The sequence below is a fragment of the Impatiens glandulifera genome, chromosome 7 (genome assembly GCF_907164915.1).
Source record: "Impatiens glandulifera chromosome 7, dImpGla2.1, whole genome shotgun sequence".
Lineage (NCBI taxonomy): Eukaryota > Viridiplantae > Streptophyta > Magnoliopsida > Ericales > Balsaminaceae > Impatiens > Impatiens glandulifera.
The window spans coordinates 38828088-38900176 of record NC_061868.1 but is presented as its reverse complement, the minus strand read 5'-3'; the positions used below and the strand labels follow the sequence as shown (position 1 = coordinate 38900176).

The 72089-nt window shown below is 30.9% G+C and overlaps 6 protein-coding genes and 1 non-coding gene across 7 annotated transcripts; 6 read left to right on the top strand and 1 right to left on the bottom strand.

Moving 5' to 3' along the window:
- Positions 1 to 4307: 4307 nt before the first annotated feature.
- On the top strand, positions 4308 to 4957 carry LOC124909854 (protein LURP-one-related 15-like). The gene is made up of 2 exons (XM_047450485.1): positions 4308 to 4575; positions 4682 to 4957. Exons 1-2 carry the CDS (start codon positions 4345 to 4347, stop codon positions 4955 to 4957), a joined length of 507 nt encoding a protein of 168 aa, XP_047306441.1. The 5' UTR covers positions 4308 to 4344.
- A 4367-nt stretch (positions 4958 to 9324) lies between these two features.
- LOC124909853 (uncharacterized mitochondrial protein AtMg00810-like) lies at positions 9325 to 10075 on the bottom strand. Its single transcript, XM_047450484.1, has 2 exons — positions 9701 to 10075; positions 9325 to 9618 (listed from the first exon to the last, which is right to left on the bottom strand). The coding sequence occupies exons 1-2, from the start codon at positions 10073 to 10075 to the stop codon at positions 9325 to 9327; spliced, it is 669 nt and encodes a 222-aa protein (XP_047306440.1).
- A 25273-nt stretch (positions 10076 to 35348) lies between these two features.
- On the top strand, positions 35349 to 35430 carry TRNAS-GCU. The gene has a single exon. It is a non-coding gene; the product is annotated as a tRNA-Ser (tRNA).
- Positions 35431 to 40171: 4741 nt separating this feature from the next.
- LOC124909851 (protein LURP-one-related 15-like) lies at positions 40172 to 41182 on the top strand. Its single transcript, XM_047450483.1, has 3 exons — positions 40172 to 40393; positions 40499 to 40824; positions 40975 to 41182. Exons 1-3 carry the CDS (start codon positions 40172 to 40174, stop codon positions 41180 to 41182), a joined length of 756 nt encoding a protein of 251 aa, XP_047306439.1.
- A 1430-nt stretch (positions 41183 to 42612) lies between these two features.
- LOC124909850 (protein LURP-one-related 15-like) lies at positions 42613 to 43430 on the top strand. The gene is made up of 3 exons (XM_047450482.1): positions 42613 to 42843; positions 42922 to 43155; positions 43233 to 43430. The coding sequence occupies exons 1-3, from the start codon at positions 42613 to 42615 to the stop codon at positions 43428 to 43430; spliced, it is 663 nt and encodes a 220-aa protein (XP_047306438.1).
- Positions 43431 to 46912: 3482 nt separating this feature from the next.
- On the top strand, positions 46913 to 47913 carry LOC124909849 (protein LURP-one-related 15-like). Its single transcript, XM_047450481.1, has 4 exons — positions 46913 to 47140; positions 47243 to 47537; positions 47588 to 47622; positions 47726 to 47913. The coding sequence occupies exons 1-4, from the start codon at positions 46913 to 46915 to the stop codon at positions 47909 to 47911; spliced, it is 744 nt and encodes a 247-aa protein (XP_047306437.1). The 3' UTR covers positions 47912 to 47913.
- A 2619-nt stretch (positions 47914 to 50532) lies between these two features.
- LOC124909848 (anthocyanidin 3-O-glucosyltransferase 2-like) lies at positions 50533 to 53033 on the top strand. Its single transcript, XM_047450480.1, has 3 exons — positions 50533 to 51169; positions 51638 to 51645; positions 52190 to 53033. Exons 1-3 carry the CDS (start codon positions 50546 to 50548, stop codon positions 53031 to 53033), a joined length of 1476 nt encoding a protein of 491 aa, XP_047306436.1. The 5' UTR covers positions 50533 to 50545.
- Positions 53034 to 72089: the final 19056 nt, after the last annotated feature.

Below are 72089 nucleotides of genomic sequence, written 5' to 3'. Positions count from 1 at the left end.
AAAGTTAAAATTATTTTCAACATTTTAATATAACTAATTTTTAAAATTATTATTTAATTTAATGAAGTTATGTTTTTTTCTTTTTCAATCATTACAATATGGGGTATTCATCGGGATTGTTACCTAGCGAATCAGGGATGTAAATTTAAAAGTGTTATTTCTAAGATTGTTGGTTTTGGGTAGTTGACATTTATTTCGGGTCAATCTATATCCCATAACTTCTTATGTAGGGTCTTTTAGTCGGTATGGTAAGCGTTTTATCTGACCTTGTGTGACATTTAGGAAGCAGACCTTTTCTTTCCTTGGACCACGCAAGAATTCGACGTTCGATTTTTTATTGATAATAAAGACATTTGACTCATGTGATACAATTCATGTATTTCTTTCAGCTTTTGGATTCCCAATTATTTTCATTGATTGCATTGTACAATGCGTCTTATCTCTTCATTTTGTTGTCTATGTTAAGGATGTGTTTGGTACCAGGTATAAGGGGTATAACGCTATTGGTATAGTTTAAACTATACCAATAGTGTTTTAATAGGGTATTTTGTTAGAATTTTATTATTGGTATAAATTATACCTCTATATAAATTATACCTCATATTTGATATAAAATTGTAACTAGTCTAGGTACAACATTTTTCTTTTATCACTTAATTTTTAATTTCTCATTATAATTTATATTAATATTATATATAACTTATTATTATATAATATATTAAATATATTTAATTTAATTTTAATAGTATTATTATTATATTTAATTATTTTTAATATATATTTTTAAATAGTTCAATATTTTAATTAAAAAATATTTATTTATTTTTATAATGATAATTTTATTAATTATTAATTTATATATATACTTATATTATAAATAATAATTTTATTTTATTACAATTATAAATAATATTTAAATTAAATAAATATAATTTATCGTTTATATTATAATTAATTTTTTATATGTTAATTAAATTTACATTAATTATTAAATAATAGTACAATCATTTATAATAATAAACAATATTATTTATAATATAAATAAATATAAAATAATAAAAATAATAATAATAATTAACATTTTAAATTAATATCATACGACTTATACTACATTCTTATAATATATGCCAAACACAAAATTATAAACCATATACAACTTATATCATTTATTATAATTCATACCAAACGTCAATAACATATACAATTTATATTACCTTATATTATTTATACCTCGTTACAATTTATACCTCTATACAACTTATATCCAATATAATTTATACCACGTACCAAACACTATCTAATGGTATTAATGGAAGTTTTTTTTAAAGGGGAACGTGGATTGAGGCAAGGAGACTCTCTCTCTTTATATATAAATATTTTTTTTTATTTTTATCATTGAGATTCTTGACCATGTTATTAAAATGCTTTTGAGAAATCGACCATACATTTTTCATTCACATTCTATTCTAGAGAGAATTCACAACATGTATTTAATGTCAAAATCGACATCGTTCGATTGCTCGAAATTAAGTCTCGTCAAAACTCTGAATATGTAACTCTATTTTTTGTTTATATGTTTGGTTTTCAATTATACAATATAGAATAATACATATTAATCATATTATCTTGTCTTTGTTAAATAATAAGTTTACATTTTCTTATAAAATAAAAAATTCACATAAGAGGTACCAATTTATTTTAATAGTCTTTTGAAAATAATCGTTTTCAACCATGTTGATCGCGAGATAATTATTATGATGTTAACTTCTTAATTATCTCCTCTTATTGACATATTTAATATTATAACACACATGTGTAATTATACTAATTTTTAATATTAGTTATATAATTTAAATTTTTAATAAATACACTAGTGGAAGGTTAAACACTTTAAGAACATCTCCAACCGATATCAATACCTAAACTTAAAACCCCTTTTCCCCTCCAACCGTTACTCAAACCCAAAATGTTTTACCCATTTTCCCTCTCCTGTGTTTGCATTGTTTATGAAACTCAAAATTTTATTTATTTTTTAAATTTAATCCCTAAACTTAATTTAGGTTCATTTTATACATTAAACTTATTTATATAATTTATTATTTTAATTTATTTATATAATTTAATTCATTTATATAATATTTTTTTTATAATAACATAAATTTATAATAATGTTAAAAAAAATTATAATAAGGTTAAAAAATTATAATATAACATTGAAAATTTATATCCTTTTTATTTGTAAGAATAATTTTAATTTTTTTTTAATTTAGTTTGTGTATTGTAATTTTTAAATTTTTAATGAATTTTTATTATTAATTATAATCAAATTTAAAATAATGGGGTAATATTAAAATATTATGGTGTAATTTATAATATTGTAAAATATATAGAGTGATATTAAAAAGTGATAAAAGTTAATGTAAGAAAGAATATTATAAGAATATTCTTTTGGGTTTAAGAATGAGTTTTTTTTGTTTAGAATAGAATTACTGTTTAACGTGACATTTACACCAAAATGAGTTTGAAAATGAGTTTTTTGGTTGGAGATGGTTTAAGCAAATATTTTTATTTTAAAATTTAAATGATTGTCGATAATCTATTTTTGTCCAATTCGACCATTTTTGCATAATAACTCCGTATATAATCTTATTCAAAATATTCTAATATAAATATATTTTATATGATGTTAATAATTATTATAACAATAAAATTTCTTTTTTATATGAAATATATAAATAATAATAATATTGGGTATGTATGCTATGCATAATTTTTATAATTCAGTGAAGTGGTCATCGTCTCCCAACCACTTCAGATTCTAAAATTGTGGGACCATATTATGTAAAATTTTCAACAATAAAAAGCAATTTTTTTACAAAAACACGGATTATTGTACAAACACGGATTATTGTACGGTTAAGCTATAATTTGAACAAATCCCAAAAATGTCTCAATTATTTATCTTATTTCATAAAACACGCAATCCCAATAAACACTAAAACTCAAACAAACATTAACATCATCTTTCCTTTTCCATTAAATAATAAATTATAAAACAAATTACTATTATTTAATATTACAATTTTAAAATAATTAACGAAATTTTGTTGATTTATAATGTAAAAGTCAAATAAAATATATTTATATAAGTACTTTAAATATTATTAATTAATTCATAATAATATATACAAGACTAGATATTATTTACTATTTAACTTATATTATAATAACAAAATGATAATACTAATATAATAATTTGTCTATTTATATTAAAATAAGTACGTAACTTATTAAAAAAAATACTAAGGCCTGGTTCGGATTGAGATTATTTAAATAACCTAGAGGTGAAAAAAAAATAATGATTGGGTCAATGATTTATAAGAGGTGTTGATTATTTTTAGTAAAAATATTTTAAATGTATTAATATATATAAATAAAATAAAAAGAATAATTTTATAAAAAGAATATTTTAATATTATGATTAATAAAATAAGTAATGTAATTGATTGATTAAAAAATAAATTTGATAAAAATTAAATAAAAAATCTAAGAAAAACTAGGCCTAAAATTGGAACAACAAAAAAAACACCCAAAATAGACACTACACCATAGAACATATATAGGTACCTAGATATAAGCAAATAATTACAATCTCGTGACAAAGAGTTGAAAGTAATGTGGTGATGCGACATATTTAAATTTGAAATAGTTAAAACAAACTATATAAAAAAGAATATCAAATAGTCTGCAAACTTTTAAAAACACAATTATTTTCTTCTTTTTAATAAAAAGAGATATTTTTTCATATTAGTCCATGTTATTCACGAAATATAATTATTATAAAATTAAGTGATCATAGTATTTATAATATATATATATATATATATATTAAATAAAAATTCATCTAATTGTAATATAAAAATCAAGCAAATTTTTTGAAAAGAAAACTAATTATTTTCGGAACTTCAAAACTCGAGTTTAAATAGCAAACAATTTTGTTTGAAAGATTATTAAAGTCAGACACATTTAATAATACCAATAATACACCGTTGAATACATGTAACATGGAGAAAATTAATACTAATAGTTACTAAAATAAGTTAAGGTAATATTTGTAATAAATGAAATAAAAAACATCTGATAACAAGATAAAAAATAAAAAGTAAAATGTTTGAAATGACAAAATTGATTTATTCAAATAATTGTTACCAAACAAGACCTAAGACCTATCCAATTTAATATGCTAGTTGCTAGCACTTTTAAATTAGAACCTTTATTCTCTAATTTCTTAGTCCCGTAACCAAAAAACTATAAACATAATTATCATAACCTTATCTTAATTAGATGGCCGAGCCTATTCCTCCCGTGGTCGTGGTCGGACCTGAGTACTGCATATCGGACCATTCAATGGAGCTGGAGATTGTGAGAAAGGTCCTTGCTTTGACAAAGGGCAACTTCAAGATCAACGATGTCAATGATAATGAGTTGTTCAGAATGGAAGTCCAGTGGTCTCTTCACGACAGTCGGATCCTTCGAGATACTGCAGGAAATCCCATTATCACTATCCGCAAGAAGGTACATCAGATTCAAATCGATTTAAATGCCACCTGATCGATTTCATATCATGCACCATGATATTCCAGCTGCCCAAAATTTGAATATTATTAATTTGTAAGAACAGATGAGAACTATACATTCAAGATGGGAAGTGTTCAGAGGAGACAGTCACGACAAGAATGATCTTTTGTTCACGGCTGTAACGAGCTCATGTCTGCAGTTCAAGGTAAAGTTGAATGTGTTCTTAGCAAAAAACGAGAAAGAAGAAGAGCCTGACTTTAGGTTGAAAGGATGCTTTTTTAAGGAGTCTTGCATCATATACACTGGACATGACAAATCCAAAACCATTATTGCCCAGGTAATAGTTATAAGTAAAAACACTTATTATATCTATTTTTGAGTCGTTAAAATATATCGAAGACCGAAAAATCCCTCACTTAAACAACTTTTTTGTTATATTATTTATTTATGTTAATAATAATTGATTTTATTAATGATATTATGTTTATAATAATTGACAGATGAAGGAGGAGACTGCTGTACCATTCGTCGTGTTTGAGAAAACTAATTTCAAGATCAAAGTGTATCCAAACGTGGACTACGTGATGGTAATTGCACTGATTATTATTTTCGACAACATTGACACTTTTGTTAAGAAAACAGTTGATACAACTTATAAAACTGTTACTATATTAGGGCCAATGGTTTCGAATTCTTAATTGCACTGATTATTATCCTCCATAATATTTGACACACTTTTGTTAAGGTTATAGTTGATAAAGTTTACTTTTAATATGATGCAATTGTAATAAAGGGATTCCAAATATATGGAATTTTCTTTTATTAATAATAATTAAATGGGTGAAATGTTAATGAAAATAAATTTATGTAATCATTTGTATTTATTTGATATTTTAAATATATATAATAATGTAATATATATTAAATACTCTCTCAAATCTCAATAATATCTCCATCAATGAATGAGAACAATGTTCAATTTATCTTTTATAAAATGAAAAGTATGAGAGTTGGTGTAATCAAATTAAACCATTTGGGCGTCAATATGTTTGTGATATAGTTGTACAATATCACAATCTACTTGATGAAAGAAAAAATTACAAAGATCAACAATAACAATTTAACAATAACAATTTAAGAAGAAGAATATCATTATCTTCATCAAAGTCTTCATCCAATAATCTCAATTCTAATTTATCTTCGTCAGAAAATTTGTCCCTTCTAAATTGTTAGATGTATACTCTTATGAAATAAGCTATTAGTAAATTAATTAAATTAAATTTATCTAGACATTTAATTAATAAATGAAAAATGTATAATAAAATTAATAAAAAAATACGATAAAACGATTAAGGGTATCCAACAGACTTGTAAGACCCAAAATTCCTCTTATAAGTCTTTTTCAGGTAACATAGTTTTAAGCCTCAATAAATCGTGTAGAAAAAAATCCCTTCAATTTTTTATTAATTTTTTTATCAAATTAAAATTTGATCAAGGAGAATCATTATTTTTAAATTTAAATAAAATTAGAATTTGATGAAGGAGAAAATTTTAATGCAGTTTTCACATAACTAATGTTTAACAGACTTTAGTTTTTGAATTTGGGCATTTTTCAATAGAATTTTCATTCATTTTTTGCTCACATGACCCAACCTACAATGTCACAACTCACTGTTCTTGGAGCCATCAACTATAGCAACAAATATTTCTTTACATGTTGAAGTTGTGTATAACGTTCCAATTTTGTGACCTCGAGCAATAACTATGGCTCATTTAGTCAAATTCCACGCACCGTTTCCACAACTGAAACTGTGACCTTCGTCATCAAATTGTAACAGAAATCAGATTACACATTAAATGTGGAATGTGTCTAACCTTATTAATCATTTAAATAGAACCGTTTGTCATCTTCAATTTGATGTCCCCCATGCCTACAATATCCAGTGACTCACCATCTGCGAGATAAAATTTCCCACAGTTTTCATAATTCTCCATTAATTCTTTGCGGGTAGTGGTGTGAAAAGACACTTCCGAATCCAAAACCCATTAATCTATCGGGCTATCAACAAACAGAAGCAACGCATCAATGATAATTTATGTAACTGCGTTGGCTACATCATCTTTATCATCGTCGTTTCTCTTCGGTGCTTTGAATTTCCTCTTCAAGTGACCTTGCTTACCACAATTTCATCAATCAAATGTCCGACTGACTCATCTTTTTCCTCGACAAAGATCTGATCTTACATCGGTTGAAATTTCTATCATTAACTCTGCCCATGTTTTTAACATCCAGAGCAGAACATTTAAATGTGTTACTATAATTAATTTTACGAACCTCTTCAGCAAGAATACAATCTCTAACTTTAATAAATTTCAGTTTAGTATTTGCAACTAAATGACTAATTGTTGTCATCATAGATTCCTAGCTATTTGGTAAAGATGCTAATAAAATTAGGGCACTAACTTCATCCCAAAATCAATTTCAACAGATTGCAATTGATTCACAATTATATTGAATTCGTTCAAATGAGTAGTGATAAAAGTAACATAAATCATTCTTAAGTGAAATATTATTTTCATTAAATGTACATTGTTAATAAATGTTTTCTCATACATATTAGAAAGAGATTTCATAAGACCCATGTTGGTCTTCTCCTCTGCTAATTGTGAGCAACCGTCGTGGATATCGTCAATCAGACAACTCTCAAAACCTATCTATCAAGAAGTTTACATTCAACTTCATCCATCTTCTTTGTTTTTTCACTCAAAGGAACATAAAGCTTATTTCTATAAATATAATTCTCAATTTGCATCCTCCAGAATGCATAATCTGTTCCATAATGAGTTTGAAAATGAGTTTTTGGTGTACTATCTGGTTGTAGAAAAATCGTCGAACTTTCACTGATCGTAATCGTCCGATGTGTATCATTCATAATGCTATTATTATAATGTTTTCTAAGTTTCATCCAGGAAAATAAGGAGACGTAGAGCTAATCGTTCTTCTCAAGAACTTACGAACTCGATAACATATTGAGTAACACTTTTTATTTCCTAGTTTTACTTTTTTGTTTTTTGTTTTTTATTTTTATTTGTTTTCTTTTCATGTCATGCTTTTGTTGTTGTGCTAACACGATTTTCATCATTAATGATATATAGACATTTTAAAAAAAAAAACATGAAAATAAGAAAAGAATAGCGTTATTTAAAATGTTATCAAGCTCGTAGATTCTCAAGAAAAATGAATAACTCACCGACTAACTCTACCGGCTTTCCGAAAAAAATATCAGAAAATATCATAATAATAACATTTTGAATGATACACGTCGGACGACTACGGTCACTGAAGTTTATGTCAAAATAATTTATGTCAAACCGATGGATACTAAGCGTCGACACGTGCAGTGCTATAGCTAACGCGTTAAGTATCCCGCTTGGGGAGTACATTAGCCTGAGAATTACGGTCATTGAAGTTTCAACAATTTCTCTCCAACTAGATAGGTGCATCAAAAAATAATTGGGATAATAACACAAATATGTATTTCTACCATATAAATAACATTATATAAATTTTATAGCAACTATTAAAAGATTTTGATATGACCTAGTGAATCTTAATAATAATTCACAAAAGACTATTGTTTATTGACAATACAAAAGTAAGTGAGTTTACGATTTCATCTCCTTATATGACAGAAAAAACAACGACTTATCTTAATGTAATTTTTTTCATAAAATCACAAGACTTATATAGAATCAAGATCTCTCGACCACACCACCGTTATTTACACAATTCACTAATCCGGTTTTAGACGGGATTTATGATGATTTGTAACGATTTTATAATTTACATAATTTTTTTTGACGAAATTTTTTGACGGTTTAGATAGTAACATAATTTGTGATTGCCCAGCCACAACACAATTATTTTAAAATAGGAAATTATAAGTTTGATTTACTTGCTGAACTTGCATTAAAAATTCATTTATTTTAAAATATGCTTTCCACTTTTTCTTCTTTCTATCTATTATTTGTTTTATGAATTCATTAGAAGTAAAACATAATTTAGTTTTTCTTTTTCTTTTATAATATTACAATTAATTTTGTTGTTTTTAAAGATCTAAAGTCTTATTACAATTAGGTAATTATTTTAATCATGACATCTTTTAATCAACTATCAAGAAAACTACATTTCAAAAATGTCTCACAAAATTAATTATGTTTCAAAAAATGATCCAAACATAAATAATTTTAGATACATAAATCCGTTTATAAAATATAGAAAATAAGTACTTATATTAATAACTACCTAGTACTTAGTAAGTTATGGACTTGAATAAAAAAATCACTATTACTGTAACGAAGTCACAATCAAGACTTCGATGATCGAACCGTGAAGAAATATATATGAAAGTGAATAAAAAATTTAGATAATGAAAAACAAAACTAGAATGAGATTTTGTCTATTGAACTTGATAAAAAATAACACGATTACAATCCTTAAATAAAGTAAACATAACTAAGACTCTTAAACTAAGAGACATGAAGAGTCTCATTTATTAGATCGTAGATTTTCGAAAGGACCTTTAGGAAGTGTTTTTGTGAAGATATCAACAACATTATCTTCACTCCTTACTGCAACCATCTCAATGATTCCCTTTAGTACTTTTTCACAAATAAAGTGATTCTCCAACTCAATGTGTTTTGTCCTCGCATGAAACACAGGATTTGAAGTCAATTTAATAGCACTCAAATTATCTCCATGGATAGGAACCGGCTGATCAAACTTGACATGAAAATCCTCCTAGAGTCTACGAAGCCATATGCACTCCTGTGCTGCGTGAGCTGATGCTTTGTATTCTGCTTCTGTTGTAGATAAGGATACCAATCCTTGTTTTCTGCTACTCCAAGATATGCTAGTGTTTCCACAAAGAAAAACAAACCCAGATGTGGACCTTCGATCGTCTCGATCTCCAGCAAAGTCATCATCTGCATATCCTTGCAAGACGAATTTTGCATCTTTTTCGTAGGGTAGACCAATATCTAGTGAGGTATTAATATACTTCAGAATTTTCTTCGCTTCTTCGAGGTGTGGTTTTCTTGGTTCCTACATGTATCGACTCACCACTCCAACTGCATAAGCAATATCAGGCCTTGTTATAGTCAGATAAATCAAACTTCCCACAAGAGCACGATATGGACGAGGATCTGGTAGACATGTTCCTTCGTCTCGACTAAGTCTAGGATTTACGTCTAGAGGAGTATAGCTCTTTTTTCCATCAATCATACCAAAATTTTCTACCAACTTCTTTGCGTAGTTGATCTGCGATACAAACAACCCTTTATCAAAATTTTCGATTTGCAGACCAAGGAAGGTTCTAAGTTCACCAAGCTTCTTCATCTCAAAACGAAGCGAGAGCTCATCTTGTAGACGAGCAACCTCATCATAATTACTGCCCGTCAAGATTATGTCATCCACATAAAGAAGCACCACCACCATCTGTCCTTGACTCTTCTTTATAAATAGACTTGAGTCGGATTCTGAATCCTTGTACCCACAAAATTGAAGATATTCTGCAATCTTTCCATACCAAGCACGCAGGCTTGCTTTAATCCATATAGTGCCTTCTTAAGTCTACAGACCAACTAGGAACTATCAGTCTTCTCGAATCCAGGTGGTTGTTCCATATATATTGGACGATTAAGTTCTCCGTAGAGAAATGCATTCTTGACCTCCAATTACCATAGCTTCCATCGAGAACTTGCTGCTAAGGCCAACACAATGCAAATTGACGTCATCTTCGCAATTAGGCTGAATGTCTCCTCGTAATCTTCTCCATACTTCTGTGAGAATCCTCGAGTGACCAATCTAGCTTTGTATCGATCTATGCTTCCATCAGCCTTTCGCTTGATTCGATACACCCACTTACATGTGACTGCTTGAGTATCAGGAGGATTCGGAACAAAGTCCCATGTCTCATTCTTCTTGAGAGCATGCATTTCCTCCTCCATTGCTGTCACCCATTCCTTGACATTTTTTGCTTCATTATAAGAAGTGGGTTCCTCGTCTATTGCGTTTGCAAGGAAACAAGAGAAAATTGTTACAAAATTATCATCCTTAAATCGAAGGGGCCTTACAATGTTCCTTTTTGGTCGAGATTCCCCATTTTGTTGTTGACTTGATTCTTCCTGATGTGGACTTCCTGGTAACCTTTTACTTTTTTCTTCTTCATCGACTGAAGTATCTTGAGCTATGTTAGGGCTCCCCCTGTCACTATTATCACTACTACAAGAGCTTCCCGTAGACGTGGGAATGAGAAGATTAGTCTGAACAGTTTCCTCAGCATCTTTCATGTAGTATGACGAGATTTCATCGAAAACAACATCTCTCGACACAGTGCATTTGTGGGTTGATGGATCCATACACCGCCAACCTTTCCTTCTCTGGTCATAGCCGACAAACACACATTTGACTGTCTTCGCATCCAATTTGCTCCTTCTCGAGTCTAAAATATGGACATAAAAAGTAGATCCAAAAACTCGAAAATGTTTAACATTTGGCTTAAAACCAAAAAGCATCTTGAATGGAGATTTGAACTCATTTGGTCTAAGCGGAACTCGATTGATGACATGAGCAGCACAATTCATGCCTTCTTCCCATAATTGCCTTGGTATATTCTTCATATGCAGCCAAGACTTACAAGTCTCTGTAAGGTGTCGAATCTTCCTTTCGACTATCCCATTCTGTTGCGGGGTCTCAGGGGAGGAGAGTTCTCTTTTTATTCCATTTTTCCTGCAAAACAATTCAAACTCTTTTGAGCAAAATTCCCCACCATTATATGTCCACAATACTCGAATTTTTCTTTCTTGTTCTCCTTCTACCGTCTCCTTGAACTCGAGAAATTTAGAGAACACTTCGGACTTCTCTTTCACGAAGTACACCCAAGTGAACCTGGAGAAATCATCCACAAACAGCAACATATATTTATTTCCCAAGTATGAGGTAGTTCGAGTTGGTCTCATCAAGTCACTGTGAACTCGATCCAAAGGACCTTTACTTCTCGATACAGAGTTGTCGAATGGAAGTCGATGAGCCTTCCCATATTGACATCCTTCACACACACTGCCCTCCTCAATTCTCAAATCTTTGGGCAAACCTTCGACAAATTTCTTTTGGTACATAACACTGAGCTTAGTCATATTGACATGCCCAAGTCTTGCATGCCATAGAAAAGAGATGTTTTTGTCGTTCACCTTTTCTATGTATGAATTTGAAGCTGAAAGGACAAAGAGATCATTTACCCGAGTTCCAATATGAACCACACCCGCCTTGATTTCTTTCACGTTCCTTAAGAACTTCACATCATGTGGACCGAACAACACCAGATTTCGAGCGTCTACAACATTTGCAACCGAGAAGAGATTCTTCTGAATTCGTGGAACGTGGTAGACATTCTTTAGAGTAATAGATTCTCCTTTATCGCTTTCATTGACAACTGATCCTTCCTTTTTAACTTCGTGAACCGAGTTATTTGCCGTGACAATGCCACCACCCCCATTATGAACTCGACTCGACGAGAACACAGAATCATCTTTAGTAACATGATGTCTGCACCCTGAATCGACGATCCACCTTTGATCGATCTTCCGTTTACCATGAGAAGCCTCTGTTTTCTTTTCCTTCGAAGTCGTCACATCGACATGAAAAGCCTTGTCCCAGTCCTCCTCAACACGCTGGTTAGACTTTTCTCCGAGATTTGAACCAGCAAAATTTCCATTCAAATTTACTCGACAGTCTCTCTTGAAGTGTCCAGTCTTGCCGCACCTGAAACACTTAAGGGACTTCTTAGGAATATTTGAAGAATCTTGACATGTTTCTTCCTTCTTCGACTTTCCCTTTTTCCAACTCGATTTCTTCACGAACAATGCATTGTTCGACTCCTCCTTTATACTCGTTCCAACCATTTGTGCGGCCAACAACTCTTGAGATGACAAGAGATTTTCAAACTCCTCGAGTGAAGGTTGTTGAGCCCAACCTTGAATCTATGTGATGAATGGTGTATATTCGGGTCGAAGTCCTCGAACAATATGCATCTTTTTCAGGCCTCTGAGATTTTCTCATCTGGGTTCAATAAAGAAATTTCTGAGCATATGTTCTTTACCTTAAGAAAGAACTCTGAGACAGATTTGTTTTGTGACTGCCAACTCGTTTTCAAGCATCTAGAGACAAGCCTCGTTCTTCTTGTTGAAAAGACGATCAAGTGTTTCCCAGATCTCACGAGCAGATCCATAGTCGATGATGTGTTCGAACAGATTGTGGGAGATTGACATCTTCAACACAAATTCTGTCTTTGCGTTGAGTCTCTTCCGCTTCTTCGATGCTTCTGCATTTTCAGCAACATCCTCAGGAGCTACATCATCATCGTCTACGACGATGTCCCACAAATCTTCCCCAACCAGGTACGATTCCATACAAGTTTTCCATATCCGGTAGTTTGACAGGTTTAACAACTCCAAACCGAGTTCAGCTACACGACCACCACTTTCCATATCGAATAACAATGATATCTTTTTCAACAATATTACCAAAGCTCTGATACCATGTAACAAAGTCACAATCAGAACTTCGATGATCGAACTGTGAAGAAATATATATGAAAGTGAATAAAAAATTTAGATAATGAAAAACAAAACTGGAATGAGATTTTGTCTATTGAACTTGATAGAAAATAACACGATTACAATCCTTAAATAAAGTAAACATAACTAAGACTCTTAAACTAAGAGACATGAAGAGTCTCATTTATTAGATAAGATCAAGAGTCTTTAACAATCCAAGAGGCTCTTTAACAACCAAAGACTCCTTAATTATTATTATTATTACTTTAATTTCTAACCAGAACTATCACATGTTGATCGTTTCGCCCTATTTTCCTTTGGTTGTTATTAGTAGTACTCATCTGCAATATAAAAAAAACATACATCTTACATAGACTTAAAAGTAAAATTATTCATATTAGAAAGTAGTTCGTGTTTATTTATTAATTTGGAATAATTCTTAGAGATTCATCATGTTGCATAGACTTTTTAAACTTAATAAAATCGATTAAACAATTTATGTGAACATAAACTTTTTAAATAAACAACTTACATTCTTTTGTATCATTTTTCTATTATGTTTATCAGCACTACTTGCAATTAAAGAGAATCCACTAGTACTAAACCCTTTTTGATATGATTATTTTTTTTAATATTTGCTACAAGTCATAGTACTTCTCCCATTTCTTTGTTTGTTTATATTCTTTGGTCTTCTCTCGTTTTGCTATGTATGTGTTGTATGTCATATCTTTCTACCAACAATCAGTTGCATTCGGATGTAATTTTTCTTCTTTCTTAAGATATTTCATTTTAATTGACGACAATTCCCGAGCATAGACAGACCAACATCGGTCATTAATTGTAATTGTAATTGTAAGTTGTCATGCTAATCATTTTCAGAAAAACAAACCAAAATAACTTTTTTTTTTTTAACCAAACTCACATTTTATGAAATAAATTTAACTTTATCCCTCAACAATCTAGTAAAAATTAATTTTCTTTTAAACAAGAAATTTATGATGAATTAGGGAAATTAAAGTTTGTTTTTTGTCAACCAAAATTATTTATAATAAAGAGACAAGTGGAAAGATGGTGAGTTATTTAAATAACCCAAATGAGTTATTCAAATAATTGTTACCAAGCAAAACCTAAGTCCTATCCAATTTAATATGCTAGTTGCTAGCACTTATAAATTAGAACCTTTATTCTCTTATTTTTTTAGTCCCGTAACCAAAAAACTATAAACATAATTATCATAACCTTATCTTAGATGGCCGAGCCTATTCTCGTGGTCGGACCTGAGTACTGCATATCGGACCATCCAATGGAGCTGGGGATTGTGAGAAAGGCCCTTGCTTTGACAACTGGAAACTTCAAGATCAGCGATGTCAATGATAATGATTTGTTCAAATTGCAAGTCCAGTGGTCTCTTCACGACAGTCGGATCCTTCGTGATACTGCAGGAAATCCCATTATCACTCTCCGCGAGAAGGTATTTCAGATTCAAATTGATTTGCATGCTACCTGATTTCATATCACCTCCATGATATTCCTGTCCAAAATTTGAATATAATTAATATTAATTTGTAAGAACAGATAAGAACTATGCATTCAAGATGGCAAGTGTTCAAAGGAAACAGTCACGACAAGAATGATCTTTTGTTCACGGCTGTAACGAGCTCATGTCTGCAGTTCAAGGTAAAGTTGAATGTGTTCTTAGCAAAAAATGTGAAAGAAGAAGAGCCTGACTTTAAGTTGAAAGGAAGCTTTTCTAAGGGGTCTTGCATCATATACACTGGACATGACAAATCCAAAACCATTATTGCCCAGGTAATAGTTATTACATCAACACTTTCACTAGTAAAAGCCCTTATTATATCTATTTTTGAGTAGTTAAAACATATCCAAGACGAAAAATCCTTCACTAAAACAACTTTTTTGTTACATTATTTATTTATGTTAATAATAATTGGTTTAATTAATGATATTATGTTTATAATAATTGACAGATGCAGGAGAAGACTACTGTACAAGGCGTCTTGTTGGGGAAAACTAATTTCAGGGTCACAGTAAATCCAAACGTGGACTACGTGTTGGTAATTGCACTCATTATTATTCTCGACAAAATTGACACTTTTGTTAAGAAAGTAGTTGATACAACCGTTGAAACTGTTACTTCTACATTAGTGTCATTGTGAAACCAGAGGTATACTACTTGTTTCGTAATTGCACTGGTTATATATTTGACACTTTTGTTAAAGATGTTGTTGATAAAGTTTACTTTTAATGTGATGCAATTGTAATAAAGGGATTTCAAATATATTGAATTTTCTTTTATTAATAATAAATGGTTGAAATGTTAATGAAAATAAATTTATGTAATCATTTGTATTTATAATTTGGTATTTTAAAATATATTTAATATTACATACCCTCTCCATAATATCTCCATCAATGAATGAGAATAATGTTCAATTTATCACTTTCATATAATGAAAAGTATGAGTTGTACAATATCACAATCTACTTGTTGATGAAAGAAAAAATGACAAAGATCAACCAGAACAATTTAAGAAGAATTCAAAGTCTTCATCCAATCATCTCAAATCTAATTTATCTTCATCATAAAATTTGTCCCTCCTAAATTATGGGATACTTTGATTCGATACAAATAAATTGTTACACTATTCTTATGGAATAAGTTATTGTAAATAAATTAAATTAAATTTATCTAGACATTTATCGAATTAAGGGTAATTTAGAATATAATTAATAAAAAAATATAATAAAACGATGAAGTGTATCAAACACACTCACAAGACCTAAAAAATCCCTTTTTCGAGGTGACCTACTTTATAAGCCTCAATCAATGTGTAGAGAAAAATCCCTTTAATTTTGAATCAAATTATCAAAGAGAGTATTTTTAAATTTAAATAAAGTTAAAAATAATGTTGATCGAAGAGTAGTAAATTATTTTTTAGATTAAAATTAATTAATATATATATATATAATTAAACACACATATATATATAAATAAACATATAAATAAATATATATATATATATATTTATATATATATATAAATATATATGTATATATATAAATATATATATATATATATATATATTGAATTCTATGTTGGTAACACTTAGGAAAAGACTTTCGTGCTATATATTTGTGGCACTTAAAAATATTTTTTATTTGATAAAATTTTGACTATTTCTTTGAAATTTTATTTTTTATATTTATTTTAATCAATTTATTTTTCAAGTTCTAGACATATATTGGTTTTGTTGACATTTAAAATTTTAAAATATTATATAATTTTTAGTACCAGCTATTGATGTTGAAAATTATTGAAAAAAATAGAGTGAGTTGGAGAACACTCTCTTTATGAAACTTCTTGTTAATCTAGAACATAACTTTACACAGAATATTATTGTTGAAGTCATGTATAATGTTTCAGTTTTGTGACCTCGAACAACAACTAATATTCTTTTAGTCACCTTCCACGTATCATTTCCACATCTGAAATTGTGACATTCGTCATCAAGTTGTGTGACAGAAATCAAATTACGCATTAATCTCGGAATGTATCTCACTTTATTAATCTTACAAACATAACCATTTGTCATCTTCAATTTATCTAATGGCTCACCATCTGCAAACAATATCTAGTGGTTCACCGTCTATGAAATAAACTTTTTCACAGTTTTCAGGCACATGATTTTTCATTAATTCTTTGTGGGCAGTGTTGTGGAAAGACGCTCTTGAGTCTAAAACACATGAGTCTATTGGGCTATCAACTAACATTAGTGATAGTTTCTATAACTGTTTTGGTTGCATCATTTTTATTATCATCGTTTCTCTTCGGTGCTTTGTAGTTCCTTTTTAAGTGACATTGTTTATCACAATTCCAGCAATCAAATATTCACCCAGACTTGAACTGACTCCACCCGTTTCTCGACATAGATTTGTTTTTACCTCGGTTGAATTTTTTATCATTACCTTTGCCCATATTCTCAACTTTCAGAGCATAACCTTTGAACGTTTCACCAAAATCAATTTCATGAACCTCTTCAGCAAAAATTAGATCTCTAACTTCAATAAATTTCAATTTGGAATTTCCAATAAAGTTACTAATTAATGCCCTCATATGTTTCCAACTGTTTAGTGGAGATGCTAAAAAAATAAGGGCACTAACTTAGTCCCTAAAATCAATCTAAAGAGATAGTAATTTATTCACAATTGTATTGAATTTTTTCAAATGAGTAGTGACAGAAGTATCATCAATCATTCTTAAATTGAAGAATATTTTCATTAAATGTACATTGTTGTTAACAAATAGTTTCTTTTACATATTAGAGAAAATTTTCATCAGATCCATGGTGATTTTCTCCTTTACTACGTTGTGAGCAAAAATCTTGACTAACGTCAATTAGACAGCTCCCAAAACATGTCTATCAAAGAGTTTTCATTCAATTTCATCTATCTTCTTTGATTTCTCACTCAAAAGAACATGAATGCATTTTCAAAATTATGAAAATTGTGTATGTATTTTTTGAGCTTTACTCAAGAATAGTGACCCGAAAATTCCTCTTAACACCTTTCAAATGGTGTTAGGAGCATTTTCTAATCAATTCCAAAGCAATTAAGGCATATTTTCTCAATTCTAAAATTTTCAAATAAAGTTTCAAATTTCAGATTTTAAAATGGTTAAAATGTGTAGCCAGTTACTATTTTAGGGTGAAATGTTAATGAAAATAAAATTCCTTATTTTTATCATTTTAAATAATCTTGAAATATAAATAACATCAATATCTTCGTCAAAGTCTATATCCTTAACCATCAAAGTTTATATTCATTTTTCCTATGTTCCCTCTAGAAAATCCAATAGTCTCAAATTTATTAAATATAATCAAAACCTCATTAAACATAACCACAACCTCATTAAATATAAACTTTAATGGTTAAGGATAAAAAAAAAAGTCTCAATCATTTTAACAACATGTGTGACCTGACAAATTTATTGAACACTTTTATAGTTTCTCCTCTTTCGACAAAAGTTAGAATTCTAACATTGATTGTTCTCATCCGCAAGACTTCATGAACTATTGTTGGTAATCTTATCTCGTAAAAATTACACATAAATAATATATGAATACAATAAAATGATAATAGGATAGATACAATAGATTATGTAATAAGATGAAGAAATGTCTTCTCGTTTGCTCCGAGGTCTGTGAAATCACAGTTCATTTAAAACAGTTTCACCGTCTCCCGTTTGTGCTGGAGAGTTTCGTCGGTGGCTACTTCTCAGGGTACAACGGAACTTGCCATGATTTAGCATAGAAAAACCACTACAATAACGAACTAGACAAAAGTACTTGAATCACAATCACCGGGTTTCGCACAGAAATGATCGAGTTAAGAAACTCGAAGAACACTCCCAAGAACAATTAAAGACTTTAGAATTCTAGAGTGAGAAGTGATAAGATAATGTGTGGTAGGGATGTAAATGAGTCGAACCGAGCCGAACATTATCATGCTCGAGCTCGGCTAGTCTAGTATATATTCGGGCTCGAGCTCGTTTCGAGCTTTTACAATCGAGCTCGAGCTCGGCTCGTATGGATTTATTTGAGCTCACGAGCCGCTCGTGCTCGACTCGTTTAAAGCTCGTTTAGAAAGCTCGTTAAAAGCTCGTTTATAAATTGAACAATGAAATGAATGCAACATTAAAATTATAATTATAAATATACTTTTTAAATGATAAGAGTAACAAATTAGTAGAAGTAAACCTTCAAAACTATAACACTAGCCAATAACATAATTACATAAAGCATTTTACTTTAGTTTTAGAATACTTCTAAGAAGGCCATAACACAAAAATATTATCAAAAGTATTTTTCTATCATCCAATATAATAGAGAATTTTGCTTTAGTTGTAGTATAGAGTTCTACAGAGTTCTAAAGAGTTCTCTTGTAGAACAAAAAAAGAATTTTAAAAATATTTATTTATTAACCCTAAGTTTAATTATAGCTTTATAGGTTATTATATTAATATAAATATAATCATGTAATAATATTAATTAATATATATTTATATATTACTATTTTTTTAATAATTTACAAATTATATTTAAACAATATTATAATCGAACGTGTTCGTGAGCCTATAAACGAACTTGTTCGCGAGCTTATAAGGGAGCCTATAAACGAACATGTTCGTGAGCTTACGAGCCGAATATCGAGAAGTTCAAGCTCGACTCGTTTAAATTTTCGAGCTTTTAAACGAGCTTGAGCTCGGCTCGTTAAGACTAACGAACGAGCTTTTTGTCGAGTCGAGATTCGAATAGCTCGCGAGCAGCTCGGTTCATTTATATCCCTAATGTGTGGAGAGGAATCAAGGTGAGGGAATATTTATAGTTGAAAATTAAACTCATAATCAATTCTTTAATTCAACGGCCACTAATCCATCATCCATTCTTCCAACGGTTATCCTTGCTTGTCTTTTCATTATCTTTGCAAGTTACATCCAACAATAAGTATTTTGTAGTTACAATAACAATTAACACCATTTGTTAATTGTCTCATTCAAGGCATTAATGTTAAGTGTAACAATTAACAAATTTAATTCATAATGAATTTGATGTGAATTTCATTTTAATGAAATTTCACCTTAATTCACATTTGAATTTGATATGAATTTCATTTGGATTAATTTCACTTTAATTCACATTTGAATTTCATTGGAATTTTATTTGGATTAATTTCACTTTAATTCACATTTGGATTTCATGTGAATTTCATTTGGATTAATTTCACACTTAATTCACATTTAAATTTGGTGTGAATTTCATTAGCCCAAATATCATTTTCATTTAATTAATGGAATTAGTTTAATTCCAACACTATAGACCTAAAATATTTTAGGCCTATAAGTTTAATCACGTCTTTTTACAAGATTATTTCAAAATGTTTGGCAAACATGTTGCGTGGTGTTAGAATCAATTATATTTGTTAACCAAATGTTGTTTATTAAAGGGAGTCAAATATTTGATGTCGCATTGATTGTCAATGAGTGCATTGATTCAACTAGCTTTAATAGTGCTCAATACGTCTTCATTAAAATTGATATTGAAAAAGCTTATGATCATGTTAACTGTGACTTTCTCTTCGTTGTCATGGCTAGGATAGGAATAGGCGAAAAGGTGATCTGATGGATAAAATTTTGCATTTTGACGACTAAATTTTATATTATAGGGAATGTAGTTCTCAGAGCTTTTTTGAGTGTTCAAGGAGGATTAGACATGGCGACCTATTGTCTCTCTTTTTATTTATCATAAATCTTCGCTGAAAATAACGGATTTATCCATGGGATTGATTGCGGATCGAGGAGAGCTTCGTTTTTCATTTCTCACTTATTGTTTACTGATGATACGCTCTATATGATTCATGCTTCCCATAGAAATTTCAAGCACCATCGTGATATTTTGTGGATATTTGGTGCTTGCTCGAGACTTCGTGTTAATCTTGGCAAGTCTAAAATATTATTCTCTAATTCTATGTCGACTAGAAGAAGATCTCGTTTGGTGGGTATTTTGGGATTTGACATTTTATGTTCTCCAATCATGTATCTTGGTCTTCCACTAGGTACAAATGATCGATCTAAAGTCTCTTGGGAGCCGATTATGTCTAAGATATAAAACTAAACTCCCTATCTGGAAAATCAAGTTGATCACTAAGGGAGGTCGTATGGTTCTAATCAAAAGCGCGTTGGAATTTATGCCTACTTACATGATGTTATTATTTGTGATTCTTAAAAGCGTGGAAATAAAAATAGAGAGGTTGATGTGTAATTTTGTATAAGGGTCTTTTGAGTCTTCGTTTTCAAATCTTGTTAGTTGGGACAAAATAAAGATGCCAAAGATGAACAAGGATTGGGTTTTCATGACTTATGTGCTTTAAATAAGATCTTATTGTCAAGTGGTGTGCTCGTTTTGGTTCAGAACATGGAAGTCTCTGGGTAAATATGATCCGAAGCAATATGTTGGATTGGTCTGGTTGGTTTACAAAAATATCCAATCGCCTCGTGGGATGTAGCATATATAGTGGCATATCAATCATTTGGAAATGTTATCGTGAACATTCTTTGTTTATTGTGGGTGACAATTCATTTATCTGTTTTTGAAGGATGTTTGGTGTGAGGGTAAGAGTTTTAATGTTCTCTTCTTCGTGCTGACCTCTATTACTATTTTGTAGATATGTTATAGTCAAAGGTATGTACGAACATCGTTCTCAAGGTTTTGTGCATCGTATCAGATATATAATGAGGGTTATCATTTGAGAGAAAATTTTCTCATGATATATTGTTATAATTAGTGACAAATAAAGAGGTGTCTCCGTTGAACCAGTATACGATGCGATGAAGAAATTTATATTATGAGAGTCTAAAATTCCCACTAAGATCTTTTTTTTGGGTGGAGTGCAATCCACGATGATTCTAACTAGTGATAGATGTATACGCAATGATCTTATCTTAGTTAGCGATGTCGTTTGTATCTTAAGGATGTGGAGACGAGCCCTCATCTCCTTTTATATTGTAAGGGCGTCGCTAGTATTTGGAGTCTTCTTTGGAGTATTACTGGTATTTTTTGGGTTATGTCAGGAACTATTAGTGTGTGTTGGGAAACGTGGATTGATTCAGCTAGATTTGAGGGCTTGAAATAATGGGGTTATATCCTCATTATTTTCTAGAGAAATAATTGGGAGAAGTAATTTGAAAGAGAAAATGAGTGTGAGAATGACGTGGCACAAACTGATTGACTAAAAAAATCATAAAATTCTCTTTACTCACTCTCTTTATATTTTTTTCAACCAATAACGTGATGTCATGTTATTTTTTCTCTCATTCTCTTCCCCAATTTTCTCCCCTCATCACTCCTCTATTTTCTAGTGGGTAATTTAGTTGGAGAGAAATTATAAAACTTTTAATAATCTCTAACGACCGTTGTGAATACTTCAAAATGCTATCATCCTAAAATTATATGAGGTTCGATGTGGAAAGACAACAAATTCAGTCGGAGAGCTCATTGCCATTTTGGAAGATCTCCGCACACATTAATTTTGTATTATTTATGTGATTTGTTTTCCCAAATGTAATTCTTTTGTCGTTGTTCTTAATGACTATTCATTTCATAATAAAATTGCATGGATCATTGAAAAAAACATATTGAACACGCAACTAGGGATTAAATTGGGTATCCGTATACCCGATCATTGTTGGTACCCGATGGTTAGGTTCGATTATTTTAAATCGGGTTCAGAGTTAAGATAGAGCATTGTGAAGGGGAGAAGATACCCGATCGGATACGAGATTGAGAATTGTTAGTGTGCGAAATCTAAAGCCGATATCCATTAGTTTTAACATTCCAACAAAAAAAAGTTTAAATATCTTTTCATTACTTCTCATCTTCAACTTTTATTTTTATAATTTTTTAATTTCTCTCTTATTACTTTGCATCTTCAATCTCTAATTTTTTTCTACAACTTTCATTCTAACTTTTCTTAAATTTATCTTCTTCAACCTCTATAGCATAAATATGTGTAAGTAAAATTTTTATTTGTTTTTTCAAGATTTCGATATTATTAATTTTAAAATTATTATTTAATTTAATAAAGTTATTTTTTTTTTCTTTTTCAATCTTTACAATATGGGGTATTCGTCGGGGATTGGTACCCGGAGAATCAGGGATGTAAATTTAAAAGTGATATTTTTAAGATTGTTGGTCTTGGGTAGTTGACATTTATTTTGGGTCGATCTATATCCCATAACATTCTTCTTATGTTGGGTTTTTTAGTAGGGTATGGTAAGCGTTCTATCTAACCTCGTGTGACATTTAAGATTGATAATAAAGACATTTGACTCGTGTGATACAATTCATGTATTTTTTCAGCTTTTAATTGGATTCCCGATTATTTTCATTGATTGCATTATTCAATGTGTCTTATCTCTTCATTCTAAGGGTGTGTTTGATAGCCTTGGAATTGGCATTGGAATTGGAATTGGAGGGTCCAATTCCAATTCTTATGTTTGTTAGACACTTTAATATTAAGAATTGGAATTGGAATTAGAATTAGAATTCCAATGGAGTTCAATATAGTGTAATTTGATAGTTCTCAATTCCTATCTTTTTAGGTCGGAATTGTAATTCCAAATTAACACGTTTTTCATGTTTTTGACATGTTTAACACGTTTTTCACACATTAAATACGTTTTACACGTTTTTTACACGTTTAACATATTTTCATATTTTGGCACGTTTAACACGTTTTTGGCACGTTTAATACGTTTTTGGCACGTTTAACACGTTTTTGACACATTTAACATGTTTTTTACGTTCTTGACACGTCTAACACGTTTTTGACACGTTTAACATGATTTTCACGTTTTTAACACGTTTAACACGTTTTGGGCACGTTTAACACGTTTTTGTCACGTTTAACACGTTTTGACACATTTAACACGTTTTTCATGTCATTGACATGTTTAACACGTTTTTGACACATTTAACACGTTTTTCACGTCTTTGACACGTTTAACACGTTTAACATGATTTTCACGTTTTTAACACGTTTAACACATTTTTGACACGTTTGACACGTTTTTTATGTTTTGGCACATTTTGCACGTTTTGGCACGTTTAACAAATTTTTCACATATTTAACACGTTTTTGACGTGTTTAACACGTTTTTGACAAATGTAACACGTTTTGTTATGTTTTTGACATGTTTAACGCGTTTTCACGTTTTCACACATTTAACACGTTTTTTTTACGTTTTTGACACGTTTACCACATTTTGACACGTTTTACACGTTTTTCACGTTTTGGCACGTTTAACAGGTTTTTCACATGTTTAACACGTTTTCACGTTTTTGACACATTTAACACATTTTTTTACGTTTTTGACACGTTTACAACATTTTTGACAAGTTTAACACGTTTTGGCACGTTTAACAAGTTTTTCACATGCTTAACACGTTTTTGACACGTTTAACACGTTTTCACATTTTTGACACATTTAACACATTTTTTTACGTTTTTGACACGTTTACCACATTTTTGACACGTTTAACACGTTTTGGCACGTTTAACAAGTTTTTCACATGTTTAACACGTTTTTGACACGTTTAACACGTTTTCACGTTTTTGACACACTTAACAAATTTTTTTATGTTTTTGACATGTTTAACATGTTTTCACGTTTTTAACACATTTAACACGTTTAACACGTTTTAACACGTGAAAACGTGTTAAAACGTGTGAAAACGTGTTAAAACGTGTGAAAACATGTAAAAAACGTGTGAAAACGTGAAAAACGTGTGGAAAACGTGAAAAACATGTGAAAAACGTGAAGAATGTTTGAAAAACGTGAAAAACGTGTGAAAAACGTGTTAAAACGTGTAAAAAACGTGAAAAATGTGTGAAAATATGAAAAACGTGTTAAAACGTGTGAAAAACATGAAAAACGTGTGAAAATGTGAAAAAATGTCAAAAACATATTAAACGTGTTAAAACGTCAAAACTTATTTTAAAAGTTAACATTTTGAACCGATATTTTATTTTACAAACATTGGAATTAGAATTGAATTACAATTCTATCATTTTCCCAAACATAGGAATTGAATTACAATTCTATCATTTTTCCAAACATAGGAATTAAATTGTAATTCAATGCCAATTCTCATGGAATTGGAAATAGAATTCCAATGTCAATTCCAATTCCAATTCCCCCTCATCAAACACACCCTAATAGTATTTATGGAAGTTTTTTTAGAGGGGAACGTGGATTGAGACAAGAAGACCCTCTCTCTTCATATATTTTTATCCTTATCATGGATATTATTGACTATGTTTTTAAAATACTTTTGAGAAATCGACCATACATCTTTCACTCACATTCTAGAGAGAATTCACAACATGTAATTAAAGCTAAAATTGACATCGTTCGACTGCTCGATAGTCTCGTCGAAACTCTGAACATGTAACTCTACTTTTTGTTTATATAAATAAAATATATAAAAAAATCACATAAGAGGTATCAATATATATATATATATATATATATATAATGATGTTTAATTTTTAAAATGTTCGAATTGTCGGGTCAAGAGTTGTGGTTAATTTGGATATATATGTGAGAATAAATGGATACTTGGGTCGGATTGTGGGTTGCCCCGCCCATAAACTTAAAACGGTTAAAATTAAAATTAAAAATGTTATAGGTATGTTTCAAACTTGCAATCTAACAAAAACGAGTACAACTCTTTAACCAACTAGGCTAATAAAACTTTATATTTTAAATTCAACACCAAATTTGATGAACGCGGGACTTTAATAATATAAGTTCAACTTTTTAACTAAGTAATCTATCTATGTATATCTATATATATATATAATGATATATATAATGATGCTTAATTTTCAAATTGTCTAGATTGTCGGGTTGAGAGATATAGTTAATTTGGATATATATGTGAGAGTAAATTAAAAATGCTATCATATTTTAATTGTAATTTTTTTTTTCGATTTTTATTTTATTAATCGTGTAAATGCACGGGCTACATGTTAATTTATTTTAATAATCTTTTGAAAACAATCGTTTTCAACTATTATGATGATGTTAATTTCTTAATTATCTCGTCATATTATTGACCTATTTAATATTATATAGCACATTTATAATTATAATAACTTTTAATATTAATTATATAATTTTAATTTTTAATAAATAGACTTGTTAAGGTTAAACACTTTAAGCAAATATTTTTATTTTAAAATATTTAAATGATTCTCGATAATCTATTTGTGTCAAATCCGACCATTTTTGCATGATAACTGCGTATATAGTCTTATTCAAAATATTCTAATATAAATATATTTTATATGATGTTAATAATTATTACAATAATAAAATTTATTTTTAATATAAAATATATAAATAATAATAATATTGGGTGTGAGTGTTATGCATAATTTTTATAATTTCTCTCAACCACTCTGGAATCACTTTGAGTTTAAGCGTTGTTATAGCGGTGAGATATTATGTTAATTCTATTTTATTTAAAAATAAATAAAAAGTGTCCTAAACAACTGCATATTCTAAAATTGTGGGACCATATTAAATAAAATTTCAGCAAAGCAACTTTTTTAAAAAAAACACGGATTATTGTACGGTTAAGATATAGTTTGAACAAATTCCAAAAATATCTTAATTATTGATCTTATATCATAAAACACGCAATCCCAATAAGCACTCAAACTCAAACAAACATTAACATCATCTTTCCTTTTCCATTAAATAATAAATTACAAAACAAATTACTATTATTTAATATTACAATTTTAAAATAATTAACGAAATTTTGTTGAGTTATAATGTAAAAGTCAAATAAAATATATTTATATAATTATTTTAAATATTATTAATTAATTCTTAATAATATATACAAAATAAGACTATATATTATTTACTATTTAACTTATATTATAATAACAAAATGATAATACTAATATAATTATATGTCTATTTATATTAAAATAAGGACGTAACTTATTAAAAAAATACTAAGACCTTGTTCGGATTGAGTTTATTTAAATAACCTAGAAGTGAAAAAAAATAATGATGGTTGATGATTTGTAAGAGAGGTTGATTATTTTTAGTAAAAATACTTAAAATGTATTAATATATATAAATAAAATAAAAAAAGAATAATTTTAAAAAAAGAATATTTTAATATTATGATTAATAAAATAAGTAATGTAATTGATTGATTAAAAAATAAATTTGATAAAAATTAAATAAAAAATCTAAGAAAAACTAGGCCTAAAATTGTAACAACAAAAAAAACACCCAAAATAGACACTACAACATAGAACATATATAGGTACCTAGATATAAGCAAATAATTACAATCTCGTGACAAGGGAAATTTGATGAAATGGCCCCCATAACAGGGGAAATTCCAAAAAGGGCCCCCGCCTACTAAAGTTGGCAAAAAGGGCCCTTTTGCCCCGCGAAATGTCGGAAATACCCCTTCGGCGCCATTTCTTACGCTCAAAGACGCGAATTACCAATCACGCGATTCATCTAAATCGCGTGTGTTCATCACCGCGATTTAGATGAAACGCGTGATTGGTAATTCACGTTTTTAAATGTACGCGATTTACCATGCACGCGATTTAATCTAAATCGCGGTGATGAACTCACGCGATTCAGATTAAATCGCGTCCATGGTAAATCGCGTCTTTAGTCGTATATATAATTTTTCGGCCCTAATTTAAAACAAAACCACCCCGATTCTCCCTCCCACTCCGACTTCCAAAACCACGTCTTCTCAACTGCCGACTTCCTTCAACATCGATCAAGATCATCGTTCCTCAACATCGTTCCTCGTCCAACATCTTCGACTTTCCACCGTCTATTCGACATCATCGTCTTTCCACCGTCTTTTTGACATATTCCGGTGAGTTTAGGGCTTAATAGTTAGGGTTAGGTGTTGATGTGTATTATTCCGTTTATATTGATTTATATTGATGTATTTAGGGTTTAGGGTTTGGTTCTGGTTTCGTTTATGTGTGTAAATGCTTTTAGGGTATATGACGAGTATTGTATCAGTGTTCTTATTCTGCATGCATGCATTTCACGCTTATTCATTCATTTCTCGTTTAAGAAATGACATTTCCGTTTTTGTTATGTGCTTGTGAAGAAATGGTATTTAGGGTTAGGGTTTAACTTTTGCTGCTTTACTGCACCTTAATAGAATGCCAATGAGACAGGTTTCGTGTTTGTTATGTGCTTGTGAAGAAATGGTATTTAGGGTTAGGGTTTAACTTTTGCTGCTTTACTGCACCTTATTAGAATGCCAATGAGACAGGTTTCGATGTTATATTAAGAAATTTAGTCAACACGTGCTCCTAATTTGCCGTGCTGAATCAAAAGCCATAAATGATCCACACTGTATGTTCACTTTCTTGGACCATATTGCACTTGCTATAGGAAGCAAATATATCTTTCACTTTTACCTTGATTGAATGCATTTCTAAAAGTTGATCAAGTGTTAATATGTTTAATTGGAGGCTGCATCTAGATGAGTGTTCTTATATTGAATACATTGATTGTAAAATCCTTTTTGATGAGTGGATGACTCGGGAATATATATGTGCATCTATACACTAGATGCTATGATTGAACTGGACCAAACTATTTTCTGTCATGATTTATTCTGTTCCATTTTTGTTGTTGGTCTTACTATTTAATTAAATACTTATTTTGTTTTGCTAATTATCATGGTGATCCCATCTTCTTCCTTGTTTTGTAGATGGAGTCCACTACAATACCCGAGTTTGCTAGGAGGGTATCCTGGAAAACCAATATGGGAAATATTGCTGCCAAGTTTGCCAAGATGAATCTAACTGAAAGGGTAGAGGAAACCCAATTCAGATTCTTATTCAAAGGGCACCCGTTACTGCGTTTCTCAGGAATGATTATACACCACATGCTCCTCAGGAAGTCCAGCTCAAATTCTATGGAGATGAAGTTCCTTGTGAATGGAGAAGAGTTGTGCTTCGGGATGAGGGAGTTTGCATTGGTTACAGGTCTCAATTTTGGGAGATTCCCTACTGAGCAAACAATTTTCAACCAGGTTGAAGAATCTCCAACTTTGGTTCTTAAATATTTTAAACGTATTCCACTTATTAGAATAGCAGACCTTCATTCAAAATTCCTGTCCTGCTCTGATAGGGAAGATGCATGGAAATTGGGGCTGGTATACCTTGTTTCCCATTATCTCTTTGCCCTTGACCCGAGGAGGATAATAAATATGAAACTCTTCAGCATGGTCGATGACATCGACACCTTCCTCAATTTTCCATGGGGAAAGGTGGCCTTTAGAGCAACCATGAAGGGTTTGACCAGAGACCTTGATCGCTACAGGAAGCTGTATCTGCAGAAGAAGGATGCCGCCTCGGGGAAGAAGAAGAACAAAGACAAAGAAAAAGATGTCGATGTTTCTTATACCGTATATGGGTTCGCACTAGCCTTACAAGTGTGGACTTATGAGGTGATCCAAACTTTTGTCCCCAATCTTGCAATTAAAACGACGCTTCAAACTGAAGAGCCTGTCTGCCCAAGAATAATACAGTACAAATCAAAGAGGAAGAGCACTGCCTCTGATCTTCAAACTGCCCTGCAAGGCACGATTGTTAAGCAAATGGAATTGTCTGAAGAAGAGAAGATCTTATATGCTGGGGATGACTTTGAAGATATGGGAGGTAATGTTTATGATGTCTTTTTTGATCTTGACTGCAGAAAGAGGAAATTTGGAGATATTGACGATGGAGTTCCTCATAAAAAAACTGTCATGAGGAAGAAAAGACAAATTACTCCAGCCAAAGCCAAACCTTCCACAAGAAGAAGAACCCGCAACCCTACCCCCAGCACCAGCACCAGCAGCTCTTATTCAGTCGAGAGCGCCACGAGTAGAAAAGACGAAGAAGAAGAAGAAGACGAAGACGAAGAATCCTCTCCCCCAACTCCAACAGCAACAACTCCCCACGATAGATGTAGATTGGATCAACTTTCGAAGGAGCTAAATGAATTCAAAACTGTAATGAGAAAGGAACTGACTCTCTTCAAAACTGAAATGAGAAATGAAATAAGGCTCATCAAAACCGAAATGAGAGATGACATAATTCTCATTAAACGGATGTTAAAGCAACTACAGCAAGGGGAGAATGATGTGGTGAACACTGAGGACAATGATGTGGTGATTTTGGAGAAAGACAATGCTGTGCTTGTGGAGGAGAATGAAGTTGAGGTATGTATTTCTTGTATTTCCTTGAATTTGGATAATTGGTGCATTTCTTGCATTTCGACTAATTGAAGGCTTTTCTGTTTATTGTAGGATGGACAAGAGGAAGACAATGATGTGCTGATTTTGGAGAAAGACAATGTTGGGCTTGTGGAGGATAATGAAGTTGAGGTATGTATTTCTTGCATTTCCTTGCATTTGTATAATTGGTGCATTTCTTGCATTTCGACTTATTCAAGGCTTTTCTGTTTATTGTAGGATGGACAGGAGGAAGACAATGTTGGGCTTGTGGAGAAAAAAATTGTTGAGGAGGACAATGAAAATGAAGAGAAGACAGTTGAAGATGGTGTTAAAAATACTGAGGTATGCATTTCTTGCATTTGGTGCAATTCGCGCACTTTTCCTAATTCTTGCATTTGGACTAATTGAAGGGCTTTTCTGTTTATTGTAGGATGGACAGGAAAAAGACATTGTTGGTCTCTTGGAGAAAACCACTGTTGGGGAGGGGGAGGACAATGGCAATGAAGAGCAGACAGTTGAAGATGGTGAAAAAAATTTCGAGGTATGCATTTCTTGCATTTGGTGCAATTCGCGCACTTTTCCTAATTCTTTCATTTGGACTAATTGAAGGGCTTTTCTGTTTATTGTAGGATGGACAGGAAAAAGACCACAATATATTTTTAAATAGAACATTTTGGGTTATTTCTTTCTCAATCAGTTTAACATCCATTGAAACTGAATTAACATTTCTGTTATTCAAATAATTTTATTTCATATGATTCTGAAAAAATAGGTTATTGATGAAAATATTTACACAAATATTAATATTTAATGAAAAAATATATCTTTTAAAATAATAGTGAGTATTTTGGTATTTTAAATGATAAATTATTAATTTGATATATAAGGAGATATGTGAGAGCATAGTAAATTATTTAAATAACTCGAATGAGTTATTCAAACAATTGTTACCTAACCATGCCTGAGACCTATCAAATTTAATATGCCAACATTTTGCTTGCTAGCACTTATAAATTAGAACATGTCTTCTCTTATTTCTTCGTCCCATAACCATAACCATAACCATAACCATAACCATAACCATAACCATAACTTAGATGGCCGAACCTATTCTCGTGGTCGGACCGGAGTACTGCATATCGGACCATCCAGTGGAGTTGGGGATTGAGAGAAAGACACTTGCTTTGACAACAGGCAACTTCAAGATCATGGATGTGAATGATAATGAGTTGTTCAAAGTGGAAGTCCAGTGGTCTCTTCACGACCGTCGGATCCTTCGTGATACAGCAGGAAATCCCATTATCACTCTCCGCCAGAAGGTACTTCAGATTCAAATCGATTTGCCATAATATTCATGTACAAAATTTGAATAATAATTAATACTAGTTTGTAAGAACAGATCAGAACTATGCATTCAAGATGGCAAGTGTTTAGGGGAGACAGTCATGATAAGAAGGATCTTTTGTTCACTGCTGTAAAGAGATCATGTTTGCAGTTCAAGATAAAGTTGAACGTGTTCTTAGCAAATAATAAGAAAGAAGAAGACCCTGATTTTAGGTTGAAAGGAAGCTTTTATAAGGGGTCTTGCATCATATACACTGGACATGGAAACTCCAAAAGAATTCTTGCCCAAGTAATATATAGTTATTACATCAACACCTCCACTAGTAAAAACCCTTATTATAACTATTTTTCAGTCGTTAAAAACATATCTAACGACGAAGAAATCCCTCACTAATACATCTCACATCATCTATTAACGACGCAAACAAGACCGTCGTTAATTTTCATCATTATTAATATATGATCAAAAGAAAAGAAAACATGTCTTTTGTTATATTATTTTTATATATGGTAATAATAATTGATTTTATTAATGATATTATGTTTAAAATAATTGACAGATGGGTGAGAAGATGACACTAAAGAGTATATCGATGGGGGAAACTAACTTTACGGTGACAGTGAAACCAAACGTTGACAACGTGTTCATAATTGCACTGATTGTTATCCTCGACGATATTGAAACTTTTGTTAAGCAAGTAGCTGATACAGTTGTTGGAACTGTATTTTAATGTGATGCAATTGTGATAAAGGGATTCCAAATTATATGGAATTTTCTTTTATTAATAATAAATGGGTGAAATGTTAATGAAAATAAATGTATTTATTTGGTATTTTAAATATATATCAATTTTAGTTAAGATATTCTCTCAATAATATCTCCATCAATGAATATGAACAATGTTCAATTTATAATCCCTCTACATAAAATGAAAAGTATGAGAGTTGGTGTAATCAGATTAAACCTCTATTTGGGTCTACTTGTTGAGTGTTGATGATCAAAAACAATATTAAGATGAATAACATCAATATCTTCATCAAAATCTTTTCAATAATCTCAAATCTAATTTATCTTCAACATACAATAACTTATTTGATCCAATAGGAATAAATTGTTACAATATTTTTATCAAATAAGTTATTGTAAACAAATTAAATTTATCTAAACATTAACGAATAAGATGGATAATCTGTAACAAATTAATAAAAAAAAATGTTAAAACGATTAAGTGTATTAAACAAATTGAAAATTAATAATTTAAATAAATTACATACTATTTAAACATTTAATAAACAGATTTAAGCCAATAAGTTGTATAACTTTGAAACTTCATCCAAAATGTTTTGATAATGTTTTTGGAACCACTTGTTCTTAAAATCTTATTCTATCTATGTATCTTTGTTCACTTAGAATTCTTATTGAAATTGAGTTAGAACTACATTATTAACAAATTTTGTTTTTTTATGTGTTTATTGTTGATGAACATATATATATAAGAGTGGAGGAAACAAAAGCCTAAAAGGATATAAGGAGGCCTCATATATTTATTCAATTTAGTCCAATGAAGACACCATTATCACCTTGAGAAAGATAAAAAAAGGAAGATGATGAAGATTAGAGTAAAATACAAGACCATGACAATAATAAACCTTATAACAATGAGTGATTAGAAAGATTATTTTTAACTATGAAACATTTCAAAATTGATATACAGAGTAAGATGGAAAAAAAATTTATTAGAGTTTTTGATATGTAATTTATATTGATTAAGAGCTTGTTCAACGTATCGATTCAAACAATATAATAGAAAAAAACTTAAAATAATAGGTAAGAATTGGTCAAATTTTATAGTTATTTAATAAATTTTCTAACCAAGGTGAAAAAATATTCCTAGTTTTGTCCTCGATTCCCAATGAACCTTGTGAATGTGAGGAAGGTCGTGGCTTTGACTGTCGAAACCTCATGGTCACCAACATCACAAATAATGATATGTTTTAGAAGTTTAAATCGTCTCTTTATACATTAGATCCTTCTTGATCGAACAGGAAATCCCATTATTTTAATGGTCCATGTATATTAAAAATAATAAGTATTGTAAGTATAACGATAAAGCATCATATGAGAAAATAAAAAATAAAAAAGGAGAAAAATAGAATTCAACCACATTACCCAATATATATACTAAATTTTTATATATATTCAAACAAAATAATTAATCATACTATATTCTTACAAATTTTAAATAGTTGATAAATATTTATTACTTTAATTTAGTTACACATTTTTTATACAAAATGTTTGATTTTCATTTAGGACCCTAAATAAAATTGGAAATAATGGTGGTATGATAATCCTAATTTCCTAAATTAAAAAAAAAACATTTTTATAAAATACTATTTAATAATTTATCATAAAAAGTAATTAAATTATAGTTAAAATAAAATAAAAATGTTCAATAAAAATATTTTTAAAAAGTTGAAAACAAAATAAAATTAATAAAAATATATAAATATAAATAAAGTAAAATAAACACTATATTTTTACATATTTATTTAATATAGATTAAAATTAGAAAATATTTACTTTGAAAACAATAAGATAACTCATGCAAAATTCAGGATAAAGACATCAATTATTTATTTTTTGTCTCTCATGTTTTTTTATTGTTATATTAAGTTAATTCTCATAATTTTTTATTACAAACTATACATTTATTTTCAAAAAATTAATCAAATATGTATCCATAAAGCTAATAAACAAATCATATATTAGGCTTGAAAAAACAAACAAAATTATATGCCGAGTTATAATGATTAAAAAAATTCGATATTAACCCTCTTTTTGTGAGAAGACACCGAAAACACATACTGAATTTAGTCATAGAGACCTAAACCAGTTATGCTGACCTAAAACAAATATAAAGTTTGTTTTGGTCAACCAATATATTTAAATTAGTTGAACTAGCCAATCTAAAATAAATATATATAAATAAAAAAAATAGCAAAGTCAAATATCAAATCATAACTAACAAAGTTTGTTTAAAAAATAAAAATAATCAAATCTAAGAAAAAAAATCAAATCACTCCTAAACTTTTGCATTTATCATTCATCTATGCCTTGTACCTTATAATAGTTTTAAGATTTAAAAAATATATATATAATATGAAATACTACCTATAAATTATAAAAACTTAATTCATTTTTCAATTTTAAAAGTTTAAATAGAAATTCAAATACCCTTTCAAGCTGTATATACACACATTAAAACCAATTCAAAATTACATTTCCAATATGAACTAAAAAGTTACTTAATTGATTAGAATAAATCACATGTTAATCGGATAATTTAGTAAAAAAACATGATGTATTAATAGATCAGAAAATTTTCATCCCAATCTCCTCTTCATTTGAATAGGATGTGAAGAAACATTTTTCCTTTCTATTTTTAATCTATCTAACTAATATATTACTTATCTATTTTACACACTCTTCTTTCCATTATTGTCCACATTAAGGGTTGTAACTCTTTTCTCATTGATTCTTTATAACTTGTCAAAAATTTATGCTATGAAATACTTATTTGATCTATTATTATATATAAATGTAGAGAAATAATTGATAAATAGAATTTGAAAAAGGAAATGAAAAATAAAATATGTGACGTAATTTAATTGGTTTAAAATAATAAAATTTCTCTCTATTTTATCATTTCTCATACTTTTTCATCAATGACGTGATGATATCGTAATTCCTTTTCCCATTTCATCCCCAATTTATTAGAGTTGTTTCAGAAAGGTCAAAGGCACAGTGAAGTCTATGATGGGATATAGCTTGGGTTAAACTAAAAATACACACTAACTCACAATTCATTCATTTCACCCTCACAATTCATTCATTTCGTTCTTTTATAAATCATTACATTAAACATACATCAAGTCGCTTTGGCCGAGTGGTTAAGGCGTGTGCCTGCTAAGTACATGGGGTTTCCCCGCGAGAGTTCGAATCTCTCAGGCGACGTAATTATTTTTATGTATAGTGTTATTCTTATCGAGCTCGTAGATTCTCAAAAAGAACGAATAACTCTCTGATTAACTCCACCGATTTTCCAGGACAAATATCAGAAAACGTCATAATAATATCATTATCAATGATACGAATCGGACGATTATAATCATTGAAGTTTTAACGATTTCTCTCCAACTAGATGATAGTTCATCAAAAAAATAATGGGTATAGTAACACAAATATATATTCATGTAATATCAGTCGCGCGTGGGCATCACCTACTGAATCACAATCATACTCCATACAAGACTTCGGATACTAGCTACCATTGACAATACAAAAGTAAGCGAGTCGTCGATTTATCATCCTTATGATACATACAACATCGACTTATCACAATGTAACATTTTTTTCATAAAGTCACAAGAATCATACAGGCGCTCCTATAGAATCAAGAGGCTCTCAACCACACAACGTCAATTACATAGATCCCTTACAATCTACTTATCTTTGAAAATATCGATTCAAAAATTTATAATAGATAAATTTTATTCCACAAATAATAGAATGCTATAAGGTAAATAATATGTTAGAATAAGTTGAATATCAAATCTATATATTTTGTATATTTTTTGATCACATATGCTCGTTTTATTTGTAGTAACCTAGGTGACAATATATTCCTCTGATTGGTTCTAATAAAGTAACAACCAAAAATACCCAAAATACAAACCATACCATAACACAACATAAAACAAGGGGACTTAGAAAAAATCAAATATTAACATTGAGGTACGACCTGTGATTGAAAGGAATGTGATTCTTTAACATATTTAAATTTGAGATAGTCAAACCAAACATATAAAGAAAGAATATCAAATTGTCTCAAAACTAGTTTAAAACAAGACAAGTTTATATGTAGCATTGTGTTACGGGCTGCTCATCAAAAACCTCGGTCCTAAAATATTTTATTCATCCGTCTCTCGGCCCAAGTGTCTATATGGGCCCGTTTATGTTTTTTATGGAATAATTCTGTTTTGTTTACTTTCTCTTTTATCTTTCTTTGAAACCGAATTCTGTTATGTTGGAAGTAGTTGTAACCGAATACTTTTGGGTAAACCAACCTCTTTAAATGGTGATGCCCACCCCACTTTTTGGGGCTATGAATTGATATTTTGGAACTTGGTGTTTAAGTTATCTCTCGGCCCTCCTCCCCTTCTTGGACCGCTATGTGTAAACTAGTGGTATTTCTCCCCTCCCCCTCGGCTCTTCTCTCCCTAACCTTGAATTCACCTCTAATTCTATGTCCGCTGCGCTAGAGTGTTGAATTCCATCATCGGTCCCGAACATCAAGAACCCGTTTCTTGAATTAAAGAACTTGAAAGGCTCGGCCATAATTAAAACTCCTAACATCTTGGTATCAGAGCTGGCCGATTCTCAACATGGTAGAAACTCGCCAGCAATCGGAAATGGATGCGCTCAAGGCCCTGATTGAAAACTTGTCCCAGCAAACAGCAGCAATGCAAGCTGCCATAGACCGTAGATTTGATGTTGCTGAAGAAAGAACGGCGGCCCTTGAAAGCGGGGCATCTGGAAACGTGCAAGAACCCCGCCACAGACCCTATGATGATAATTCTTGCCACGGTCCTTCACCATTTAGGCCCCCGCACCCTGTCCAGAACCGCGATCAACACTATGCTCCTCCTACTCGGCTAACCAAGGTCGATTTTCCTCGGTTTGATGGGTCGGATGTCGAGGGCTGGCTAATATCTGCCGAGCAATTTTTCAGGGTGGATAAAACTAGGGATGCCACGAAACTAGAAATTGCCCCTATTCATTTTTCTGGAGAAGCAAGAATGTGGTACAGGTCATATCTTCAAAACCGAAATCAAATGGAGGCCCTATCTTGGGCCGTGTTCAAGAGAGACCTTATGACTCAATTTGGGCCATCAATACATGATACACCAATGAGACAGTTAATGAATTTAAAACAGGTTGGGACGGTTCAAGAATATAATCTTCGGTACATGTCGATCTCTCAAAAGTTGTTACATATGCCAAGGGACTACGTCATTGATTGTTACTTGTCCGGTCTAAGGGAAGAAATTGGAAACTGCATCAGGCTGCGATTTCCAGATTCTTTAAACGAAGCAATGGCCATGGCTAAAGTCCAAGAAGCAACATATCGGTCCTTAATGAGCAGTGGTAACTTGTACAGCGCTGAAACATCATTGCTGCCCACACCGTCCAATACCAACACAGCCGGGCCGAGCACTAATACTGACTTCAAGAATTCATCATATGGGTCCTCTTCAAATGCAAACCAGGGCCATGTTAAGCAATTAGACTCAGCCTCAATGGATGAAAAGCGAAAGAAGGGTCTATGCTATTCTTGCAATGAAAAATGGCAACCAAACCATAGGTGTAAATCCAAGTTATTCATGGTTTCGGCCAATCAAGAAGATCAAGAACCTGACCAAGAACCTGTTTTGGATGATTTACCTTCATTGCTCGGCTCAAGGGATGAACCAGCCATATCCTTACATGCCTTGACCGGGTCTAAAGCCTTCCAAACGCTCCAGATTCTTGGCAAAGTTGGGAACCTGCCGGTGGTGATCTTGATCGATACAGGCAGCACCCACAATTTTATCAATAGCAGGATTTTGGAGAAAATAGACCACAAAAGCATAGCAACCCAGGTACAATCGGTTAGAGTGGTTGATGGATCTAATGTTTTATGTTCTAGTGTTTGCAAGGACTTGAAGTGGTCGATGGAAGGCAATGAATACCAAACAGAAATGAAGGTAATTTCCATGGACGGTTATGATATTGTGTTGGGAATTGAATGGCTGATTACTCTAGGCCCGTCTTCTTGGGACTTTGAAAAGCTGACCCTATCCTATGATAAGCAAGACAGAACCACGGTCCTTAAAGAGATTCCTCGGTCGCAGGCCAGTTTGATGCATGGAAACCAGTTGGAAAAGACCTTAGATGAATATATTGTTGCTGCCAAAATGCAAGTAAAGAGTAAGCCCGAAGGCCAAACTGTTTCACTAGCTGCAATGACCTTGAAAGATATTCCTAATGATCTAATTAGAAGCTATGGCTCATTCGATGCTGCTGTTATGCTGGTTCGGGAAAAAGACTTGGCCTGGATTTTTGAGCCAAGTATGGAGTTTAATCGAAGTTGGAAGAAATTATTTTTACAATTATTTTTGCACCAGGCGCAGGGGACATTGCAGCAACCTAGGCCAGCTCTAAACACTGAAAAACTCGACCTTGGGTGTACAGAAATTCTAGACAGGGGCGGAGTGGCAAGCGACCCAGCAGCGCAAAGGACCGCAGGGACCCGGCCAGTTCCACTACTGAAGCGATTCTGCCGAAAGTTTTTTTGTGAAAATACGGTCTTATGTTGCGACCTTTGCTGAAAATGCCGAAGCCCGACCGAAGCAATAGTTTTGAAGTTGAAGATGCATATTAGAGGCTGACCAGTCCGCGTTCTTTTCGTCGAGGGCGACGAACTTCGAAGGGGGGGATAATGTTACGGGCTGCTCATCAAAAACCTCGGTCCTAAAATATTTTATTCATCCGTCTCTCGGCCCAAGTGCCTATATGGGCCCGTTTATATTTTTTATGGAATAATTCTGTTTTGTTTACTTTCTCTTTTATCTTTCTTTGAAACCGAATTCTGTTATGTTGGAAGTAGTTGTAACCGAATACTTTTGGGTAAACCAACCTCTTTAAATGGTGATGCCCACCCCACTTTTTGGGGTTATGAATTGATATTTTGGAACTTGGTGTTTAAGTTATCTCTCGGCCCTCCTCCCCTTCTTGGACCGCTAGGTGTAAACTAGTGGTATTTCTCCCCTCCCCCTCGGCTCTTCTCTCCCTAACCTCGAATTCACCTCTAATTCTATGTCCGCTGCGCTAGAGTGTTGAATTCCATCATCGGTCCCGAACATCAAGAACCCGTTTCTTGAATTAAAGAACTTGAAAGGCTCGGCCATAATTAAAACTCCTAACACATTGAGAAAAATTAATCATTACAAAGCAAGTTATATAAAAGTGCATAAAAAATCCTCAAAAAGACAATATCAATTTCATTCCACTTTTCTGATTCCATCCTTCTTCTTAGTATAATTGTCAATGCGCCAACAAGAAGTAACAATAGTTTCCTCATGAACAGGTCTGTCCAATATACCTTCCTCGCAAATCAAAATTTTGACATGATTCTTTTTATCTTATTTTGTAAATTGTCCGTGTACGAAAAATCGAACACCATGAAGATATAGTTCTTATGACTATGAGTCTCCACATAATTTTGACATGATTCTACTCAGTTAACCTAAATAACTCACGAGAAGTACTCTCACTTCCATCCCTTTTCCCTAATGTGGATGTTCATGCCAGATGAAATATACTTATAATCCAAAATTTATTTAGTAAAGATTATTTAGATGACCTAAAGATTATTTGACCAAATAAGTACTACCCAATTGGGAATTTAATTTTTTTTTCTATAAGGGTTATATTAACCCTAACAACAAATTATGCAACTTTCGCCTACGGTTGACTAATGCAACATTCATTCCTTTAACAAATTAAATTAGAATGTGGGCATTGCTTATCTCAAAATGATTAAGACTGATCCAATTTAATTGGCCAACCTTCTTGCTAGTTGGTAGATGCTACCACTTATAAATTAAAACTTGTAATTTCTCTTTTCTTAATTAGTCCCATAACCATATCTTAGATGGCAGAACAGGTTCCCGTGGTCGGACCAGAGTACTGCATATCGGACCATCCAGTGGAGCTGGGGATCGTGAGAAAGGCCCTAGCTTTAACATCGGGAAACTTCAAGGTTACCGATGTGAATGATAATGATTTGTTCAAAGTAAAAGTCAAGTGGTCTCTTCACGACCGTCGGATCCTTCATGATACAGCGGGAAATCCCATTATCACTCTCCGCCAGAAGGTACTTTATAAGTTTCAAACCGATCTGCATGTCACTTGATTTCATATCACCATAATATTCATATCCAAAATTTGAATAATAATGAATATTAATATGTAATAACAGATCAGAACTATGCATTCAAGATGGCAAGTGTTCAGGGGAGACAGTCACGACAAAAAGGATCTTTTGTTCACGACTGTAACGAGCTCATGTCTGCAGTTCAAGATAAAGTTGAACGTGTTCTTAGTAAAAAACGAGAAAGAGGAAGAGCCTGATTTTAGGTTAAAAGGAAGCTTTTCGAAGGGGTCTTGCATCATATACACTGGACATGGAAACTCCAAATCCATTATTGCCCAAGTAATAGTTGTTATATCAACACCTTCACTAATAAAAACCCTTGATATATCTATTTTCTGTGTTAAAACCTATCTAACGACGTCGTTAGATCCGTCGCTAATATCTCTGACGACATCTATTAACGACGGAAACAAGACCTTCATTAATATTCATCATTATAAATATATGATTAAAAGAAAAGAAAACAACTCTTTTGTTATATTATTTTTATTTATGTTAATATTAATTTATTTTACTGACAGTGAATCCAAACGTAGACTACGTAGACAGATGAGTAAGAAGACGACGTTAAAGAGTGTAATGTTTGGGAAAGATAATTTTAGGGTGACAGTGAATCCAAACGTAGACTACGTATTCATAATTGCACTTGTTGTTATCCTCGACAATATTGACACTATTTGTATGGAAGCCGCTAAAGTTGCTAAAAATGCACTTTTAAATGTGACCTAATTAATTGTGATATAGGGATTCAAAGTTATATATATATATATATATGTTTGGAACAATCAATGTTCTTCTTGCATACCGAATAAGCTTGGATTGTTTTGTCAATATTACATGTATGAAATGTTAATGAAAGTAAATTTATGTATTTTTTGGCATTTTAAATAGTCTTGAAATATAAATAACACCCATATCTTCATCAAAGTCTTCATCCTTATCTGTCAAAGCTTTATATCCATCTTTCCTTTATTCGCTAGGAAAATTCAATAGCCTCGTTAAATATAACCTCAGACAAGCTCAAATTAAGACTTCGAGAGAGGCTAAAAATATTCGCTTCTTTTTGCCGTTAGACTAAAAATGTGGTAGACTATTAGAAATGGAGATGATTGATATTAATCATTAAAGTTTTTGTATCCTTGCCTCTACTAATTAACCCTTATTAATGGTTATTAAAGATCACAAATCTGTAGTTGACTTCACCCCTAACTAGCTAATAATTTTGTTTTTCTTTGCAACAATAAAATATGTATCCATAAGCTAATAATCAAATAATATTGGGCATCCGAAGAAAAGTTAAAAGTAAAACATATTAGGCACCAATATGCTAACCAGAGACATATATAAAGTTTGTTTAATTTTAGTCAACCAACATATTTAATTAATTGAACTAGCCAAACATAAAAAATAAGTATAAAGAACAAGATCAAATATATAGTCCCCCAAACCTATAATCAAAGATCAAATAACACCCAAACTCTTGCAAGCATTCTTTTTTCTTTCTAATAAAAGTTACAAAAAAAATTACAAGGAAGAAGTTGAAAAACATGCAAAAAGTAGAATCTACAATAGATTGAGGAAGATGATTATGGTCTGATACATTCTTTTTTTTAATGATTCATTGTAGATATTAATGAAGGTGTGTTGGTTGAACTAGCTATATCGATCTTCCGTGCACAAATAATTCTATAAAACTCGCAATCGATGTTTTTAAATGATTTTGCAAAATGTTGTAGTATATTTACCGTTTCATAACATGATTTTGTTTGTTTCATCAGTTGATAAATTCAATGACAAATAAACAATGAGTGTAAGAATGATGAAATTCTTTTATTAGAATTTAATTAGCTTGAATTAGAATCTTATCATGATCATGATCATTGTCATTGTTTTTGTTGTCTAGGTGTGTCATTGCACCCCGATAATTTTTGTTACTATCTTCTCATTGATTATTTCTAATCTTCCAATAATATATGGTATAAAATACTTATTTGATCCATTATTATATATAAATTTATGGGGTTTATAATATTCTAATATTTTTTTATTTTGAACCAGCAAGAACAAAGTCTAAAAGGCCAAACTCAAAAGACAGGAAACAGCTATCTCCATTTCCTTATCTGTTTTCTGTCAACTAATTCTCTGCATCTCTTTCTGTGATGGCACAACCGAGTACTCCACTTGCAGTCGTGGGATCGAAGTACTGCATATCGGAGTTCCCAGTGGACCTCGTGATTGTGAGAAAGGCCGAGGCTTTGACAGCCGGAAACCTCATTGTCACCGACATATTAGAGAATGTTATGTTCAAATTAGAAGTCCAATGGTCTCTTCACGACCGTAGGATCCTTCTTGATCCTGCAGGAAATCCCGTTGTTACTCTAAGACAAAAGGTTTTGCTTGTTTCCACTTTTTCTCAATGATGTTACTCTAGATATATAAATAATTATTAGAATCACCACTATATATAGATAAGAACATTGCATGGAAGATGGCAAGTTTTCAGGGGAGACAGCCACGACGAGAAAGACCTTCTCTTCACAGCTAAAACGAGCTCGTGGGCTCAATTCAAGACAAAGATGGCCGTGTTCTTGACAAACAACATGAAACAAGAAGTCCCGGATTTTAGTTTGGAAGGAAGTTATTCTGAGAGATCTTACATCGTATACTCTGGAGATGGACAGTCCAAATCCATTCTTGCTCAAGTAATTGATTAATTATATAATGAAACACCCTTCTTTGATTGATTGATTATTGTGATTATTTGAAAATGGAAATGCAGATGCATAAGAACATTGGTTCTACAATGAAGAGCATATTGTTGGGGAAAGATAATTTCATTGTGACAGTGTATCCGAACGTGGACTATGCATTTATAGTGGCACTCATTGCAATTCTTGATAATATTAACACAACTGATGAAATTATGCATGCATCAACAGCAACTGCAGCAACATCTTCCTTGCTCTTATTGAGTTAGAGCCCTATGGATTAAGGACTTGTTCATTATATATTCCTTAGTTTGATTTGGATGAATATTTTTTCAAATAAACTTTGTTATGGATTGATATTTTATTGTAAATAGTTTGATTTATATTAATTTTATATATAACCACCCAAGTGAGACAAAATTTGATCATGTTATTTCATTTAATTATAAAATTCAAGTTACTTCTATAACATATCCCTAAATGAAGTGAACAGAATTTGTCTCGACCAAATACAAATTTGTGTAATGAATTTTTTTGTGAGCAACACATATTGTGACACCATAAAATAAATGGAGTCGGTAACGTTAATGTCAATTTTAAATATACTAAATACAAAATATATATATATAAATATATATATATATATATATAAAATAAATAAGAAACTAAATACAAAATATGTTATATTTTTAAGAAAAAATGTTGCAGCTGGGGGTGAGTCAAACTATACATGAATTGCCTACTAAAACAACCAGCAGCCAAACACATATAATTTATAAAGTCTTATTAATAATATATATTATACATGTTAACTTAACTATTTTATTATAAATAAAAATAAGTAATAACATATTTTAAAATAAACTATTTTAATAAGATTAAGTATTCTAAATAAGATGTTAGTGACGAGCTAATTCCGAAGCTCTGTGTTGTTGAGGAAATTAAATTCCATCGACCTACTGCCTTCCCTCTTCGGTGGATGATCAGACTAATTTAATAAAATCCGTAAAAAATAGAAAACAAATCACCATATTTTTCTCTACATTATTGGGCATGAACGTTTTACTTGTGTTGCTTACTATATATAATTTGTGATTGGTGACTCAAAAAATTATTGCGAAAGTTTTTACATGATCTAGTAATTAATAAATAGCTTATGATCGATCATCAAGTGTTCGTAGGAAGCAGGAACGTGCGTCTGTCTGATCAGTTGAAGTTGGCTGGTATATATGTTTGTCCATCTATATATAGTTCTAGGATTGGATACAGATTGTGAGAGCTTTTTCTTTTTTTAAGGGATCTTGCATCATATACACTGGACATGGAAACTCCAAATTCATTATTACTGAAGTATTAGTTATTATATACATCAACACCTTCACTAGTAAAAATCCCTCTACTTATATGTGTTAAACATATCTAATGACGGAAACTCCGTCGCTAATACCTCTAACGATTAACGACGGAAACAAGACCGTCTTAATATTCATCATTTTAAATATATGATTAAAAGAAAAGAAAATAACTCTTTTTTGTTATATTATTTTTATTCATGTTAATAATAATTGATTTTATTAATGGTACGAGGTTTAAAATTGTATTGAAGAAAGATTATTTCATAATGAATCCAAACGTATTTATAATTGTACTAGTTGTTATTCTCCACACGAAAGCCCACTAAAGTTGCTACAAATGTATTTTTAAATGTGACATAATTATATGGATGTTCGGTTAACCGTTTAACTCAGTTAAGTCCGATTTTACTCTTTATTTTATAAACCGGTTAACTGAACAGTATTAGTATCGATTTTATCGGTTCTGGTTCTATCAATTTCGGTCGATTAACTGGGTTTAACCAGTTAATTCAATTTTTAAAGAACTTTATCATATTTAATCATAATTAAATTTCTTAAAATTATAATTCTAATAATATTATATAAATAATTTTACATATTTCAATTAAACTATTTAAGTGTTTTTAAATATATTTTTTTTAGTTTTATATAAATTATAATTTCTTTTATAAAAACAATTATATAAAATTATAATTTAAAATTTAAAAATAACTAATATATATATATAAATGATTAAATATTAAAAAAATAATTGATATAAATTATAAATTTATAATTTATTATTACCTAATTAACGGTTAAACTATTAGAAAAATTGTTCAATCGAAAACCGAACCATTTAACCGATAAAAAATGTATTATTCAGAATAGATACAATCGATTAATTACCAATGTTAACGGTTTTCTGGTGTTTTTTTTAATCCTTAATTCAAAAATTATATATATATATCCACATTCTGAGTAATGTTTATTCCCAATACTAAATGGGTGAAATGATAATGAAAATAATTTGTTGTATTTATTTCACATTTTAAATAATCAAGAAATATATTAAATTTTTAACAATTTTAGTTAAGATAGTTTTTTCATAATATTTCGGTCAATAAATGAGAACAATTAATGTTTAATTTATTCCTTAATACAAAAAAAGAAAAATTTATATCATTGTACAATATATTACTATCTATTTGTTAATAGCACAAGAATGCTATTTGAAACATTAACATCATTATCTTCTTCAAAAGTCTTCATCCTTAACCATCTTCCTACCAAGTCCTTGGAAAATCCAATAGTCTCAAGTCTAATTATCATCAACATACAATTTGTCCCTAAATTATGGGCAGGACGGCCCTTGGGTGAGGCGATCAAGCTAGGTAGCCCCACCTCTCCCGATTCCTTATAAAAATAATTTTTTAAAATTGTTTTATACAAGATTTGATATTATAACTAAAAAGTATTTAAAACAACTTAGATAGATTACTACTTATTGTTAATCTAGATATAAAACTATTATATGTTTTCAATATAACATATAATTAAGATAAATAAAAAATAAGAATGATATTTTTTCAGACCCTAATCATGGTATGGTTTAATTTATTGTTAATAAGTTGTTACAATAGTTTAGTAATAACATGATAATATGTAAACAAATAAAATAATAAATTAAATTGATTAAACGTAATATAAACATATTTAACGTTTATAATTCAAATAAATTTAACAAATAAATATAAAAGAATAAACTAAATCAAACAATGTTGGAGAAACGTAGCTATTAATGATTAAATATAACCTCTACCTCATTAAATTAATATACCACAACACATACAAAAAAGACTCAGTCATGGATCGATCGATATTAATCATTGAAGTTTTTGTATCCTTGTCTCTATTATTATAATGGTTATTATAGATCATAATCTATAGCTAGCTTTAACCCGGCCCTATCTAATAAATTTATTTTGTTTTGCAACAATAAAATATGTATCCATAAGCTAATAATCAAATCATATTGGGCATTCGAAGACAAAAAAAAATAGAGTAAAAAAGCCATATTGGGCTTGCAACATGCTGACCAGAAACATATATAATGTTTGTTTTTAGTCAACCAACATATTTAATTAGTTGAACTAGCCAAACTTAAAAAATAAAAAATAAAAAATAAATAAACAAGACCAAATACATATAGTCCTCAAACTTATAGTCGAATATCAAATAACAAATTAATGTAGGAGAATATTTCTTATCTCAAAATGATTAAGACTAATCCAATTAAATAGGCCAACCTTCTTGCTGCTAGTTGTTAGTTGTACTACTTATAGATTAAAACCTTTAATCTCTCTTCTCTTAATTAGTCCCATAAGTTAACCATAATCATAACCTTAATATCTTAGATGGCCGAACCATTTCCCGTGGTCGGGCCAGAGTACTGCAAATCGGACCAACCAGTGGAGCTTGGGATCGTTAGAAAGGCCCTTGCTTTGACAACCGACAACTTCAAGGTCACCGATGTTAATGATAGTAATAATGATTTGTTCAAAGTAAAAGTCAAGTGGTCTCTTCACGGCCGTCGGGTTCTTCATGATATAGCGGGAAATCCCATAATCACTCTACGCCAGAAGGTACTTCAGTTTAAAAATGATCTGCATGTCACTTGATTTCATATCACCATGATATTCATGTCCAAAATTTGAATAATAAGTAATATTAATTTGTAAGAACAGATGAGAACTATACATTCAAGATGGCAAGTGTTTAGGGGAGACAGTCATGACAAGAAGGATCTTTTGTTCACTACGGTAACGACCTCATGTCTGCAGTTCGAGATAAAGTTGAACGTGTTCTTAGCAAATAACGAGAGAGAAGAAAAGTCCGATTTTAGGTTAAAAGGAAGTTTTTTTAAGGGATCTTGCATTGTATACACTGGACATGGAAACTCTAAATCCATTATTGCCCAGGTAATAGTTATTACATCAACACCTCCACTAGTAAAAACGCTTGTTATATCTATTTTTCGTTGCTAAAACATATCTAACTATAGAAAAATTCCTCACTAATACCTCTCACAGTCACAACATCTATTAACGACGCAAACAAGACCGTCGTTATCATTATAATTATATGATCAAAAGAAAACAACTCTTTTGTTATACTGTTTTTATTTATGTTAATTTTATTAATGATATTATGTTTAAAATAAGTGACAGATGTGTGAGAAGACGACGACGGAAAAGTTCTTATCATTGGGGAAAACTAATTTTAAGGTCACGGTGAATCCAAATGTAGACCATGTGTTCATAATTGCAATGCTTGTTATCCTCCACGATATTGACACTTTTGTTAAGGAAGCAGCTGATAAAATTGTCGAAACTGTTGAAACTGTATTTTTTTAATGTAATGCAATTGTGATAAAGGAATTCCAAATTACATGCTTCAATTTTCTTTTGTTAATAATAAATGGTTGAAATGTTAATGAAAATAAATTTATTTAATCATTTGTATTTATTTGGTATTTTAAATATATATATTATAAATATTAAAGTCTTATCAATTATTATAGTTAAGTTATTATCTCAATAATATATATCTCCATCAATGAATAAGAACAATGTTCAATTTTATGCTTTTAATAAAATGGAAAGTATGAGAGTTGGTGTAATCAGATTAGAGGCCACTCTATTTGGACCTCAATATGTTTGTGATATATATAGTTGTACAATATCACAATCTACTTGTTGATGAAGATCAACTAGAACAATATTAAGAAGAATAACATCAATATCTAAAAAGAAATTTATCGATTAATAATTTCAATTCTAATTTATCTTCAACATACAATTTGTCCCTCCTAAATTATTGTGAGTAATAATTTGTTACAATATTTTTATCAAATAATTAGGGAATTACTTAAAATAAAATTTAATTATTTCTTTAAAAATTTGATTTTAGTACGTTTTGATTAATTAATTATTTTTTAAATTCTAGATATTTATATGTTTTTATTACATTTAAAAATGTAAAATAATATTTAAATGCTATTACATGCGATTAATGTCGAAAATTATTAAAGGAATATCTAAAAATTATCAATTTAAAGTGTTAGAATTTAAAAATAAACTCAAATAGAACTTTATCAAAATATTTTAAGAGTCAGTTTAAGGAAGTTAAAATTAAATATTACTTGAAGAGCCTACAAAAGTTTAATAGATAAAATTTTCCAGTTTTAAGCTTATGAAAATTTAATGATTAGGCAAAAAAAAAATTTATTGAAAATAACATATATGTAAAAGCTTGTGATATATGTGGCATAGCTAATTGTTAGTTTGATTTGTCTTCTTTTTAAATCTAATTATAATTAAATATGTTTTTAATTAATCACATCATATAGTTTATTTATTAAAATATTTTAAAAATATATTTATTTTAAAAAGTATATTTATTTTATCATTATATATATTAATATAAGTTTATTTTTTTATCAAAAAATACACTATTAAAATCATTCAACTTAATATTTTTTTAAATAAATTAAGTTTATTTCAATAAACTCAAATAGAATATACCCTAAATTTGATAAGAACTTTTTATTAGGATTTTACAAAATATATATATATATATATATATATATATATATATATATATATATATATATATATATACACCGTATCTCTTTTTATTAGGTCAATGAACATAAAAAATGATTTTCATTATTAATATTAAAATGTTGTGGTTCTCTTTTAGTCGGCCTTAGCTGTTAGTCTCTTTTAATAATATTAAGGTTTTGAAGTCTAACACTTTGTTTGGCGTGCACACCAAACAGAGTCTTTAGCACTTTTTTTATTTAGTGTGCATATATATATATATATGTTCAACCCAGATTCAAATATCTAACCAACTAAATTAATTTATAAAAAATAATAATATTAAATTATTAAATATTCTATTATTATTTTAAAAATATTATTAATAATTAGATAAAATAATTTTTTTATAGAATAAATTGATATTATTTTTATATGATATTAATTCTCATTTAATTAATTAAGAATTATATATATATTATAATTATACAAATAATTTATAAAATTAAAAATTTCAACATTCGTATCGTTAACTAATGTAATTGGTCGAGAATCAATCCTAAAATGAACTCATTTGAGTTCTTAAACGATAATTAGTAGAAAGACACTAAAAAATGAAAGCATTTAAGTTTTCAAACGATGAAATAAAGTATAACTAGCATTTTTCCCGTGCATTTGCACGAGTATTAATATAAAAATCGTGAAAAAAAATTACGAATAACATTTTTTATTTTATTTTTAACCGTTTTAAGTTTATGGGTGGGTCAACCCACAATCCGACCCAAGTATCCATTTACTCAACACCTATATAGATTAGTTAGTTAAAAAGATGAACTTATATTAATATTAAAACGTCCCGCGTTTATCAAATTTGGTGTTGAATTTAAAATATAAAGTCTTTGTAGCCTAGTTGGTTAAAGAGTTGTATTTGTTTTGTTAGGTTGCAAGTTCGAAACATACCTCTAGCACTTTTAATTTTATTTTTAACCGTTTTAAATTTAAAAACGGGTCAACCCACAATCCGACCCAAGTATCCAAATTAACCACAGCTCTCGACCCGCCAATCCGGACACTTTAAAAATTAAGCATCATTGTATATATATAGATAAGAAAAATAAACAACGAAACAGTATTGAATGAATTTATATCAAATATTTCAAACAATAAATAAAATTATATTTCACCGAAATATGTATTGAGAGAGAGAATATAAGAAAATAAAATATCAAGTTAATCAAATGAATCATGATTAGGAAACAATAAGAGAGTAATTAATATTCAAATTGGAGTAGGGCCTAATTTATATATATAAATATATACAAAAACCAGTCATTAAGAAACCATTAGAGAGTAATTAAAATTCAAATTGGATTCTAGGCCTAATTTATATATATATATATATATAGGAAAACCAAGTAGCTATGACTAGATAGAGATTGAAAAATAATGGAGAAGATTGAGTTGGTTTTGATCCCATTCTTTGGAGTAGGTCATTTGATTTCCATGGTTGAAATGGGAAATCTTCTAATGTCTCGATACCCAAATCTTTCAACCACTTTTCTCATCATCAAGATCAAAGGCGGGCCACCCGTCGATTTACCTTCTATAATCACCTCCCTTTCCGATGCCGACCGTATTCGGTTCCTCGAAATCAGTCTAGACACTCAAGATTCGGTGCCGGATCCTCACGCCATGTTAAATTTCTTGGATCTCCACAAACCTATTGTTAAGGAAACAGTCGAACGAGAAATTATAAACCGTTCCGATTCGGGCCGGCTCGCCGGGTTCATCTTCGACATGTTCTGCATAGGAATGGTAGATGTCGCCAAGGGGTTTAATGTTCCTGGCCATGTCTTTTTCTCGTCTGGTGTCTCATTCATCGGACTTATGTGGCATTTCCAGACAATTCAAGATCATGGCCAGAATATTGTCGATTTTGATGGAACTGATTTTGAACTTGATGTGCCGGTTTTTAAGAATCGTTATCCGGCAAAGGTTATACCGCCGGTGATCATGGATAAAGAAGGTGGCTCAAAGACTTTTCTCAAACTTTTTAATATGTTAAGAGAGGTAATATTCCCATTAATTAAATGATTCTTTTCTTAATGGTGGATTGAATTATTGAGCCAAATTAATACTTTTTTTTAAAAAATCTCTCCAAATTATAAAATATTATATTTTTAGCATATTTGATGACTTCTTTAGTATTGAGAGGTGTCTCAATTTTTAATTCCACCCTGTCGATGATAGAGTATATTATTTAGCTAAATCAAGGATCATATATAAAAATAGAGTTAGAGTGGATTTGAAGAAAATAAAGAAGATATTATGAATGAAAAGAGTAAAGGATGTGGCTTTGACTTTTTTTGAAAACTAAAAAAAAGGAAGTAGTAAAACAAATTTAATAAATCATTTACTACTAAAAATTGTGAATTATCTTGGTAATTATTTATGAAGTATTTATTCAATCTTTCTTAACTATAAATGAAATGAAATTGGAACTCATATTCCAGAAGTTAAATATATTTTTTTATTAAGTCAGTAGAGTTAGTTGGATAATTAATTGTTTTTCTCGAAAATTTACAAACTTAATAACTCATTAAATATTGTATATTTTATGTTTTATTTGTTATTTTCATCTCATTTTGTTTAAACTATATTTTTGATCTTTAGTATATATATATATATATATTTTTATAAATTAATAACAAATTTATATGAATTTTTCATTATTTTAATAATATATAAATTGTCTACGGTCAATTATCACTTTTTCACGTACGTTCTTCTTTGGCATTGCTTATCAACTCATCATTTTTATTATTATTATTTTTTTTTAGATTTTCATATACTACTTCATTGATTTATTTAATTTGATATATTTTTCTTTTTGTCGTTATTAAACTCAAACGATTTTGTATTTCAAATAATCTTAAAAATTCAAAATAGTTGAATTTTCTAAATTAAAATTTTAATTTCTATAAATTTATCATTTTATTTAACATCTAGATTTTTATTTAATATTTTAATTTTATAAATATGATATTTTTTAAAATTATCTTTCTATTAAAAAAATAAAAATTTAATTAGTTATTTTCGATTGCAGGTGGACGGGATTGCGGTTAATACTTTCGCAGAACTAGAATCACACGCCATCAAAATCTTATCGGAGGATGAGAACAGTCCACCGATTTACCCGTTGGGTCCGATCATAAAGCTAAACAAAGAAAGTGATGAAAAGTCATCCGACATTAAAAGATGGTTGGACAATCAACCTTCATCATCAGTTATTTTTCTTTGTTTCGGAAGCATGGGATTCTTCCCGGAGGCACAAGTAAAAGAGATAGCCTACGCATTAGAAAACCTAGGAAAACGGTTTCTCTGGTCACTCAGGCGACCATCGTTAACTGACAAGAAGATACCATGGATCACAAGCGATTACGAAGACCCATCTGAGGTATTACCGGAAGGTTTCCTAGAACGAATGTCAGAGATTGGAAAAGTGATCGGATGGGCACCGCAGATGGAGGTTTTGTCGCACGAGGCGGTTGGTGGTTTTGTATCGCATTGTGGTTGGAATTCGACGTTGGAATCGGTATGGTGTGGGGTTCCGACAGCGACTTGGCCTATTCAGGCGGAACAGAATATGAATGCTTTTTTTCTGGTGAAAGAAGTGGGATTGTCTGTTGATGTTAAGATGGATTATAGGCAAAGTATGTCTGATGAAGATTCGTCGACGTTGGTGCCGGCGGATGTGATTGAAAACGCGTTGCGGCGGTTGATGGATGAGAGTAGTGAGGATTGTTTGGAGATGAGGAAGAGGGTGAAGGAGATGAGTGAGAAAAGTAGGAAGGCGGTGGTGGATGGCGGTTCTTCTTATGTGGCGGTTGGTAGGTTTGTGGATGATATTATTTTTAATAAGAAGAAAATATAGAATACTGGTCTTAATTTTAAGTGAATGTAATGATTACGAGCATCTCTATAAATAAATTAAATAAAAAAAATTAATATATAAACCATCTTAAATTAAATATTAGAGGTATTGTTTTTAGAGGATGGATAAACTCAACGAAAGATTCAACGAAAACAGGTCCACGAATCCGACGTGGCCTGCCAAGTTGTCCACACGTCCCGAAAGCGCTCATTTTGGGTCCCGAAATCAGTCATTTTGGGTCACGAAATCAGTCATTTTGGGTCCCGAAACCACTCAGTTCGGGTCCCGAAATGGTCATTTTGGAAAGAAAAAAAATTGTTTTTTTTGTCTCAAAATGGCCGTTTCGGGACCCGAAATTACCGTTTCGGGATCCAAAATGACCGTTTTGGGATATTTTAAAAAATTTCTCTCCTACCCACCTGTCATGTCACGTTGATTCATGGACTTTTATTGAATCTTTCGTTGAGTTTATCATTTTTCTTGTTTTTATATGTGTTTTTTCAAACTAAAAAAATTAAAGTAATAATAATAATAATAATAATAATAATAATAATAATAATAATAATAATAATAATAATAATAATAATAATAATAATAATAATAGATCATGTGATTCGAATTCATTTAATTGAGGTATAAAAACAAAAATAATAGATCAAATGACTTGAATTAGTTGAGAACGTTTAGAGCTCAAAAGCCTATAATCTTTTAGTATTTGAGCCTAGATTGTCATCTAAATCTGAGAACTTAAGGTTTGAAGTCCTTAGAACTTTTTGATTTTTTAGTTTTTAGATTTTTTAAAGTTATCTAAAATATATTTTTCCCTTCATTAATTTAATTATTCTTTTTTATCAATTAAAATACTAAAAATATCATTTATTTAATTATTTAAAAATAATTTATCATTTAAGAGAGTAAAAAATAAAAGTATTTTGGTCTTTAATCAAAAAAAAAATTAAAAAAAAATCTTATTTTTCTTTTTAAATTTTAATCAAACAAATGTTGTAAGGCTGAGCTCAAAATATTAAACATTGTATCCTTTTCCTAGAGTTTATAGTATAACTGCAAATGAGCCTCGGTCAACAAACTGCAAATGAGCCTCAACGAGTTTGAGTTTGAGTTTAATTTTGATCGAGTTCGAGCCGAAATAAATTTATTTAATATTCGAGATGAGATCGAGCTCATATAATATTTATTTGATGACTTATCAAAAAATTTCGAGTCTAAGTAATATATAATATATTATTTTAATATTAAAACCTAAAACATACTAAATTTTTTCAAATTTTAACTTAACTCTCTAAACTATTCATCAAGTTAGGTTCTTCATTTTGTACTACTTAAAAGATATTCTAACTATTTCAAACAAAAATAAATGTAATAGAGAAAAATTTTAAACAAAATATATATAAAAGGAGTAGTTTCAAATAAAAATAAATGTATAAAGATTAATTTAAAATAATATAATGTATATGCAGGTATTTAAAAATTAGTTGAATATATAGTGAGCATTATACCTATTAGCCCATAAATATGTAAAGACACCTAAAATTTATCTTGATCTTTTTTTTGCATAATAGATATCTAAAATTTATCTTAATTTTATTTGTTACCTATAGAATTTACAGAAAAAAAGAGTAGCAATGATGACATGGAAGACATAAATTGTTTGGCTAAAAGATTTAGAAAAATCTAATTTAACCTAATAGGACTATAGAAGCCTTCCAAGAAGTTGTTGCTATTATAAATGGACTTGTTAGTAATTTTGAAACGAAGAATACTTTTATACTGTAATTAAGTGATGTGAGATGGGTAAATGTACAGTTATCCAAATCTAAAACAGGAGATCAAACACACAAGAAAACAACACCAGATTTACGTGGAAAACCCTCTCAGCCTGAAGGGTAAAAAACCATGGGCCAACCGACAAATTTCACTATAAACAAGAAACGGATACAAATGTTCTTCTAAACTTTAAACCCAAAGTTGAGGTATACAAACAGAGAAAACCAATTTCATTAAGACTCAAGCTAGTCTAGATATAAGACAATAAGAAATTGGAACCTGAAAGTGAAAATGTAAGAGATCTACTACCTCTTTCTCTTCTTCTTCCTCTATTTCTTCTCCTATGTTTCTTCTCTTCTTTGCAGAATGTCTTCTCTCTCTAGAAGTGATAGAATGAGCATCATTCTTAGGTTTTGTTTGTTTAATTAAATGTCTGATTAGGCTGGACCCAAAGTCCCAACAATCTCCCCCTCCAGCCCACGGAGAGAGGCACACCGATCTTCAAGTCATCAATTGGTATTCATGCTGACAAGCTGACAACAAAGCTTGAGCTTGTCTTTTGGAACAATCTTTGTAAACATGTCTGACGAGTTCTTATTCGTGTGGATTTTGTCCAGCTTCATCTGTTGGTTTTCAATTACATCTCTTAACCAATGAAACCTCACATCAATATGCTTAGTTCTGGAATGATATGTAGCATTCTTGCTCAAATCTATGGCACTTTGGCTATCACAAAAAACAATTGCATCTTCTTGTTGCATACTAAGCTCTAGGAGAAATCTAATCATTCACAATAACTCCTTACCAGCTTTAGCTGCGGTAATGTATTATGCTTCTATTGTTGACAAAGCCACACATTTTTGCAACTTGGATTGCCATGACACGGCTCCTCTTGCAAAAGTAAACACATAATCCGAAGTGGATTTTTTGTGATCTAGATCTCCAGCCATATCAGCATCTGTGTAACCTTCTAACACATTTTCACCAATTCCAAAACTCAAACACAAATTGGAAGTGCCTCTTAGATATCTAATAATCCACTTCACTGGTTCCCAATGTTGTTTTCCTAGATTAGAGAGGAACCTACTTACAATACCGACTACATGCACTATATTTGGCCTAGTGCAAACCATTGCATACATCAAACTCCCTACAGTCGAGTAGTATGGAACACTTGACATTTCATCATTTTCTTTCTCTGTTGATGAACACGTCTTCTTGCTCAATTTAAAATGGCTAGGAAGTGGACAAATTACTTCATTTGCTCCTTGCATGTTGAATCTTTGAAGCACCCTTTCAATGTACTTCTCTTGTGACAACCAAAATCTCTTAGCCTTTCTGTCACAAATAATTTGCATTCCCAATATCTGACATGCTTGACCCATGTCTTTCATGTCAAATGTCTTGGACATCTCCTTCTTCAACATGGCTATTATCTGAAAGGTAAATTAGCACTAGTAATAGAAATAACAAAAACAAATATGAAAAATAATACAAATAAAAATATAATAACGTGATTTTACTTTAGAAAAAAATTGAAAGTTAATATTACCTCGTATTGATAACTAAACTCTCTCTCTCACATGGAAATCGAATGAAATGACCCTAATAATGTCTTTATTTGGAGAAATAATCAACGCCTCATAAACTTTATAAAAATGACCCTTCTGACAAAAATACCCTTCGTGACGTGACGGAACCCGAATTCGTCTAGTGTGCCGTCGCGAGACGCGACCGCCATCGTGAGACTCCAACGAATTAGAATTCTGTATTCGTCGAGTGTGTCGTCGCGTGACGAGCGTGCCGTCGCGAGACGCGACCGCCATCATGAGACTCCAACGAATTAGAGTTCCGTCGCGTCACGCGACGCAACGTCGCTTGACACAATGGGGTATTTTCGTCATAACACAGGGGAAGTGGTCATTTCTGCAAATTTTATTGGATGCTGGTCATTTCACAGGGTCATTTCATCAAATTTCCCCACTCACAAGCAACCCCTATTCTTCTTTAAGTAAAAGATAATAACTCTTTGCATTCCCACCTCCATTTAAGACTGTTTTTATTTAAATACTAGAATTGACATAAAAAATTTAAATACTTCCTTTTCAAGTACAGAAGTGTAGTTACAAAAACAGTGGTTTTGATAATTGAGCATTCCATAGTTTTACTGATTGGAGGAGATGGTGAGATTGATATTTATATTTTTATTTAATTAACTCATGACAACTAACTAAGTTTAAGTTATTATTTTTATGTGATCTGAATTTATTTATTTTTAAATAATTAATGCAAAATGATATAAATGAGAATCATTTAAACTCAACGAAAGAAACAATACAAAAAGTTGAAAAAAAATCTTTAGAAAAAAAAACACAACCCAAAAAAGTTAATCAATGGACAAAGAAAAAATAAACAAAAGAACAAATTTAACTGACATAATAGTCCTCAAGAAGATCAATGAGTTGTCCGACCACCTCCACCGATTTATCCAATGAAATATCTCCGATTGACTTGGATTTATTCTTCGAAGAGGTTAGCATGATTATTACGTTTATGACTTATATTTAAATTAAAGGGTAGAAATCGTACATGAAAATGTATGAAAGCATATATTAGATATAACATTTTATTGATTGAATTACTATTGGTAAGTGGTGTTGTGATTTATAATGAACCAATTTAATTTTAAAACGAAGTGTAGGAATTAGGAACAAAAGATGGGACAAAGTTATTGGAGCAGGCCTAGTGTGTATGGGTTGGATTTGGATTAATGTTTGATTTTGATGGTACACATGTGACATTTGACATGTGAATAGGTGGGTCATTTTATTGTTTGTCCTCTATCCATGGAATTGGAAAGGGAATTTGTGCCAAATTTAAGCTGACTCACCTATTTTAAACCGGCTCAGCAGTAAGCGTTTATATCAATTATTTATAAAATAAAAATGTAGATACTTTTTAAAATAATTTAACAGTTTATTTGTTATAAATCAGAAAGGCTTACAGTTTATTTGTTAACTGTATGATAGGAAGAAGATGGGAGGAAGATGTAAGACTAGGGATGCTTCAATAAGGGGTATAAATATTTGTGTCGACATAGGCTTGCGGATAATTGTTCTCCCTTTTGTAGTTTAATGTTTATTTGAGTTCTTAGAATTTCTTTTCTGATTCATAATGTGTGACAACTCTTTCTATAACTTGTCCTTCAACCTTTTTTCAATAGATTATCGGGAGACCTGAATCGGACCGATCGACCATGCCTTGAGTATCTAAGTGACCCAAAATTATTGGTTTTGAATCGACGGGTACCCAACCGTACCCTGATTCAGAGCCAATTAATTACAAGGAACCGATTATTTAAAGTACCAGTTTGTTCATAAAAAATAAATTTGTAAATCTCTACCAAATTTTTAAAATGACCCATGTCTTTTATAAATTAACAGTTTTTTATCAGGACCGGAATTGATTGAGGCAGGGCGGGAGTCTCGTCCCGTCCCGACGAGTACCCGATGGCATGCCTAATCATTAGTCAATATAAAACAGAAAATATAGTTTAATAGATTCAAATCTCGATACAGAATTTATCTCCATATAATCTCAAAGAATTATGTATCAAAATTCATAAGTTAAATGATATGAATTTCTAGGAAAATTGATTATTTAACTATTGATTTTATGAAAAGACAGTCTAGAATTGTGGTGTTTGTATTCTTTGAATAGTGTTGTATATATATGTATTCTTTGGAACCCAAAAAGAATAAAAATAATTGTGGAATATCGTAAGAATAAATCTGTTCAGATTTATTAAGAATTGCATACGCGCCACTACAAAACCGTCGGCAAACATGCATTTTCTCTTTCCTTTATTCTAAAGCCAACAGATCTTTTCCCGACGCTTAATAAGGGTCGGTAAGAAGATTTCAGCAGTACTTTTTTTATAACCGCCGGTAAATTTAAATGACGGAGTTATTATTATGATTGATAATTGCAAGTTACAAAGTTAAATGAGATTAAAATTAGATTAATAAAAGTTTTATATTTGAGCAAGTTGTAAATTTTATAACACCTAATAATATTAGATTAATGCTTAACATCCGTGATAAAAACAACCAATAAAAATAATATAAGTGCAGTGATGGTAATAATTCTTGTGAAAAACATAAAAAAAAAAAAAAAAAAAAAAGTTGAAGTAGATTCATGTGACTTTTTTTTTTTTTTTGCAATGTCCTAGAAATGTGTGATCAACAATACTTTGTTACATTCATCATAACTTTCAATATAAATGTCCAAACATTTTCTCGAGAAGAAACAAATTATAGCTAAAATTCAATATTATTCTTAAAACTATTGGAAGAAGTTTATATTTTTCATCATGAGAGGATATATAAAAGGCCAAAATAACTTGTCTTTCATTGATATTGATGAGCTAAAAGGAGTAGACTTTTATCTAATTATTGATTTCAAGTGAGATTAGAGAGTACTAGTGTCCTACACAAAACCTTCTAGGCAACATGTGAAAGAATTTATCTCATTTGGTAGGTACGTATTGATGTGGAATCTGTCCATGACATTTAGAGTTTGTTCGATGGTGGTTTTTTAAAATAAACCTTGAGTTATTTTAAAAATGTTGATTGGTTAGTAATTTTGAGAATGTGAGTTATTTTTTTTAAGAAATAGAATGTATTTTAATATACTTGTTAATAAATTGAGTGATGTGATTGATGAAGGGCGAATAAAATAATGTTTGATTATTCTCGAATATTTTTTTAAAACTCAACCAAAGAAACCTAACTCTAATAATCTAATAATTGTTGTGACTCTTCCATGTGAAAGGACTAATGCATTGCAATGCTAAATCAATAATTAAACCCCCTCTATTATTGATAAGAAAAAAATCATAAAATAAGATCATGCATCTAGACATTCTTCTTGCTATAAAGGCCCACACTTTGTATTCCCCCAATCTCAATAGAGTAACGGTCAAGAAAACAACAATGTAATCCCACCGACATTGCCAACCGACTCACCCATTCATATATATGATCATTTCTTGATCATCAATACCTTACATAGAGGAGCAAATTAGCTTCCAATGTTTTTAGGTCTTTTCCTTTGCCATGAGAGGAGTTATTTATTAAATTCCAAGCTCAAAAGACACCCATACAAACCATACTAATGTTTTTTAAAATGGTCCATGAAGAAGAAAGGATCGTTAAAGCAAAACCACAATAACTTTATCTATATATGACAAGTGAAGGGTGCAAGGCCCGATCATAAATGACATGTATCTTGAACTTTACCTTTGAGTTGTTTAGATTTTTGGGACTCTTTCCTTTTCTATGATTTTGGTTTTGTAATGGCTGGTTTGATTTCTCAATGTATATTTTACTTCCGTTAACATGGAACAATAAAAATTAATTTTACATTTTAAAAATTGTTATAATTAATTTAAATCAGATATATAAAACAATCTTATACCAAATTAACAAAGTAATATCACTTTCATTTTTATATTTTTTTTTGAAAGACGACGTTGCGTTAATTAAATAAAAACTCACAAAAGGGAAAAGAGTTACATGAGTTCAAAGAAAATCGGAGTAAAAACAAACTGAATAAAGGACAATAATGAAAAATGAGAGATTACAATTGACAAATGAGAATTAAGAATTAAAGTACAATAAAATCAGTGGTGATGGAGACTTCCTTGTAAAAAATATTCCAATTTTGACAGATTAACCAATTCTTCTCTCCTGTGGGAATACGCCTCCACGTTCAGATGAGGGAGTTACCGTCGGTAATGATATTGTTCCAGACTGTATCTGCATTGTTGCGGACTCTTGAGAATGCTATAGCGTTCCTCTCCATCCAAATATGATAAACAATGTTGGCGAAGAAACACTTGAAGGTATTGGAGCTAAAGTCGTTGCCCTTGGTCTTAGTGATGACGAGGTACTTAATGTTGGTTCATTCGTTTGGGAAGTTGAGGAGACTCATTGATGCGGAGTATCTGCGCCAAATCAAAGAGGCGGAAGGGCAGTTCCCAAGGAAGTGTTCAATGGACTCCTCATTTCCTAAACAAATGAAGCAATTAGGATACGGGATGCTCATGTACTTTTTGATCCGATCACGGGTATTGAGTCTCTTACGGAAGGTCAACCATAAAATGAATTGGTGTCTAGGGAGCACTTTGGTATACCACACTAAGTGGGACCATGGGACAACATCCCCATGATCACGAACACAATTCGAAGCAGACCTCGAGTTGAACCTGCCATTGTTCTCGACACTCCAAACACGAGAATCCTCATGGTTATTCAGATGATAAGATGAAAGTGCATCAATGATTCTCGTACCTTCTGGAATAGTCCTCAGAAGGATGTTGCAATCGCCGCTCTTGACTTGCTGAATCGTGTCCAATTGATATTCTCGCCTGATTTGAGTGATGGAGAAGACACTGTTATAAAGGATGTGTGTTTTTGAAATAAGGGTCATGCCAGAACATAGTGCCATTGCCATTTTCAATTTAAATATTGATCACTTGTTCGCGCTATTTTTGAGCTTCAGGATCTTTTTAAGAGATCATGCCATTTCCATTTTGATCTTGCAAGGCTATGTGCTTAACCTTGTGGTCACTTTCAATTTTAACCTTCCTATTTACTATTGACACTTTCAATTTTAATATTATAGTTTTTGTAATCTCTTACTATTGACATTTCAATCATGCATTGTGAGTTCCTATGAAAGATGATGGTGATAACAACCTTGTTCATGATGCTTTTTTTAGATTTTTTTTTATCATATTTATTTTTGGTAAAAAATATTTAAAACATAAAATCAACTCAGATTTTAATATTTTGTTGGAGTTTTCATCATAAAGTTATGAACTTTTATATATATATATATATATATATATATATATATATATATATATATATATATATATATATATATATATATATATATATATATATATATGAAATAGTTCTACCATTTCCAAAAAATATTTTTAATAAAACTATAATAATGATAAAATATTTTTTTTTAAATTAATAAGAATTTATAAACAACACGAATGTTCAAATATTTCCTTTTCATAAAAAATAAATTGATTTGATGAAATAACCCCTGCTAGTACAATAATAATTACCTAAACAAAAAAATCACCAATCTCATTCAAACCCTTTCAACTTTATAAGGAGCTAACAAAAATATTATTTACCCCAACCATGCGGGTAATTAAACGCTTTCGAATTATTATTTTTTACGACAAAAATATAATATAATTTCTTAATTTCTTAATTTATTTTAATATTTGCTTCTATAATTTTATAAAAATGTCAAATTCTCATTTATCTACCCGTTGCTTTAAGCTCTTTGCAAAAGTTGTTTCCAAACACTTCCAACTCTAATTCTTGATACGTCCATATATATGGGTGTCCAATGGCAACAACTTCAGCTTCAATACCTTTAAGAGTTTCTTCGCCAATATTGTTTATCACATTTGAGTGGAGAGGAACGCTAGAGCCTTCTCAAATGTACGCATCAATGCGGATACAGTCTAGAACAATATCATTACCGACGGTAACTCCCTCATCCGAAGGTGAAGACATAATCTCACAGGCAAGAAGAATTGGTTAATCTATCAAAATCGGAATATCGCTTACAAGAAAGTCACTCCCACCACTGATTTCATTGCACTTTAATTCGCAATTCACAATTGTCATTTGTTCTCTCATTCTTCAATATTATCCTTCATTCAATTTGTTTTTACTCCGATTTCCTTTAAACTAATGTAACTTCCTTGTCATTTTGTGGCTTTTATTTAATTGACACTACATCATCTTTAAAAGAATCCTATATTTCTTAATACATCAATAGATATGAGTGTCCATTCACAAGACTAAACTATTACTTATTCATATATTTTCTAGCATTAACTACAGTTAAAATTTACTATCATTAATTCTTAAAAATCATTATTGATAAGTAAGTATTAACTATAGTTTTTAATACACATTATAAAGGTATATGTATAACCAAGAATAATTAAAATTTGTGACTCCAATAATAAATATTTTTAAATGCTTTAAAATATCAACAACGATTTAAAATTATCGTCATTATAGGGTTATCTTTATCATATTACATATGTTTTTACAAAATTTAAATATATGTTAATCCATTTACATCTTTTTGACGTGTTAAACTATCACAGAATGTTTTATATATAATCAGGTATTTTTTAAATGACTTATTATCATTTAATTAAAATCTCAAAAGGAAAGAAAGATAAAATAGTTTTAAAATTATGACAAAACATCCCCTTGTCCTAATTTTGAAAGCAAACAAACATATGAATTCAAAGGAAATAACAAGTTCAACACTTAGAAAAATAGAACAAACAAATACAAGAAAACTTTTGTTTAGAAAAACGAAAACATCATGAGTACACAACAACCATCAAGCAAACATCCATTTCTATCTCACCTTAAACATTGCTTCCTTTGTGACTTTATCAAACACAATCCCCATCTTTGACAAAGCTCTCAATTCTTAATAATGTTTGAAGTTCTTCTCCATGTGTGAATCAAAGATAGACCATCAACAACAATATCATTCCATACTTAGTCTTCATTTCTCCTTGTTCTAGAGAAAATTCTAGGATTTCTCTCCATCCAAACATGTTACACAAGGCATCAATAAAAGCATTTGAATAAATTGGACTTAAATGAGTTTCCTTTAGTCTTTGAAAGCACTAAATTTCTAATACCACTCCAATCAAGTAAGAGATTTTGTAAGCTGAAATTGTTGACTAACTTATCTCAAATAACTTTAGTGTACTTACATTCACCAAATAATTGAGAAATCGACTCATCATAATTGATGCATAGGACACAACCAGTGTTAGGGATAGTCATGAACCTGCTCAATCGATCTTTAGTCATCATCCTATACCTCTTAAACCAACCAAAGTGTAATCTGATGTCAATGTATGATTCTTGAAGACCATGTAATCTGATGTCAAGGTATGATTCTAGAAGACCATACGATATGAGACCACTCAACAATTTTCCCTCGAGAGAGAATACACTGTCATGCCAAACTGAAATTAAATTTATTATTGATTTTAACCTTCCATTCATGCACATCGGCCCTTTCTTTGAAGTTCATACGGTTGACAGCCTGAAAGATTCTTGCACCATCCGAATTTGACCTTAGAATATCATTACATTGACCTTCCATAACATCATGCACAGTAACCAATTGTTGCTCTCTTCTTATTCTAAGATTTTTGGCTTGATAACTCATAAGGAGGGAGGCTCATTCGAACCACAGACCATATCAGAATAGAGTGCCTCTTCCATCATTGAATTTGACTTGATATAACAGTTTTGCACTTTGTTTCAATTTCAGTATCGATCTTCTTTAGTGACTAAGGCATGTCCTCCTTCAACTTGCAAGCCCATATGATTCTTTCCAATTTCAGAAATCTGGAATGCACCCATTTGACCCAAAGTGAATCTTCATTTTTTTTCTATCGCCCAAAAGTGTTTATAGGTTAACACTTTGTTCCATTCCATTCAACTTTTGATACCAAGACCCCCTTCTTTCTTGAGTTTACAAACATCATCCCATTTCACTTTCTTGCCTCCTCTTCCATGAGTTCCCCATATAAAATATCTCATAATCCTATCGATATTTTTAATAACCATCTTAGGAATAACAAGTTGTTGTGCCCAGAAACCAATGATGCCCGTAATAACCTTTATGACTAGTTCAATTCTTCCTGTGTATGATAGGCTTTTCGAGGCCCACCTATTCATTGAATTTTTTTACCTTCTCTATAAGCAATCTACAATGAGATATTCTGAGTTATTTGGACGAGAGCGGAACTACCAAATACCTAATAGGAAGCTCAAATTCTTTGATTCCAATAACGTTAAAAAAAAATTCCTTAGTCGCCTCATCGACACCTTCATAAAAAGCAAGGCTCTTATCCTCATTAATGTAAAGGTCAGTGATACTAGAGAATTGATTTAGAAATTCCTTAACAATATTCATGGAGTCCACATCCGCATGCGCTACAATAAATAAATCATTCTTCAGTATCTCCTTAAAGATACAACTGAAGATTTCCATGATTAAGACAAATATGTATGAGGATAAGGGATCCCCTTGTCTAACGCCGTTTTCACCTTTGAAGAATATTTCATGAACACCATTCACACTTACAATAAAATGGGTGGACATCACACAATGCATAATCCATTCCACAAAAACATTAGGAAAGTCAAAAATATCAAAAAAACTTGAATAGCATCCCATCGAATGGAATAAAATGCTTTGCTAATGTCAACCTTAATAGAAATTCTAGGTGTAATTCTCGTCCTATCATATCCTTTTAAAATACCTTGCATAAGGAGAATATTATGAGAAATAGAATGACCAGGAATGAATGATGACTTCCCATGACTAATAATAGAAGAGACAACGTTTTTAAACCTATTAGTAATGATTTTAGAAATGATTTTGTAAATAACATTATAGCAAGAGATATGACGAAAATTATGTATCCTTTTAGGAGTAAATCTTTTAGGAATTAGAATAAGGATAGTCACACTCTATTGCTTTAACATTCTCTTGTGCCGAAAAAACTTCAGCACCTCATTCATCACATCTTTGCCAATAATGCTTTAGTTACTCTTAAAAAAAGTTGCATTAAATCCATCTGGCCCAGGAATCTTATCCCCATTCATGTGGAAAATTGACTGCCTAATTTCACCTTTAGTCACCCTTTCAACTCGTCTTTCACTTTCCTGAATTTCAACCTGCTTCAACCTGATATGGTTGAGATACTCAATGTTGTTAGAATTGTCCTTTCTAGTTCCAATAAGTTCCTGTAAAAATCAATGGCCTCATCATCATGCATCTGATGTTGCCCAATAGTCACTTCCCCATTGCCCTTTTCTAATCTAACCACTCGATTCCGCTTATTCTTGGCCGAACATTTATGGTAGAAAAATACTTTATTTTTGTCCCCTAATGACAACCAATTCAGCCTTGATTTCTGTATAATAAAGTTTTCCTCGCAAGTCTTGAGCGCTTTAAATTCAGCAAGCATAGTTTTCTCCTCGTCCATAATCAGGTTATTTTTATTATATATTTACATTAGAACAAACTGAAATCACATGACCACACCATCCCCAAAGACATTGTTGGATTTGTAACGAAATCATAAATAGTACTTCGATGATCGAACCGTGAATAAACTTATTAGAAAGTGAATATAGACTTTAGAAAATGAAACAAATTAGAATGAAATTTTGTCTATTGAACTTGTTGAAATTAAAACACTATTTACAAACTTATATAAACTAAAAATAAAACTTAGACATTAAACTAAGAGACACAAAGAGTCTCAATTACTAGAGATAAGACCAAGAGGCTTGGACAATACAAGAGACTCTTAAATAACAAAAAGACCCCTTAATTATTATTATTACTTTAATTTTTAACACTCCCCCTTAAAGTGATGTCCGATTAACTAGTCCCAACTTAGATCGTAGATCTTCGAAAAGACCTTTAGGAGTGTTTTTGTGAAGATATCCGCAACATTGTCTTCACTCCTTATTGCAACCATCTCAATGATTCCCTCTAGTACTTTTTCACAAATAAAGTGATGCTCCAACTCAATGGGTTTTGTCCTAGCATGAAATACAGGATTTGAAGTCAATTTAATAGCACTCAAATTATCTCAATGGATAGGAACTGGATGATCAAACTTGACATGAAAATCCTCCCAGAGTCTACGAAACTATATGCACTCCTGTGTTGCGTGAGTTGATGCTTTGTATTCCGCTTCTATTGTAGACAAGGATACCGATCCGTGTTTCTTGCTACTCCAAGATATACTAGTATTTCCACAAAGAAAAACAAACTCAAATATGGACCTACAATCATCTCGATCTCCAACAAAGTCAACATCCGCAAATCCTTACAAGTCAAATTTTGCACCTTTTTCGTAGAGTAGACCAATATCTAGTGAGGTATTAATATACTTCAGAATTTTTTTCACTTCCTCGAGGTGTGGTTTCCTTGGCTCCTGCATGTATCGACTCACCACTCCAACTGCATAAGCAATGTGATGTCTTGTTATAGTCAGATAAATCAGACTTCCCACAAGAGCATGATACGGTCGGGGATCTGGTAGACATGTTCCTTCATCTCGACTAAGTCTTGGATTTACGTCGAGAGGAGTATAACTCTTTTTTCCATCTGTCATGCCAAATTTATCTATCAACTTTTTGCGTTGTTGATCTGCGATACAAACAAACCTTTCTCGAAATTTTCAATTTGTAGACCAAGGAAAGTTCCAAGTTCACCAAGCTTCTTCATCTCAAAGAGAAGCAAGAGCTCATCTTGTAGCTGAGCAACCTCATCATAATTATTGCCCGTCAAGATTATATCATCCACATATAGAACTACCACCACCATCTGCCTTTGATGATTCTTTATAAATAGACTTGAGTTAGATTCTGAATCTTTGTACCCACAAAATTGTCATAGCCGATGAACACACATTTGACTACTTTTGTATCTAATTTACTCCTTCTCGAGTTTAGAATATGGACATAACAAGTAGATCTAAAAACTCGAAAATGTTCAACACTTTGTTTAAAACCAAAAAAGCATCTCAAATGGAGATTTGAACTCATTTGGGCTAAGCGGAACTCGATTGATGACATGGGCAGCACACTCATGCCTTTTGCCCATAACTGCTTTGGTATATTCTTCATATGCATCCACGACTTACAATCTCTATAAGATGTCGAATCTTCCTTTTGGCTACCCCACTCTTTTTTTGTTATTTTGCCCACAATTCAAACTCTTTTGACCAAAATTTTCTACCATTGTCAGTCCACAATACTCGAATTTTCCTTTCTTGTTCTCCTTCTACCGTCTCCTTGAACTTGAGAAATTTAGAGAACACTTAGGACTTCTCTTTCACAAAGTACACCAAGTGAACCGGGAAAATCATCTACAAACAGCAACATATATTTACTTCCCGAGTATGAGGCAGTTCGAGTTGGTCCCATCAAGTTACTATGAACTCGATCCAAAGACCCTTACTTCTCGATATAGAGTTGTCGAATGGAAGTCGATGAGCCTTCCCATATTGACATCCTTCACACACTGCCCTCCTCAATTCTCAGATCTTCAGGTTGACCTTCGACAAATTTCTTTTGAGACATAACACTAAGCTTAGTCATATTGATATGCCAAAGCCTTGCATGCCATAAAAAGGAGGTGCTTTTGTCATTCACCTTTTCTATGTACGAATTTGATGCTAAAAGGATGAAAAGATCATTAACTGAGTTCCGGTGTGAACTACATCCGCCTTGATTTCTTTTACGTTCTTTAAGAACTTCACATCGTGTGGACCGAACAACACAAGCTTTCTGGCGTCTACATCATTTGTGACCGAGAAAAGGTTCTTCCAAATTCCTTGAATGTGGTAGACATTCTTTAGTGTAATAGATTCTCCTTTGTCACTTTCAATGACAACCGATCATTCCTTTTTAACTTTGTGAACTGAGTTATCTATCGTGACAATGTCACCGCCCCCATTATGAACTCAACTCGACGAGAACACAGAATCATCTCTAGTAACGTGATGTCCGTACCCTGAATCAACGATCCACCTTTGATCGATCTCTTGTTTACCATGAGACGTCTTTGTTTACTTTTCCTTCGAAATCATCATATCGACATGAAAAGCTTTGTCCCAATCCTTCTCAACACGCTAGTCAAACTTTTCTCCGAGATTTGATCTAGCAAAGTTTCCATCCAAATTTACTCGACAATATCTCTTGAAGTGTCCATTCTTGTCGCACCTAAAACAAATAAGAGACTTCTTAGGAATATTTAAAGAATTTTGACATGTTTCTTCCTTCTTCAACTTTCCCTTTTTCCAGCTCGATTTCTTCACGAACAATGCATTGTTTGACTCCTCAATTATACTTGTTCCAGCCATTTGTGCGGCCAACGACTCTTGAGATGACAAAAGGTTTTCAAACTCCTCAAGTGAAGGTTGGTGAACCCAACCTTGAATCAAGGTGATGAATGGTGTATATTCGGGTCAAAGTCCTCGAACAATATGCCTCTTTGTTCGAGCCTCTGAGATTTTCTCATATGGGTTTAATAAAGAAATTTCTGAGCATATATTCTTTATCTTAAGAAAGAACTCTGAGACAGTTCTGATTTGTTTTGCGACTGCCAACTCGTTTTCAAGCATTTGGAGACGAGACTCATTCTTCTTGTTGAAAAGACGATCAAACATTTCCTAGTTCTCACGAGCAGTTCCACAGCCGATGATGTGCTCGAACAGATTGTGGGAGATTGACCTCTTCGCGTTGAGTCTCTTCCGCTTCTTCGATGCTTTTGCATTTTCAGCAACATCCTCAAGAGCTACATCATCGTCTACGACGATGTCCCCACAAGTCTACCCCGACTAGGTACGATTCCATACAACTCTTCCATATACAATAGTTTGACTGGTCTAACAACTCCAAACCGGGTCCAACTACACGACCACCACTTTCCATATCGAATAACAACGATACATTTTTCATCAATGTCACCAAAGCTCTGATACCATGTGACGAAATCACAAACAGAATTTCGATGATCGAACTGTGAATAAACTTATTAGAAAGTGAATGAAGCAAACTGGAATGAAATTCTGTCTATTAAACTTGTTGAAATAAGAAAACTATTACAAACTTATATAAAGTAAAAACAAAACTTAGACATTAAACTAAGAGACATGAAGAGTCTCATTTACAATAGATAAGACCAAGAGGCTTGGACAATCCAAGAGACTCTTGAATAACAAAAAAGACTCCTAAATTATTATTATTACTTTAATTTCTAACATGACTTGACCATGACAAATCTGATCGATGCATCACCTTTGCAAAATTAAAAGATGTTTTTTTATACCTTAACAAATTCACAGTCTAATAAATTACAAAGAGAAGAAAAAAAAAACTATGGATCGAATCATCTAGTATTATATAAACTTATTGTTGTTGTCTGTCGTCTTGTAGTGTATCGATCACAAGTGTTCCCTTTTGAAAATAAAGTACAGCACAAGTGTTTATTGATGAGATCAGAATCTTCAACTTTAGTGTTTGCGTGCATTGTCCCATTCCCAATAGTAGTTAGAATCGGCATTAGCAAATATTATATATTATATTATCTTAGCTACCTAGGCCCAAAACCAGCTAATGCAGGACCCGGCCCTTTGCCATACAATTGTCCATTCTTAGGTTTAGGTTTTTTCCTTGCAGTTTTCTTAGTTTCAAATAATCCGTTTTACTTCATATTGTAGAGGGAAGGAATGAGGAGATGGTAATCCAACGGTGGAATGGAAAGCTATGAGCGATAAAATTGGAGATGGGGACAAATATGATGAGGTAATTAAAATAAGGAATGTCGTGCACGTGAGAATTTTAATTAGATGATACGATCGATCTATATAGATGTATATAATGTTGTATGTGTGTTTGTGTGTGTGAGAGAGAAAGACATAAAAGTAGTAGCTAGGTAGAAGAAGGACAAGAATATTTGAGTCTCGTGATCTCTTAAAGAGTAGCTATTTAGCTATGGTGGATCGAAAGTGAGAATGTGAAAGAGACGATTATTTTTATTTATTTATTTATAAAAATATACATATAATATGAGCTGTCGTCATATGCATACATCCAAACTCTTCTCACGGGGGATCTTTGTGACAGTGAGTCATGAGACTCACACTCTTCTTCCTCCTTTTAGGATCAGTTTGTTTTGGTTTGGGAACACTTTTAGCATAATATTATTGTTTTTAAATGGATCATACAACTTAAAGAAAACTACTTATTAAAAAAAATTGTATGGAATAATTTGCATTGCATGGATTGATTGGGGAAGGATACGTTGTTTCATACCGTGGGTTAATTCGATGCTACCCATATAGGCAGTGTCTGTATCCATTAAGGTACCGCCACATGTATAAAGAGAAAAAAAAAATCAACAAATGAGGAGGGTAATGTTTCATTTTTGTGTATAGATGTCATTTTATAAGTGGAATATAGACAGGTAGCATCGAAATAACACATATCGTGTGCACTTCTTCAAATTGAGAAAAAATCTCACATTTTATGTGGATGTGGATCTCATCGGAAATCTGTTGAATAAACTCTATTTGAAGTAGGGGAGTATATTTATGAAACATTAAATCCTCTCCTAATTTAATGAGTGAATTTTTAGATTTTTAATTCACTTAATTTATGTCGTATAATTCCTGACAATTTTCTTGTCAATTTTTCTCTCTTACTATCATTTCTCATAAAAAATAAATATATAATATAAAAAATACAAAGTTTAAAATAAAATATTATGTTAATTTATTCAAAAATGATCTAATACATATCTCCAAACAAATCAACTAGTTTTTTTCTATATATATATCAACTTTTAAGTCTTATTTTAAATTTTATAAGAGATCAAATAAGTATATTTTAATAAGTGAGATAGTTTTTTTTTTAAATCAAACGGCAAAATATCAAACTAGTTATTAAACAATAATTTTGACTTTTTATTTTTTAATTTATTATTGTTTGAAAAATAAAGAAATATATTGTATTGTTCTCTCACCAAATGATAACCACTAGAGTAGAATCAAACAAAATAAAAACAAAAAATGAAAATGAAAATAAATTTTATTTTCGTATATTATATTTAATATTAGTTTTATTTATTATTATTAAAATGGTATTTATAATTAATATTTATTTTTATTTTAATGTAGGAATCAATTTTTAATTAAAATAATATATCCTTGATATCTTTCTAACTATAAAATAAATAAATAAGTAAAAATATAAATTATTTTAACTTTGATATATCAAAATCCAATTAATTATTTAGAACATAATAATTATGAATATTAAATTATTATTATTTTCTAAATAAGAAATGGTATATTATTATATATAAAATTAAAAGAATAGTAATATATAAAAGTGTGAACAAGGTAGCAATATATATTTTTTATATCATTAAAATGTATAAATATTTTACTTCAAATCAAAAAATATTTTTAATTCTTTGTGAAAAATATTATTCCACAAATTATACCTACCATCATACAAATTTATCTCTTACGAACCTCTTATTATAATTTCCATGTCCCCACCCTCTCATCTTTATTAATTATTGTCAAATTTA

What these genes read in the sequence shown, in the direction of transcription:
- LOC124909854 (XM_047450485.1), top strand. Translation starts at nt 4,345, where the DNA reads ATGGCCGAGCCTATTCCTCCCGTGGTCGTGGTCGGACCTGAGTACTGC. An exon ending in TTATCACTATCCGCAAGAAG is followed by an intron (nt 4,576 to 4,681) that starts GTACATCAGATT and finishes TTGTAAGAACAG; the next exon opens with ATGAGAACTATACATTCAAG.
- LOC124909853 (XM_047450484.1), bottom strand. Translation starts at nt 10,075, where the DNA reads ATGGTGGTGGTGCTTCTTTATGTGGATGACATAATCTTGACGGGCAGT. An exon ending in TTGCTTATGCAGTTGGAGTG is followed by an intron (nt 9,619 to 9,700) that starts GTGAGTCGATAC and finishes ATACCTCACTAG; the next exon opens with ATATTGGTCTACCCTACGAA.
- LOC124909851 (XM_047450483.1), top strand. Translation starts at nt 40,172, where the DNA reads ATGGCAGAACAGGTTCCCGTGGTCGGACCAGAGTACTGCATATCGGAC. An exon ending in TTATCACTCTCCGCCAGAAG is followed by an intron (nt 40,394 to 40,498) that starts GTACTTTATAAG and finishes ATGTAATAACAG; the next exon opens with ATCAGAACTATGCATTCAAG. An exon ending in CTAACGACGTCGTTAGATCC is followed by an intron (nt 40,825 to 40,974) that starts GTCGCTAATATC and finishes TTTTACTGACAG; the next exon opens with TGAATCCAAACGTAGACTAC.
- LOC124909850 (XM_047450482.1), top strand. Translation starts at nt 42,613, where the DNA reads ATGGCACAACCGAGTACTCCACTTGCAGTCGTGGGATCGAAGTACTGC. An exon ending in TTGTTACTCTAAGACAAAAG is followed by an intron (nt 42,844 to 42,921) that starts GTTTTGCTTGTT and finishes CACTATATATAG; the next exon opens with ATAAGAACATTGCATGGAAG. An exon ending in CCAAATCCATTCTTGCTCAA is followed by an intron (nt 43,156 to 43,232) that starts GTAATTGATTAA and finishes ATGGAAATGCAG; the next exon opens with ATGCATAAGAACATTGGTTC.
- LOC124909849 (XM_047450481.1), top strand. Translation starts at nt 46,913, where the DNA reads ATGGCCGAACCATTTCCCGTGGTCGGGCCAGAGTACTGCAAATCGGAC. An exon ending in TAATCACTCTACGCCAGAAG is followed by an intron (nt 47,141 to 47,242) that starts GTACTTCAGTTT and finishes TTGTAAGAACAG; the next exon opens with ATGAGAACTATACATTCAAG. An exon ending in ACGACGCAAACAAGACCGTC is followed by an intron (nt 47,623 to 47,725) that starts GTTATCATTATA and finishes AATAAGTGACAG; the next exon opens with ATGTGTGAGAAGACGACGAC.
- LOC124909848 (XM_047450480.1), top strand. Translation starts at nt 50,546, where the DNA reads ATGGAGAAGATTGAGTTGGTTTTGATCCCATTCTTTGGAGTAGGTCAT.